The sequence below is a fragment of the Amblyomma mixtum genome, chromosome 6 (assembly GCF_055824585.1).
Source record: "Amblyomma mixtum isolate Tamu chromosome 6, ASM5582458v1, whole genome shotgun sequence".
Lineage (NCBI taxonomy): Eukaryota > Metazoa > Arthropoda > Arachnida > Ixodida > Ixodidae > Amblyomma > Amblyomma mixtum.
In genome coordinates, this window is record NC_143017.1 from 12226674 (window position 1) to 12298762 (window position 72089).

Below are 72089 nucleotides of genomic sequence, written 5' to 3' on the forward strand. Positions count from 1 at the left end.
AACTGCGTGTCAGCGCCGCCTAGCCGAACCAGACGAAAGTTCAAAATCGCCGCGCGCATGTGCAGGCCCTCTACCGGCGCGACCCTCTGTTACTCCGCTTGTCTCGCATTCGGCCGGTTATCTTGCCTTCGCATTACATGCCCTGCCCAAGCCCATTTCTTCCTCTTGATTTCAACTAAGATGTCATTAACCCGCGTTTGTTCCCTCACCCACTCCGCCCTCTTCCGATCTCTTAAAGGGACACTGAGGAGAGCTATATTAATATTTTTTTTATAGCAAAATCCGATAGTTCGGCATTTCATGGCTTTGTTGCCACTTGGCCGGCAGCGAAAGATGCATTTATTTCTAAGAAATTTGGATTCGAAGTTGAAATAGTTTTTCCCGCCGCTCTGATTCAAACTTGGGATTCTGCTATGACGACACAGAACTAAGTGAGGAGTTTTTTTTCGAAATGAGCCAAATCCACAAACCGAAAGTAACGCAACCCCAACTGTAGTGGCAAGCTAAGCCAGTCAACTTTCCTTTAAAAAAGAGATCAGAACAAAATGGGTCAAATCACACCAACTGAGCTAGCCCGTAGATCACGTTTCAAATCGAAAACGAGCCAAATCCTTCCACTGCGTGGATCGAAATGAGCCAAATCCGTTCAACCAATAGGAGACTGACCCGAAGACCACGTGATTCAGCCAACATGGCAGACTCCTTGTAGGCTCGTGCCGGCGGTGCTCGTGCGTGATAGCGCGGACTGCGTGGTCTGTTTCGCGAGCTCCTTTGTTTTTTCAAGACTTTTGCTTTGACGGACTTAGTTCCGCATGGATTGCGACGGGTATGAAGAGGTCGGTGAACGTTCCCTGGAAGGCGTACTGTACGGAATTAATGAGATCAACGTCCAACCTGCCTTTCATGGTTACTGAAACGAAGGTTTTTTACATTCAGAGAAATGTGACAGGCCGAAGCCCTCAAATTAGAGCCGAACCCCACTACAGGGTTTCGGTGTCTAATTTTGCATCGGTCCTAAAGAGGGGAAAGACCCTTGTACAAACACCGGAACAGTGCGAGCTGTATGCACACCACCTCAACGAACTGAAGGTGAGAGGCGTGACCAACCTTCTGGTGACTCAATTTGGTGTGTCATGGAACGAAAACGAAGAACTTGCGTATTTTCAGGCTGCCTTTCGTCGCTGTGAAGAAAAGGAGCCCATGAAGATTGGGAAGAAGGCTGCTTATGCTGCTAGGAAGACGGGCCTGCTATCCATGTATGAGTGTAAAGTGGGTGACGCATACTTGTAATTTTTTTTCTGCTAAAGACACAGCACAAGCATTTTTCCATATTGTTTTGAATGTAACCTGAAACATACTGCAGTAATAATAAAGTTTCGAGAAGAAAGTTGAGTCGAATCCAATGCTTCACTTCGATATGAGCCAAATCCAATGTTTCTATTGTTGTATAGGCCAAACTATGCACGTAAATTTTTGGCGATTAGTGCTGTTCGACTGCTCTATCTGCCCCATAAAACTTGTGAGGTACTAGGTTGAATAGCAGCGCATTCCTTTCAGACAAGAAATTATGGCCTTGTTCTAAGTTTCTGTTTTGGTGGATCTGGCTCATTTCGAAAAAAAACTCTTCAAGTGACGTGAAACATGACATTCACATGACGTAACGCAGACTCCGTGATTTCTGGTAGCCAGCAGTGCGGCCCAGCAGCAGCCGAAAAGAAAGCTACCGCCGGCCGCACGTTGAAGGCATCTATCGGCAATTGCGGCCGTCGCTTCGTTTACATTTGCACCGGCGTTTTGCCAGCGTTACAATGGACCCCGTTCTCGAAGTCGTCAACGAAGTTCTCGCAAATAGACGCCTTTAGCATACCGTGTACCTTGTTACCGTTAGCGGAATACCGGGAGCCCCCATACCGCTGAGAGCAAGCGCTGATTGGTCCCGGCGCTGCAGGAGCGCGCGTAGCTATCGGGTACGTGGCGCCATCTGGCGACGTCAAGGAGATTTGCGCATGCATTTGCTGCGCCTCAGTGATTCGTAGCTTCTCGTGTCCTAGTTTTGCTAGAACTATTGGTTCTAGAACACTGTTTTGTGCTATGATGCCATGAAGCTTGTACTTGCGAGTTTGGCCTGTGGCGACGATACCTGTATTTTGGTTCTTGCTCTTTTCTATGTTACAGGAGCTTTGTTGTCAGTATGAATGACGTTTTTGTAATCAGGAGCTGGTATTCTGTCGATGCAAGTCAACTTCAATTTCTCCTCAGTGTCCCTTTAACATTACACCTATCATTTTCCTTTCCATAGCTCACTGCGTTGTTCTTAACTTAAGCTGAGGCCTCTTTGTTAGCCTCCACGTTTCTGCCCCATAGGTGAGTACCGGCAGAATGAAGTAATATAACTCGCACAGAGGAGTTAGGATTGCTGGCCAATGTCTGTCGTGGCTCATTCTCTGATTAGTGGGCGCAGACGGGTGCTTATATGCCGAATTCCGCACGCACGGCTCGCACCAATGACGCACCACTGCCGCGGCATTCACGTGTGCGAGACAGCGGCTGCTTGTAGTCGCCCGAAGATCTGAAGGTTATGGGGTCACTCCGCGTTCAGCCGACTGGGAATGCGAGCTTCCGTGCCGGCTACACGCAGGCGTTTACTGGTACGTGACTCGTGTCCCCAACCGGTGCAGCCGCCGTCGCAGCCACGGCAGGTTCGGACGAAACAGGCAACAGCAGAGTACGCTAAGAAACAGTTTATTAACCTAACGCCAAGCAAAGCACACTGCGGAACAATGTTCTATCCGATAAAAAATAGAGGTACAGCAGCTCACCAAGTCTTCGTCGACCGGCGTTGGATCGTCCGGGAGGTCGCGGGCAGGCAGGGGATCGGCGGGCCAGTTCGGCCATCGCACCGCTGCAAGAGAGCCTGTTCCCGCCGCGGGCTTGTCCTTTTATTTGAAGAAATACTACTTTCACTTCCGCCTCAGCCCGTGCCGTGCCGCGGCCGTATACCCACGCTTAAACTTTCGCGTCACCTCGCTGCGTGACTTCCTACCGTCTGTGTAAAAACGGGGCCCCATCTCACGCCGTCTCCTTGCGCGGTGCATAGCCACGGCCTGACTCCTGCTCCTCTCACCAAGGGCGCTGCGCGCTATGTGGCGTGATACCATCTGTGTAAAAACGGGGCCCCATCTCACACCGTCGCCTTGCGCGGCGCATAGCCACGGCCGTGCCCTGACTCCCGCTCCTTTCACCAGGGGCGCTGCGCGCTATGTGACGGTAAAGCCCCTGGAAATTTTTAAAGTAGCGACAACCTTTGCAGAGCGCCGCCTCTCCCTCTCCTGCGCCCGTCGCCTCTTCCCATTGGTCGATGGTTTCGCGCGCAAAAGCCCTTTAAAAATTCGCTTTTCGCCGCCGCGGACGCCATATTGTCCGCTCCAACCGCGCACCGTAGGTTCGGCAGGCGCCGTTGCCGACACTGCGCTTTTGCTTGCTGTGAAGAACAGCGGCTTTTGTTTTGCTCGGAACGTGTGTCAGTCACCTAACTTCAAGCCGTCTATCTGTGCGGCATGACGAGCAGCTGCGCCTTCGGGTTTCAAGAACCGTCACGACGGTGGAAAGCGGTTCTTCGCGATCCCATCATCGAAAACCGACGCGGGCCGGAGGAAGGTTCGGTTACACAAAACTGGCCGGGCGAATTTTAACGCAACGCCATCGACCAGACTTTGCGATGTAAGTGAGGTGCTTTCAATAGCTGCTGAGTTTTCCTGTTTTTTCAAGCTACGCTGTGCAGTGGTTTGTTCGCGATCGAGCGTATGGCCGCAGTAAGCTCGACATGAGGGCGCTTGCGTTGAGCGCATCGTGATTGCACGCACGCAACCGTGTAAGCGTCTACCGGGGCGAAGGCTCCCGATCGGCTAAGTCCGAACAGCGACCGCGTCTACCGGGGCGGCAGGGCCGCGCCAAAGACCGCCAAACCGGCAGGGAAAAACAGGGCAATTTCGCGGCGCTTAAGATGCGAGGCATACGTCTAACTGTAGAGTGACGTTCCTTAAATTTGAGCGCATGCCGCAGTTAGACATACATGCGTACTAAGGGAGTAATTACTCATTGGCATCCACCCGAGCGCAGCCATACGGCAACAAAGGAAAGCTATACAGCTTTCTCAGAAACTTCGTAGTTAAAGAAAAATTCGTCCGGTGTAGCGGTGGTCCTGGGTTCGAACCCCGGACCAGGACGAATTTTTCTTTAACTACGAAGTTTCTGAGAAAGCTGTATAGCTTTCCTTTGTAGCCGTATGGCTGCGCTCGGGTGGATGCCAATGAGTAATTACTCCCTTATTACAAATCTACTCCACCTTGGGGGATTCCCCTAAACATTTGACCAACACTGTTCCCACTTCGAGTTATTGATCAATTCAATCTCGCCCTACCATAAGCTTGCCGTCCTGGTTAGCTCAATTGGTAGAGCGACTGCTCCGGTGTAGCGGTGGTCCTGGGTTCGAACCCCGGACCAGGACGAATTTTTCTTTAACTACGAAGTTTCTGAGAAAGCTGTATAGCTTTCCTTTGTAGCCGTATGGCTGCGCTCGGGTGGATGCCAATGAGTAATTACTCCCTTATTACAAATCTACTCCACCTTGGGGGATTCCCCTAAACATTTGACCATACATGCGTACTATAAGCGCAGATCAAACTGCGCTCTGACATGGTGAAGCGCACGCGTTACATTCTGCAGTCACGCGCATGCGTGCGTGTATGTTATATATATATATATATATATATATATATATATATATATATATATATATATATATATATATATATATTACAGAAAAATCAAAAAGAGAATTATCGCGCCGTTACGCATCAAGGCACCGTAGGCACCGCTGGTGGAAACACCAGCTAGCACGCGCTGGCTTGCGTTTACTCTCGAAATATGAACAGTAGCTGTGGGTATGCGTGATAGTGCCCATCGTAAGTGCGTCTACCTCGCGGGCCGGGCCGGGTTCGGGCCTATCGAAAAAATCTGGCCGGGCTGGGGCAGGTAACGAAAAAGGTTGACGGGCTCGGGACGCGTGAATAATAAAGGCGCGTGCAGTGCTCTAATAGCGACTATACGAATATGGAAGATTATCGGACAGATGTGTTAAAAACGAGGTAGATTTTGCTGCTCACTAAATGACTGATGCCGATGAATCATTTACGAAGAACTTCATTATCCCATTGCTGGCAGGCGAAAGATATTTGCGAGGTAGGTTTTCTCTTCACTAAGTCACTATTCCAAAGAAAATTTTAATGCCGGAGTCTATATCCTTACAGTTCATGCACGCGAGAGAACATTAGGGGAGGCACAGATAAGTACAGACGTAGCGTGGCCTTCATACCGTATTTCGAGTACTCCCTCAAGCGTCTAACCTGGTCCGCGATACACTGCAGCAGACCAAAACCGAGAGCCACTAGAAGAGCGGATGAACTACAGGCCTTTTAATGCCTTCACTTGCTGGTGTCTTTTCGAATGTCAAACCTGTGCATCCGTTGTAGCACGTCCAGCATTCCGGCGGGGACGGTCGTTCTGTTTGCATACTCCTTTTCACCAAAACGGATCACCGCCAATTCATTCTACGGCCTCGCGATTCACGGTCACGTTCAATGCACGCCCCACTCTCGATATCAAACTTGGCACGCCGCATAAAGCCCGGCGCACCCGGACACGGTGCGCGTGCGGCTCTACCAAAACACTCCATCTATGCGTGCTCATTTTTGCCTTTAGACGATTCAGTGAAGCATGCAAATCTTTCTCCTAAGTCACCGATGTATTTATGCAGCGGAACGCACTGCTAATGCGGCGGCATAGAGAACAACTCGGCAAGTACGGGAATCCAGAGCAACCAATTCAAAAGGGGCGTTAGTTCCTTCGGAGCGGGCTAGAGGTCGCCACCGCAGTCACATGAAATCACAAAAAAAAACAAAAGTCGTTCGCCCGGCGCGCGGTGGAGGAGGAGCGAAGAGGGAGGGCGACTTGTCGCTACTTTAGTTTTTTCAGGGGCTTTATGTGACGGTAGGGTGCCTCTTTGCCAGCGCCGCCGTTCAGGGTGGTGCCATCCTTTGACCGCTCCAATGTCGCCTCTCTCTCCCTGCGGCGCCATTTTGAATCACAGCGGTCGGTCGGGCTCATGGTCGGGCTGGTCTCAGTTGCTTGGCGCAAGCAGCTGAGCTTCCGTTTTTCGAGACCCAGTGGATGCGGACGATCGCTGGTGGCTTTATTTGTTTGACAGTGCTCTGCCGCATGACTGAGGAGCTTGTCAAGTCCGCCGAGGCAGCATGGCGGGTTGTGTGCCAATGTGCGCCGGGTCGGGGGCAAAAAAAAGTTTCGAACACACAGTGGAGAGTTGACAGGTTTCAACGGAGTGTCGAGAGCTCGACGAAGTGAGTTGGCTCTAACGTGAGCTCAGTGGCACTGCTCCACAGCAAAGGCCCAACCTTCTCATAGAAAAAAGGGCCACAAATTGGGCTTATGCCGCACGAGGCGGACTTATGGTTGCTTGGCGGGGGAACTTATCACTCATCCGTCAAGGCAACTGTTTGGTCTAAGACCCTTTTCCCAAGCATTTCACCCTAGAAGAGCCGAGCACCAGGCCAGGGGAAATCTTGTACCCATTAAAGAAACCGGTGGGTACCCGGCGGCACTGGGGATCGAACCCAGCACCTCCCGAATGCGAGGCGGATGCTCTACAACGCGTAAAGGCCTACGCTGTTTTCGCTTCCCCCGAGACTCCGAGCGAAGGAAAAATATGGGAAGCTCAAGTAAAGCGGGATCAGCCCTAGAGTACATTGCTTTAAATGTTACACCTCACAGTGCTTTTTTACCACTCTCTCTCGTTCTGCTATTTCGTGGTTTGCATCTTTTTTTTCATACTTTGTTTTCATGTTTGCGGCGAAGGTTGCACCGCACTGTGCACTACAACATTTTCCCCCTAAATCTTGTTGACTTATTTCGTGGTTTGAACCTTTTTTCATGCTTTGCTTTTATGTTTTCCTTTAAGGTTACACCCCACGGTACATGCCCCACTTTTCTGTCCCAATGTCTTGCTTGCTTATATTGTAGTTCGTGTTTTTTTCATGACCTGCAATTACAGTAGGCATTAAATGAATAATTTGCATTATCTTTTGTTTTATTCTCTGTACTCTCTGTAAGAGGGTAGGCTAAAAAGCTATGTTTTATATTTGTCTTCCTCAGTAATAAAGATAAACTTTCAGGTAGGAGTTATTTTTCGAACAGCCTAACCCATCAGCACACAATTTTGTAGACAGAATAGGAAATACACGGATAGCCAACGTTAAAAACCGCGTTTTTTTTTAACAAAACCCTCTATGGTGAATTTTTTTCGAAAAGCGTGACTTTTCAATGTCGATTAATTCGATTTAGAATTTAAAATTTTCAGAATTACTGCAGTTTTTTGACGACTAAAATCGAATCTTTTTGGGCAGGTTTACATGCATGGTTTATTAATGAATACCGATTGGCTTGAATAAAATAAATATGAAAAAATATATGTAGAATTGTGTTTCACAAACTGAGGAATCGCAGGAGAGCAACCGGTGCGTATGTCCAGGACGAAAGCGAAGTGTGCATGCGTGCGCACGCAAGAACATTCGGTGGTTGTGCGCCCCTCATAAAAATGAAACGAGTGAGAAACTTCTAATAATACTTTATGCTATCGCCAACGAGGGGCGATTCGTTTTCTTTGGCCTCGAGAAAGAAAACGCAGGAGCAGTGCCAACGTCGGTGTACGGCGGCATCATTTGTATATACCAGCGCCCGCCCCATAAGCACATGTAATTGCGCCCTTGTGAGCAATAAAGGGGCGAACAACTCGCAGGTACCCTTTGAAAGATTAGGAAGCAAGCAGACACCAGTTTTTGCGAGCAGAAGAAGCGGAAACAGCCCGCGCGACGATAGCGAAACGAGCCGCAGCGCTCGAGCGGCTGACGACACGCGGGCGTTAACAGAACGTGGGAATTAAAATCCAAAATATCGTGAAAAAAAAGAGGCAGCAATTTCTACTATCCGCATGGAGCAGCAGCACCTGCCCGGTAACAGATCTTTAAAATATTAGCGCGTTTCTCAAACCAACAGACGGATCAGTAACTGTTCAACCTCGACCACTTGGGGCTGTAAAATTAAGTCATGCAATTACGTCTTCGACCCTCGGATGTTAAAATGGCTGTTATGAGTGAACAGATACGCAGTGCGATGTTGATGAAAAAGACTGTTCCAGTCAAAAGCACTCTCACGCCCGCCGAAATAGTGGCGCCGTTACACCCGCTAGCGCAGCTGATCCCGTGTGATTCAATATGGCGCCGCCCGCGATGTTGTCTCCACCCTGTACGGTGGAGCTGGCATCGAGGCATCCTATGTGACGGCATACCATCTGCTTAAAAACAGGACCTCATCTCACGCCGTCGCCTTGCGCGGCGCATAGCCACGGCCGCGGCCTGACTGCGCTCTTCTCGTCAAGCACCCTGCACCCGCCAGGCACCGCCACCGTCGAGGCTGCGTTCAGCTCCCCCGCGCGGCCAGTTCCTCGTCCCTGTCAGGAAGGCTCGCCCCGCGACTGCGAAGGGATGGCGTCTGCTAGCGGCTGCCGCTGTTCGTAGAGGCGGGATTTCAACCTATTCATTCATGAGGCTGAAAAATTATTTCGAGGAGCGAACGTCAGGAAAGGAACGAAGCTTTTTGAAGCAGGCCATGTACGCAGTGTGAAAGAGGTGGTGTCGTGCGACGGGAGCGAAGTAGCAGCCCGGTGCATTGCGCAGACAAGCGTCACTGCGCTACCGAAAACGATCAGATCAACGCTAAGAAATATTTCTATCTAATGCCTGTCAGCGTTGCACTCACTCATTTTTTTTTATGAAGTTATCTTCCGGTAGACAGCTTGTAGCCGCCGGCTGCAGTTGCAAGGCAAGCAAATGTAAACACGCTGCTGCCGTTACCATGTTTTTGGAGCGGTGTGAAACGCTCTCCAAAACGAGCCACCTGCAAGCCTGGGGTGTCCCTGCATTTATAAAGGCTTACCCTGCACTTTCAAAGACGGCCAGTCGGCATAGCATTGAAGGTAATTAGAAAATTCCAGTTGCTGAGCGAACGACGCAAACCTGACTTCATAACAATCTCGTTTGCCGCACCTTCGGTGTTCGATGTGGAATACCCTGTTCAAACTACGCCTTGCAATGATGTGTCCATTGCGTAATCCGCCACTCAAATTTTCTCATTTTTTCAGAAACTGCCAGGCCATTATCGCTACAACACGTCCGTCAGTATTTTGGAGATACGAAATGTCCAATGAACGAACTTTTGCAAGCAGAAGAGAATGCAAGCTGCGGCAAAGCGCTTGTGCGCACTGAAACTCCTGCGGAAAACATAAACCTATTTGACTGGGATTCTGCAAAAAATGAGTATCCTGGCTATTTCATGCCTGATTCTTGAAGAAAGCTTGTGCTCAAAAACCGGAATTTCATTGCAATGTTTGTTAAATTTTTACGCATTTAGTACAAGTGCCCCGATTCTTCGACATTAGGATATATGATTTTTATACTAAATTATCACCCAGTCATTCAGACGTGCAGGCAAAGATTTATCACGAGCATGTTGCCGTTGCCCCTGAAAACGTGCTTTTACTGTTGAAAAAGACGCTGGACGACAAGGCGCAGTGGAAGCGAGCAAGGATTCCGCGCATAGCTGGAACTAATGTAAACGATTCTTTGCAGCGCAAAATTTGGGCTTCTTCCTCAGGTGTGACTGCGGGTGGATTTCGGCGGAGCTTTTTAAGCCCATATATAGTTGACAGCCATGTCAATGACCGAAAATCGTGGGTGCAAGAAGAGGGAAGGGTTCCCAGAGAGCCATTAGCATTCCTCCGAGTCTGCTGAATTTACCATGAGTCAAAAACCTGTCTAGGAGGTAATGCATGAGTCAGGTAAGCGTCTTCCGTACAGGTTTGACCATTGTTTGACCAGAAACCGCGCGCGCGTGTTGCCCATCGCAAAGGGTGGGCCGTCTCCCAATGTCGCGTTGAAAATCCATAAAACCTTGTCCGAGGCGAATTTATATATTTATTATTGGATCCTACAACACAGCAATGTCTCCCCCTGTTGTTATGTGCCATTTGATGCTCGGGAAGGAGGCGCGCAACTGCTTCGCGACGGCGCGCGCAACACAGCGGGAGCTGTCAGACTGCCCCCGCCTTCCTGACAGGGACGCGCGCGCCGCCGCCAGTGGCGCGCGCGTCGCGCGGGAGTTAGATGCGCAGGGTGCCTATACGCTTCGGCAGGTTGCAAAAAGAAAGCATCAGAGAGCTACGGAGACAGAAGAAGACCGAGAAGAACGGCAGCATAATCACGTATTGCTTCGCAATTACCAAGCTTAACCAAGCTAAGCCACAGCCAATTTTTTAACCTCTCCGACATTCCTCGCTCGGAGCAACCGCTTGCTTCCAAGGTAAGGAATTCACCTGTTTCCTACAGTGCCAGTGCGTTGCCGTGACGTCACGTAAGAGTTGGGGACGAGAGGAGAGGCCGAAGTGCCATCGCTCCACATGCCCGGCGGCGCGCACGCTCGTCTCGTGACTCCGGCGCGGGAGCGATGAAGCATTCTCGTGGATCCCACAAGGTGCACACAAGATGATTACCCGAGTTTTCTCCGCACATGACAGCGTGGTACGCATCGCACTGTCCCGGTGGCGATAAGAGCAGGTTCCAGTACAGGGGCAGTGCGCTTCGCGGGAGACAGACAGGGTGCATGCATTGGTGCTGCGTCAGCGCCTCGTAGGGGCAAATGGAGTTATACATGATAACTGTAGGAAACTAACACTAAACTGCAGCAGTGCGCGGAGTGTTTCGAGCATGTTTGGTTGCTATCGAAACACAGGTGAGTCCAAGAGGCAAACAAAGTTCAGACGATGCGGGTTATATGCGGCGTAAACGCGCCTCCAGCTGTCTCCGATAAGCGGCATAATGGTAGAACCGTACCCGCGGAATCTACCTTATCAAGGACGCGGTCTGTGCATTCCGAAAGACCCGCTCGCTACATAGGCAGCGGCCATCCGATCGCGATCATCATCAGCATGCGGTGCAAGCGGTGCATTGAGAAGGTCGCGCCGGTAGGCGGCCTGCACATGCGCGCGGCGATTTTGAGGTTTCGTCTGGTTTCGGCTATGCGGCGCTGACACGCAGTTCTTTCCTGTGCGGCACGTTACGTTTACTTCTCTCCGCGCCTGTACAGGGGCGAAATTTTGGAACCAGAGCCAGATTTTAAGGTCACCGTCGTTTTGGGCACTGTTATTTATAGCTGGACATCTATTTTGGTGCAAATAGGTCAAGTTCAAATTTCGAGGGCAGGCCAAAATTTTGTGTTGGGTCGGGCCAAATTTGAAGGTGGCCACCGTGTTGGGCGCGGTCAATTATGGCTAGACATCGACTTCGATTCCATAGGTGAAATGGTAAATTTGTTTCTTTGCGCCGTACGTGTCTCACTTCTCGGCAGACACCCGAACCGCGCCGTAAGGAAGGGAAAAAGGAGCGAGTGAAAGAAGAAATAAACAAAAAGGGTGCCGTATTGGGGTTTCGCATTCTGCCGAGGTAAATTTCAGAGGTGAGTGGGAGAAATACTAGGGGCGACCTAGTTCAAATATGGAGGTCACCATTGTGTTTGGCGTGGTGCAATACAGGGTCGGCTGGGCCAACCCTGACGGGGCCGCAAAGGGCTGCACATAAGCGCGGTGACAACAGTGCACTATAAAATATGCTTGTTATTAGCGCTTATTATAGTAGCACGACTATTCTGTTCGCACTACCTGCGTGCGTTTTTTGTCTGCAACGTGTTGCGTGCGTCCTGAAGATGTCCCGAAGGTGCGCGTTGGTTATCGGAAACATTGTATTTGAAGACTTCAAATGAATTTAACATCGGGCGTCTTTCAAAGCACAATGACTGTAATCCATTCCAACTTTAGCAAATAAGTCATTAACTCTGCCTGCGCATGCGTAAAAGTTCCCCTTCTACCCAGAATTGTAATTTGTAAGCTGTAGTGTGTTCTCTGTGGAGACATAAATTGAGGTCATGCAACAACATGTGCGACGCTTCCTTGAGTTGAAATGAACTTGAAATTGTAGACAGTGGGGAGTAAACTCTCTACGACGGGACCAGCAGCCGAATTTCAAAACCACTAAGCCACTGGGCGGGTGCGAATAGACATTCGAACCACACAGGCACATGTTGGCTTAGCAGAAGAGCTGCGTCAACGCTTCGCTTCATCTCCTTCTAAGCACAACGCTCCAGCGCTGTACACAATTGTAGCAAGATCGGTTCTGAGCTCGCTGAGCGCGGCCCGAGAGACCAGGACGCCATGCGAATAAGGCTGTAGTGATGCAGTACCGCTACAGCCGTGTTTACTGTGCGGCTGTGGTTAAATGGCTGCCGTCTAAGATGTCTATTCTATTGGCATGCTACTGACAGCACGACGATCAGGCTAAACGCAAACAGTAAAGTCACGCGATTGTGGTGCCAGCACTTGGCTGCACCTGCAATGCCAATACCAAAAATGAGAAAATGCGATACATGTTCTCAACCGCAAATATCGATCCCACCCCACTGATGGTCGATGTACAGATGCTCGTATAGTTTACTCTTGTCCTGAAGTTTTGAATCAAGCGCATTTGCTGTTGGCAAGGCGAAGATGAAGCTTTACACTTGCGCTGAGCTTCCCTGGTGGCAGCTTGCTTAGGAGCAGAAAAGCAAGAGGTAAGTTTTTCATCTCACAGATAAGTCTGTTACGATGCCACATTTTTTACCCCTGAAACCAACATAATCAAATCGGACAGCATTCTCTTTTCACATACTCTGGAATACTAATGAAAACGTTTATAGCCATACGGGAACCATTGCCGCGCATCATTACCGTGAGAAAAATTAATGCGGGGTACATGGCGAATGGAGGCTGAGCATGCAGGAAACTCGATATTTATTCTGTAGGCTTGGGCATGCCCCTGGGAACACATAGAGCGTCTCCAATATTGGGAATCCATCTCAACACTGTTTCGTACTTGTTAAAAAAGTGCAAAATACATGCAGAACCCAGTCGAAAAAAACACCAGCCCGTATCTCGTGTTTACACCAGACCGGAAATTCAGACACGGGTTCTGGTGTGACCCGGCCTGGTGTGACCCGGTCTGGTGTGTCCCGGTCTGGTGTGTCCCGGTCTGGTGTGTCCCGGTCTGGTGTGTCCCGGTCTGGTGTGTCCCGGTCTGGTGTTACCGGGTCTGGTGTTACCGGGTCTGGTGTGACCCGGGCTGATGTTTTTGGTGTGACCTGGTCTGGTGTTTTCTGATGAGATTTAATTTGGTGCCGTGCTGACCGGGTTAGGAGCCTTCGGGAACAATTTGCCTGTTTCACGATATGTGCCGCCCGCTGTGGAGCATAACGAGCATACCTGGTACCGAGAAAACAGGTTGAAAAGAAGCGCACGTGGGTGAAGCAGGCAAGGTGTGGCTCCACAAGACGCCAACTTCACACGTGAGGAGGCAAGTGTGAGCTCGACAGCTGCCCTCTTCTGTCTTTGGTACTGTTGCTGATATAAACTGCACAAGTACAGTTAAACCACCAGCTTCTGCAATGCTTGCGCAGTTGTTCACTATCACTGGAGAGCTCAAAGAGAAGAGTTGTGTGTACGCAGAGTGGCCGTGAGAAAAACGCAAATTCAATGTGCTTTGATAGCGATGCAGTGCATTAGGATACACATAACAGCATGCATACACCAGCACTCAATTTTTACACTTACCAATAGAAATTTTAGGGAAAGAAAATGAAACAAAATTTGCACGCATACGCCAATACTCAATTCGTATGATTGCCAAAAGAAATTGCAAGGGCATGTAGAAAAGAAAAAAGAAACAAAATTTATTCTCATTCGCTTAGCTCTTTGAAGCAGCGGGCCTCTTTCGGCGAAGTTCGCAAGTTTTCTGTGATAGCCACAGTCTTATGCTTTTTTCAGCTTTCGTGGCTGCTTCGTCCGTCACTCCCCGACTGCGGGCATAATGCCTGAAGAACACTGAAAGAAAATCATGCATAAGAGTTAAAAATAGCGCAAGCTTTGTTATTATTCTGGCTTCGGCAGAATTGTTGTTGTAGAACCAATTTCCAGGACATACAGTAAGTCTTAGCCTGACAATTAGCTCAGCACTACAAAAACTGCCGCATCTACTTGTAACGCCACGGCTTGTTGTAACAAAGAACAGTATGCTACATGATAAGTAAATTCATTCGCCTGATCATATCAAAGGGACACAGAGGACAACCTCATCCAGCTTTAGTTCTTTGTAAAAATTAATTGTATGGCTTTGGGGCCATGTTGATGTTGCAGAGTCATTCATTGCTGCGAAAATTGGGTTAGAAAATGAACCCATAGTTCGATTCACACATGAAAAGGGCCAAATCCTGGTGTGAGACCGTCCATGTTTCAACACCTGTAACCCAATTAGGGCACAAAGCTGTAGCTCTGACGATGCACAATGCCATTCCTTCTGCTCTTAGTAAGTGTAGAAGCATGTGCAATCTCAACAGAACAGTGCAGCACTAATGGTGAGCAAATTTAATCGAAACACCCACACAGCACATCGAAAGAAAGTTGTAAATGAGCCTAGAATTAAGCCTAGAACACTTCTGCCTAATATGAGTAATAGTGCAACACGGTGTTCTGATTCTGGGTAAATCTCAGCAGATATGTAAACAAATCACTTTATCCACTCTAGAAAGGTTGCACAAAACTATGTTGCCAAATCTTGCGCATGTGCAAAGGCCATGAGTGCCAATACTGCAAGCACGACAGCTGCTGTGACACTTTGCACTGCCGACATCATCAAAATGAGCATGTCGCCTTAATATTCACGCCAAGTGTAAAGCAGAAAAATGACTAAGGTCATCAGAAAAAAGCGTTTGTCAATTGTAAGAATGCAGGCACTGCCCAGTGCCCTAGCACATGCATACATGGTATGGTCCTGAACACAAAGCCAAAGAACACCAAGTAAGGGCTCAGTTGCATTACTATGCATGCGAAGTGTACAACAGGTCGAACTGCGTACATTTCCTGAGAATATGTTTGTGCTAAACCATCCCATAATTAGTGCCTTTGTTAAGGCAATAAGATGAAACAATAACAAAAAAGGACAGGAAGATACATAAGAATGATACCATCAGCGTTTGCATTAAAGGTGCACTAAAGAGGAATCTGAACTCATACTTTTACCGATGGAACTCGTTCTACACATTCCGAACGTTCTTAGAAACTGCGAATTATTTCCCTGTGCAGTCAGTTTCTCTAGTTTAAATCGAATTAAACACCCGGTTCCTGCTTTTTTTTTAATTCCCCCGCAGACAGTGGGAGGAGTCGACTAATCTTTCAACCAGTCCTGTGGTGGCTTGCCGCTCTGCCATCGGCGGAGCGATACGGAGTGTTTGGCGAAAGCAGAGTCCACGCGTATTTTTATTTCTGTGGGCTTAATTTGCAGCTACAGTTAAACCTGGATATAACGAAGTTGAAGAAAGCTCCCGATTTTTCGTTACATGCAGGTTTTCGTTACATACAGGTTTCGCGTGAAGGCTCGTACGAATGATGCAGAAACGAAATCAAATAGCCCACAACACTATGCCTACAACACTGTTTATACCTCATTATCACAATTGTTTTTATGACGTGACACGACTGTTCTTACGTCGCCGCGCACGTGAAAGTGCGTGGCGCGAAACGACTGCACCATGTGTCTGCGCACAGGCGACTTGGTGTAGAGAGGGGAACTCGAGTCAGACGCAGCGGGAACGCCCGCATGCTCTGCCGAAGCGCGATTGGTGGCCCCGAGAGGGACCGTTGAAAAAAAAAAAGCTGCCAAAGCAGCTTTGAGCGAACGGGAGGAGGAGAGGCGGCGTTGGGCGAGGAGTTTTTTTTTCACGGATCGGCCGGTGAAGGCAGCCTTCAAATATTTTTTACACTGAAAAATTGCGTAATTGCTGCCTGCTTCTTCGGCACAAGTGCAGGCAGAACACGCCGCTCCAAAGAAGCTAAATCGTGTAGAGCTCCTTCATCGTCGCGCGAGCCGACGAAACGGCGCATAACGTCCATTGCGTTCATCACCTCCTTTGCAGTAGGCACGTCACACGGATCTGCATCGCAAGCACCATCACCACCATCATCTTGCACGCTTTCAGCTAGTGCTGCATCAGTCATTTCCTCTGTAGCCACGGCGGCGTTGTCGGCAAACAAAAAGTCATCCAGTTCAACGTCGTCGGGTACACCACCGTTAGTGCGTAGCTCGTTCCACGCTTCGGCCACATCGGACGGAGTAGAAACGTCTTCCTCGTCATCGGCACCAGCCTGTGCGTTTTTTGCTATTCCGGCCTTTAAAAAGCAATTCCTAATAACCTCTGCCCTGACCTCTTGCCAGGAGGCAGCAAGCATCTCGACTGCTTGATAAATATCAACCTTCATCTCTCGTTCCAGCCGGATGTCGAGAAGAATCTTCTGGATTAGTCGGCGTCGGTAACAGCATTTAAAACTGTTAATGACCCCTTTGTCAAGGGGTTGGATTAGGGACGTGCAGTTGGCCGGGAAGTAGTGCAGTTCGATGTTCGAGAGCTGCAGACCTTCGACGTGGTGCGCCGAGCAATTATCCAGCAGTAGGCAAACTTGACGGCCTTGCCGCTTGACGTCCTGGTTAAATTCCTTTAACCACTCTGAAAATATTGTCCGAGTCATCCACGCCTTGGAGTTCGCCACATACTTGACGGGCATACGCTTCGTTCCCTTAAAGCACCTGGGACGGGCACTTTTGCCGACAACCAGCGGGACTCGCTTGTCTGTGCCGTCGAGGTTGGCGCACAGCAGAATCGTTATGCGGAGCTTGCTCTGCTTTCCGCCGCGGCAGTCATCGCCTTTTAATGCTAGCGTGCGGCCCGGAAGCATTTGATAAAACAGGGCTGTCTCGTCGGCATTGTAGACCTCGGCCGCCTCGAAGCGACTAAGTATTCCAGGCAGCTTGTCAGCCACCCATGAAGCAGCAGCATCGCTGTCTGCGGAGGCAGATTCGCCGCTGATTACTCTCCCGACGACACCGTGTCGGCTCTTGAAACCCTGCAGCCACCCGTTGCTTGCCTTGAAATCGTCATGGCCCAAGATACACGCAAAGTCCTTTGCCTTCTGTTGCAAAATCGCGCCACTAATGGGCACATTTCTGGCTCGCGTGTCCAAAAACCACGTGAACACTGCCTTGTCCACATCAGCATATGTCGACGTCTTCAGCCTTTTTTTCTTCGAGCTTGTTCCCGACTCCACTGCGTTTCTGATGCTGTGTTCCGCACTCAAAATCGTTGATAGGGTGCTCGCTGGAATGCTGAAACGGGCGGCAATGTCCTTCTTCTTCTCGCCCGCGGCGACTGCATTTAAAATTGCAAGTTTGTCTTCGAAAGACAAAACTTTTCGTTTTCTGGCAGCAGAACTCATCACGACCAACCGACGACGCAGTTACAAGCGGAGACGCACGACTACACGCCGACGGTAGGCCTAGCACCTCCAAAACAAGTCAACGAACCAGCACGAGAGCACAGCTGACAAGCGCAGACGCAGGACAAACACAAAATGGCGAATGCAACGCGTCGTCTCGTCGGTCTCGTCCTCCTTGCCCCTCTCGTTCTCCTTTCCCCCTCTCCTTCCTTTGCCCTGGCACGGCCGGTCTCGAGGGGGGCGCGCTCGCTCTTTAAAGAGCGCGCGCCCCCCTCGAGACCGGCCGTGGCCCTGGTAATGAAAGAACCGGCCATCAGCGTTGCTTTTAAAGTGAATTCTTACACATAACTGTGTCTAAGCCATTGAAACAAATGGAAATCACAAAATAAAAGTGCTTGTCCTCAAATCCATACATAAAAAATGCAACAAAAAATCAACCGCCGCTACAAATGCCACCTGGTGCCACGCTACACAAGCAAAGCCTGAACAGGCTGCTACGTTAGCCACGGGGCGGCGCTAGCCGCGCGCTAGCCGTCGCTATCATCATCATTGCTAAGTTCGCTTGGTCGCGGCCAGTCGCGGTGATCCCAGGCGTTCGCGTAGCTGTTGGCTCCGTACAATATTAATATTCACTAATAAAGTGCATTTATTTGGTCGAATTTTCCTTAAAAGTGCGAAAAGTAATGACTGATCAGCTTTGCGAGTTCGTTACATCAAGGTTAACTGCCGCAACGTCTTCGTTACATCGAGGTCGAAAATACATGGGCTTCAATGGGGGCAGCGTTGGGGAATTCAAAAATTTCGTTAAATCCAGGAATTCGTTACATAGAGGTTCGTTACATCCAGGTTTAACTGTATGTAGTCTCTGAATAGATCTATTTATCCACGGAAATGTAAAAAAAAGCAAAATAAAAACGAAAGCAAAGCCGCCATGTGACTGTCAGCAAGGCACTCCATGCGTTGGCTGACTCCTCCCCGACTGCGGAGAATTAAAAAAAAAAGGCGGGAGCCAGACATTAATCACATTTAAATGAGGAAAATCAGCGCCACAGGGCAATAATTCAAAGTTTCTAAGAATGCTTGGAACGTGTAGATCGGGTTCCCGTGGCAAAAAGACGAGTTCTGATTCCTCTTCAGTGCACATTTAAAGGTTTTAAAAATGCGCAGCTCTTAAGAACCTAACTTTTTAGCTCAACATTGTCATGTGACAACAGCTTATTTTAGCATCACAAAACAAGTTATGTTCTTTGGTTGTTGCCACAGATGTGGAGTGCTCATGTCATACACTCATCTAGCAGCTCAGCTCTGTAGGAAGTTCTTAGCTCTACCAAATGCTTCTCATTGTGCCTGTCAAGTAGCTAACTGCACATGAATTCTCATGCACAACCAAAAGCCATGCAATGAATTGATCCATTCTAATATGAGTCAAATAGTGTTTGATAAATATTACCTTCTCAAGAGCTATTGCCAAGGTCGAGATAGCCTCCTTTCATATGTTAATTCAATATGACAATATGCACATGTGCTAACCCCAGTAGAATACAATAATTACCCCTTATCGTCTCCACCTTCAGCGCCGTCAATGCCTTCTGCGGTGCCTTGTCCCCACCCTCTGCCAGGAATCTGTTGGACAGCGTTCCTGTGAAGCTGCGCTGAGCCAGCACTTCTGTTGACCACAATGTGGTTGCCGCTCTTTTGACAAACAGTGAATCTTTTGGCAGCGCCATGGGAGTATCGTACGCCTCTTTCGATATTTCGTGGCCACTGGCCAGGTGTACCTGCAGGAAAAAGAAAAATGGCATGCCGAACTGAAAGGGACGTACATAATGTACTAATTATCATTGTTTACCGAGTGCATTCTGACTTAAAACTCAGTGTTAGCACTTGCCACAGCACCAAGGTCAAAATCATTTAAAACTTGAAAATAACTGGAGAACTTAAGCGTGGACATTAACAGTGCGATGGGCATTTAGTGGCACTTCTTAACAGCAGTGGAGTATCAAAGGTAACTGCATGCAGTGCTTGCAACTGGCTAATGCTAATCTCAATTCATGTTTGGAATGCTTCGGCAAATAATTTCAGAAAAATGGCTCTACCTTGCTGGACATAGCCAATTAGTATGTGCGCACAGTAACAAATGCTAAAAAAAGAACAGCACACAAAAAAGCCGTGCTGTTTGTGCTTCACATGATATGGTGCCCCTTGTAGAGTGGAATGGTCACGAAATTTCTATAGCAACCAGATGCCCTTCTCAAGACATGTCATGATGACTAAGCAATGCGAAAGACCACCCTCAAAGACAAGCTACCCTTCCGACACAGAGCTGGCCTCTCATGCTTCACCCTCATGCCTCCCCTTTTGCTGTCATTGTGGGGCACATGGCTGCAACACAGGCTCTTCTACTGCTCAGCCTGCACTGACCCCTAACATCTCATTGATGTGCTAGCTGCCAGTGCTCTTTTTAAAAGCAGCACTAAGCATGATCATATGGAAAAATTTTAGTGATCATTAATACTACATGGGCTACCTTTGTGGACCAAACTGAACCTGTAAAGTAACTGCACAAGCCGCAAGAAATAAGCATCTGACTGTTCAAGCCTGACCAAAACTAGTCCCATATACCTGTCGTTAAACCACCAAAATAAAATGCATATAGCTTACTGAATTTTAAAAGCACTGGTAATGATGAAGGACAGAAGTGAACGGGACAAGCACTTCTCCTCTGTCCTTACTCGTGCATTCAAAGTTCAGTGTGCTAAACCAACTGGCCTAATAGACAAATTTTGTAAAGCGTCTAGCTTGTTTACTACACATGACAATGCTAAGAAAGAGTGCACAGCTGAAAAGCATACACCAAAATATAAGACACCCACATGCATCATCATCAGCCTGATTGCGCCCACTGCAGGGCAAAGGCCTCTCCCATGTCTCTCCAATTGACCCTGTCCTTTTGCCAGTTGCGGCCACCGTATCCCCGCAAACTTCTTGATCTCATCCACCCACCTAACTTTCTGCCGCACCCTGCTACGCTTGCCTTCTCTTGGTATCCACTCCGTTCACCTCACTTCACTTCACTTTATTACCTTAAAGACCCCCAGTTAGGGGGTATTACATAAGGGGTGGGTACAAATAGAATTAAATTTTGTGTACAAAGATGTTATTCATTAAATATGGCGGTTATACAATTCAAAAATGAGAATGGACAGGTGGTTGCAGCGACGTCGTGTGGAAGGCCGTTCTAGTGTTTGGCTGAGCGAGGAAAGAATGATGCAGCAAACGTTGTGGTATGAGTCTGTGGACGGGAAACTTGCAGGGGATGACCAAGGCGGAGTGAAATACATGCTGGAGGGCTAATGTAGGGTGGAATACGCAATGAGCTGTAAAAAAACTTCTGAAATAAACACATACTGGCGATGCGACGACGACAGGCAAGGTTTGTTAGGCTCAACTCCGCTTTTAAAGATGACATGCTGATATCATATGAATAACATGAATGAATGAATCTAGTGGCTCGGTTCTGTAGCGATTCTAGTGATGTTAACAAATAGATTTGGTTAGGGCTCCAAATGGGGGATGCATATTCTAGTTTTGTTCGAACCAGGGACTTGTAGGCAAGAAGCTTAACGTTTGGCGGTGCATGACGCAAATGACGTTTCAGGAAACCAAGGGTTTTGTTAGCTGATGATAGAATGTTAGTGACATGCGCATTCCAGCTTAGATCTTGGCTTAAGGTTACACCCAAGTATTTATAGGAGTTGGTTAATTGTACTGCGACGCCAGAGATCACCTAAGGGAATAAAAGGGCAGATATAACAATTACATGTAGAGGTGAAATTCGTTTCATGAGCGTCTAGTAAATTTTCGCAGCAGGACAAATGTTGCTCGATTTGGATGGTGACCTTTTTTGTTTCTTTTTTTTTCTTTCATTCTATAATCTGTGTTCCTTGAATAAAAATTTACAGATGCAAGTGAATGCTGGTGCCACGTCTTATTTATGCTGCTATAGCCAGTATAGACAAGTATCAACTTGCTAAACATTCAACACCGGTGAATAAATATATGTGCATGCTACCCCCACTGATGCAACAGCAAGCAGTTCTCAAAGTCACATTTCATAAGACATGAAATTTAGGTGCTTTCACCTTTCCACTGTCTGTCAGAGTACAAACACCCTGGACTGGTCGTGGTTCTGCTGGAGGCGGTCCAGCAGGCACTGCTGGAAGGTGTACTTCTGGAGATGACATCAGAGATGCCTCACCTCCTTCCAAAGCCGGCATGTCTGCACGCAATACGGCACAACACAAGCTTGATATTTACCTAGTAGAGATTAAGCCACAATTCAGACTAGTGCAGTAGGAACAACATTTCATACAATTTACGCTGAAATCAATACCCTCAGCCTCGAAGCATATCAAATAAATAAGTAGATTATTCTTTTGTTATGCAGACATGAAATATGGAATCAATTTTATCCATACTTATGGCAAGACAGCTAGCTACCCCTTAGTACATGCGTTTAATGCATAACAAAGAAAAGCAAAATGCAGTTATTTCTGGTGGTGAACATCATCCTGCCTATGCCCAAACCAGGTTAAAAGCACTACCCACTGACCCCCAATTTAGTATTGGGCCAGCTACAGCCATCCTACAGCCCACAGATTTCCTAATCTCGTCTGCAATGTTTACCTTTTTTTGGAATCTATTTCATAAGTAGTAATGGACCATTCACCACCTATCCTCCATACCATATACTACCGCATTACTCTCTTCCTGTCTCTTAATGTTACACGCACTGCGCTGTCCTGAGGTTAATTTCAAGCCTTCTCAACATGGCTGCTGCCCGTACCGATGAATTTTCCCATTAGCGTCATGAATAGTGATTTAAAAACAACATTCTCGTATGCTTCCTTTGGTTTCAATGACTGTTGGCTACCTTCCTATTTATGCTGTAACGAGCTCCTCATTTCTATACCCTTCCCTGTTCGTTCCGTCATTAGGTTATCCTTGCAGCTTGAAAAACGGGCTATAAACTTGCTGCGAACTGAAAAAAATGTGCCCAGTGGTAGGTTAAGGACTCTGCAACAATCTCACTGGCAATTACAGATAGTGGGCATGGTTTATTGGTTTACTGGGGTTTACTGGGGCCCAAGGCAACTCAGGCTATGAGGGACGCCGTAGTGGAGGGCTCCGGAAATTTCGACCACCTGGAGCTCTTTAACGTGCACTGACATCGCACAGTACACGGGCCTCTGGAATTTCTCCTCCATCGAAATTCGGCCGCCGCGGCCGGGATCGAACCTGCGTCTTTTGGGTCAGCAGCCGAGCGCCGTAATCACTGAGCCACCGCGGCAGGGCACAGATAATATACATGATTCCGGAGTGCTGCTGATGACTTTCCATACCTTCCTCAGCTGATAAGCACGCTTTTGGTACTTCAGATGACAGCAGCGTGGGCCCTTCCAGTGACAGGATGGGGTGGCACTGTTGTGGTAACGGTGTCACCGCCCTTGGAGGGGTGTCTTCAGCGGCATTCTCAACGACTGCAATGCTAGCCACATTGGTCACTTCAGCAGCTGTTGACAAAAACGTTTGCTGTTTTAGGCTTCCCGTTTAGCAAGTTCATTTTTTCTTGTTTCATCATACTTTCTCATCTTTTTGTTTTTGGTCTTTTTAGGTAATTTATCTAAGCTCCACTAAGAACATGAACATATGCAGCTAAAGTTCACATTTCCACTGTGATGCAGACGTTAGGATCATTAAAGCCATGGAATAAGGGGAAACCTGCATTTCTACAACCAATGAGGAATGTAATAAACATGCAAAATTTTTAACACTTGCTTTCCCAAAAAGAAGTCCTTTTTATAATGCACTTGTGTATTTTTAACACACTGGAGCTTACAAGAAAAAAGTAATAACTTACAGGCTGTATCAAGCGGTATCCAGATTAAGAAGTAGGCATACTGCCATACAAGACTAACCTGGAGCTGAGAGGCATTTCAGAAGCTGCTCCTGCAGCTTCATGTTTAACTGCCACAGCTTCGAATTTTCTTTCTTGAGGACTTCCAGCTCCTCTATTAGCGCATTGCTTTCTCTGAGTGCCACAATGTCCTCATTGGCACTTCTTTTCGCAGCCATTCTCAACTTCTTCGCCTTTTTCGTTGACTAGAATTAAAGCATAGGCATAACCAATATAAATGCAGCAAATGTGTATCATGCACAAGTCATCATGCACTTCGTATATAATCAGCATACTGGCATTTGTTTGACCATTGCAAGGAGATTCACCCACTTGCCACAAGTACACTAGGCGTTTCCTCATCCATAACACGGTACTGTTGGCCGCAAAAGTTTGCAGGATCTGTGATGCGTGACGGGGCGAAGCAAAACAACAGTGCTGCGTGGTCTGCCATAACAGAGCATAGTATCCAGGCTCATGTGAACCTCAACACCACGCTCTGTGATGGCAGATGGCACAGCAATGCAGTTTTGCAGATCCTGCAAGCTTTTGCGCTTGACAGTTCATGCTCCTGATACATGTTAGGAATAATAGCAATGCCAGGAGTGCATATGACTGTATATATGACTGCACTAAGCCTAAGAACCTGCAGCAAGTTCCTGTCCAGAGGTCTCCTTGAAAAGATTCAGCAGTGCTTCGATGTGACTTTGAAGCTGGCATTGTCAATGTCAAGTCCTTCACGACTCTGAGCTAAAGCCGCTTCTTACTTGGTCGCTCTTTACAACAGCAACTTAAATGGTACATCAGAGCAAACAGCTATATCATACAATTCTTTGTATATGAATTTCCAAGTTTAGATGCTTGAACTAAACAAATACCAGAAAAATGCACTACATCACTCATATAAGCACATATAAGCTTTTCCTACAACTGCATGCTCTGTTTACCATGGCTGTGATTATACATGCGCCCGCATGGCAACATGCTGCTTGCTCTAAGACTTGCACATGTTTCAATAATTCAACACTAGCCAACACTTCCACAAAATATACAAAAGGAGTAAACATATTCAGAATGACCAGGGAGATAGCAAAGGGCCCAGCAGTGGCATCAATGAAAATTGCTTATACATGGGTTGCACCGAAATCATAGCTGTTGCCATGTTTGAGATTAGATGCATACCAGACACCTGCAAATTTTTCTAATCCATTTTTCATTACCTGCCCCAATCTGCACTGCAGAAGCTCTCCGTTAGACTCTGTATTGTGGCACCCATGACATCGCATGAAACCCATGTATACATACTACCAACATGACAATTCCTGAACGGAACATGCAGTTTCCAACACGCACATTTTCTGGTGGCCCCTGCCGCTTCAGTTTTCCACGCTGTGCCTTATCTGCTAAGAACATGTCCATATCTTCTTTGGACTCTGAAATAAATTTGTTGAAATAAATTTGAATGAACACTTGTTTCTCGTAGTAACGACCAGGCCACACAACACTCATGCTGATACATCTCAGTGCTCGCACTCATATGCTTGTGTTTTCACCAAGTGTCCAGTGTCCACATAATTACACTCGCACGCTGCAGTGTTTTTCTCAAGCATCCACATAATTAATGTGCAGCCTGGTGGTACTGATCAGCTAACATTTTTAAAAGCAAGGAAAAGATGAGAAGACAACATTAGTGCAAGGAATGCAGCATATAAATAGCTGACATTGCTGTGCAGTGTATTTCATAATCCTGCAACACCAGATAGGCAAATACTGCAAAGCTTTACAGTGTATGTAAACACACAGAATTAAAAATAAAACAGGTCTAACCATTGTGCCGTCTCCCCGAAACCACAGCAAATTAATGGGCACGGGATTTCGGTACATCAAACATGCAGTACACTTGGAGCGCACAAGCGATAAAAAGAAACTGGAAGAGGGCGAGAAATGTTCGAGAAACAACGCACACAACGTGTGGTTGGTCTAGTCGGTGCAGATTCGACAACATGAAAGGGAAAACAGCGCTGACACAGGACATGAAAGGGCACCCTTTGTTTTGAATCGTGTGCCCCGAGCAAACCCATGTGAGCAGAGAGGCGGCATATGCCTGCCGACATGTTTTGCAGCAATGGTTCATGGCACAGGGATAAAAAAAAAACTTTCATCAGGGTCTTCAGGACCGTTCTGCTTACCTGACATGTGGAGTACTTTGGCGTCGTAATACCCTCCACTGGTTCTTTCGTCGCCTTCCCAAAATACGCTGTAAATTTCCCCGGCGCTAAAATCGTCCACATCGGCCGGGCGGAACCCTTTCACATGACGAGATTTCGCGATTTTCTTTACATTGTCTCCAAGAATTTCACGTAGACGTAATACCATAGTGCCTAGAATATATTCTAGGCACTATAGTAATACTCCATTGATTTGTCCGGGCAGCCCCACTGGAGATTAACGCTGGCAAAACTTGGCCAAAACAAACGACGGAGATCCACGCGCGAGCCTCCATGATGCGCCCACGTCGCCTAGGCTTGCCGGATAGCTCATTATTTAGGCTGCTAGGGGTGGCGCTGTAATCTCGTCAGATACGCAAAGAATTCCGTAAGACTTCTATCCGCGCACAAAACAGCATATTACGATATGTTCGCTCTAATTCTTTCTGTGATCTTAGGTTAACAGGTACTGTATGACATTATCATCACCATTTCCCTTCATTATCTGGAAATGTCTAGAAAGACAGAACAAGGTCTACCTTGGAGAGAAGCTTCACACGCTCCTGTCGGCCACCAACGCCCCGTGTGTCCGCTTCACGATTTCGGGTGAAATCAAACCGCAAAATAAGCTATTTAATGTATTGGTCACTTATTCGGCGATTGCTTCTTTGCCGGCTGGTGTTTCGTGATGAAAATGGAGACAGGGCGGACTTTCGTCTCGGGCGCCCATTCCAGCTTGAAAAGCACTTTTTCGGTTGAATTTCTTCCTGGAGTGACATTCTCTCCCTGGCACTGGGAGAGTTCGAGATGGGGTGAACTGGAAGTGTAAATTTTTCAGAAAAAATTATGCCAGATGTACATGATTTCCGGTGAATGGCATTTTGCAGCTGGATATACATGCGATTCTAGTTGGAATCGACCGGTTTCCAGGTGGATGGGCATGATTTCCAGATAAATAATCACGCTGATAACGGAATCTCAATCCCAGGCAGCCCAAAGCGCCACGTCCAGCGCGAATATTGAGAATAGTGGTCGCAGAATGAACACGTCGACCATATTTATAGGCCGCTGTGTAGGGCACTGCAAAAAATTCACTGCCAGCTTCACACCATCGAGTAATTATAGCAGTATATAGGCTGCAATGAACCAGAATGTATCACATATAGTTCTTGCTGTCACATTCGAAGCTATAGAAATCTCATAAAAAGGAACTGCGCGCATTATGCAACTCAAAATGTAGTGGAAATAATTCAGTTAGACTGAGAAAAGCTTCTTTGGTAAAAAAAAAAAAGCTTCGCGATCATTTTATGCGAACAGCTAAGAATAATAAACCGTACGTATGACAAACCCAGAAACTCAGGCATGATTTAAGTAGAAATATGGCGCTCTCTAACCCCCCCCCCCCCCCAGCCAATAAAAAAGATTACGTAGGAAGGCCATGCCGAACTCCACTTTTTCGGCGAAAAATATCCAAGAAGTATACGCATGTGAAATGAGCCCTCGCTCGTAAATTACAGGCCCCTCAAATGGTGTATCTTTCTGTGGTCGCTTAATTTTACTGCCCATGATATTTCTTCACTTTTACCAGTTAACAGCAACTGAAACAAAGATCTCAGTAAAGGAAGCCAAAATAAATGGTACAGGTCGCGGAAGCAAAAGGGATGGACATCTCTGATTACAATTAAAGGAAAGCCGCTGTGGTGGTTACAGTAGTATATATGCATATAATTGTGTGCAATGTCTTGATTGTAATGATGCGCAAGACATTGCTGTACATGGATTATTCCGTGGTGTTCTCTTACGAGCGCTAAATAATTATAATCAAATTTCTTTCTCGTGCTATTTCGGTTTCAACAGCCTATAGCGATGGCTGTGACGCCAACGTGTGTTTATAGCTAACAAGGCAAGAGCGGGGCCTAAAGCTGGTCCTTCATAGTGCAGATATCGCGCTTACTGATACTGATAACTGTTGCTATTCTGTGCATGTGCTGTTTGTGTCAGTTGTCTTACACCGTGGTCTGCACTGTGCTTATGGTTCACAGGTCACGGGAGACATGAAAAAACTGCGATACGTTGATTAGTCGTTTTACTTCGCTACAATGGAGTCTGCTTCAAAAATCGGAATGACAATGAATGTAGAAGCAGAGATTACATTGTAGTTTTTTCATGTCTCGCGCTTCTTGACCTATAAGCCACTTTGACGGTACAGTCATCGTTCGGCTGTTAAAAACCGAAACCGAAACAGCATGACAAAACATTTCCCTGCTCACAGATCTACAGTATCTACCGCGAAGAAAGAAGAACTGTGAAAAACGGTCATTTACGCTTGTATTAATGAAAAAAAAAAGGTATTGTTTTGAGAGTTCAGTGGTGCAAAGCGGCGGCGTGATGGTTACGTAACTGTGGAGGCCGAGACCGCGCGCCAATAGCGCAGTCTATTTTTCCATGGTGCGCTCCTTCGTGCCTCGCCTTCGTTGAGTGCGTCTGTTAATCTGTGTCGCCTTTTTGGTACTCGGTTCGAAGGCTTTCTTTTACCAGCAGGCCGTGCACTTTATCGCAGCATGCCTCCTAAAAAACGGTAAATTGCTTATTTTGAGCCCGGTGCGTCGTCAGCGAAAGTTCCGCGGCAAACCGTGTGGAGCCAGCGGCAAAGGGAACCGTCGAATGAAGTTTCACAGGTGAGCCGTTGCGCATGGCACGTTTCCAAATACGCCCGCTACCCCCCCCAATTTCTCCCCGTACTCCTTGGGCTGTACCTTGGGCTTCTACGAAAAAAAATAACAAATCGATGAGCAGATGCAAGTAAGCCTGTTCCTAGCGTGTCGTGGGGCCCGCACCGAATCGAGGCGAGTGCATATTTGAGGGATGGGGGCGGATTTAACAGGCAGTGGTGAATAGGTGAGGCGTGTTTCCGAAGTGAATGCAAACAACCATGGAAGAATCGTCTGCCAGCTTTTTCCGGTTACAAATTTCTCCCATGCACTGCCTTCTGCATAGCAAATGCCCTGTATTCGTGCATCGTTTATTCGCTAATCTGTTTGTGCTGCGACATTGCGTATTGCACCGTAAGATCAGCGCGTGCTGTGTATGAACGCGTCCTGAGCGCAGAAAATGACAATTACGAAAGGTACGAGTGTTTTCTCGAGTGTATGCACGGCAGTCGGCTGTGTGCGCGAAATAGTTTAACGCGTTGGTCGTTATATATTTGTTTTTTTTTTGCTGCATCACGAAGGCAACGAAGGCTGAGCTTGCACAGTTTAGCAAACGATTGATGTATTTGCCTCAAAGCGTGTAAAAGCTGCCAGTGGGCTAGCACATACATGCAACCGTGCGCGCAGCGCGTCTCAACACGTCCCACTGCGTACGCATAGGAAGCATCCGACCGTTTACATTATTGTGGTTGTACTTCATGCGAGTACACGCTACGAAGCAGAACAGAGTCGACGTCTGGTTGGTCTTGCGATGATGCAATACAATCAGCGGTGTTGCAGTGGAAATAAATTAGTGTTAGAAGCGAAATAACACAGCGACTGCCGTGAAGCAAGCAAGCAGGGGGAGAAATCTGGAACTGGAAGTAGCTGTAGCAGACGACTTTTCCATGAGCCTCTGCGCTGACTCTGGAAACGCACCTCACCCATTGAAAGGGGACAATCTATCCCCCTCCACAAGCCTGAAATTTTGCATAGGAAAACTTTGCTTATCCCAATTTTCCGAAGAAAAAAAAAATCTCCAAGCAGTACACAGTTCAAATGGTTTGCCCTCCCCCCCCTTACACACACACACACACACACACACACACACACACACACACACACACACACACACACACACACACACACACACACACACACACACACACACACACACACACACACACACACACACACACACACACACACACACACACACACGCACGCACGCACGCACACGCACACGCACACACACTGATGTACTACCCTACTGCCCTTTGCCCCAGAATGAATCTAAATTTTCGTGTAGATGTTGAGGTGTTCAGAGGCAATTCTTGAATTCAAGCGAAGCCACATAGATATGTGCACGTAGACTTGCTGTGGTGACTATGTGTTTCGGTGCTTGGCAGTTGAGCCCGAAAATGCATGTTTGGTTTCTTGTGTGCCCTTTTGATAGTTTAAGGTTAGCTGCCTGTGAACCAGGCAGATGCGGTATTATGAGAAAATGTATTATTTTATTTGCCTATGTTTCCTGCCCACTCAGTTGTGCTAATGCTTGTTCTATGCATGGGCTCATGCCGCTGTTGAGCAACTCTCTTTTTAAAAATATTAGCATCTCTTGTTGTTGTCTGCCTTGTGTGACTGTTGTGAAATCATACTCAACGAAACTGGCAATGCTGAACTGTAAGGCGGCTTGTCGCACTTTCACTCTTGGTCCTACCTTTTTAACACTTTCCCATATAGAATTTAAAGGAGTGTAGATACCAAATTTTGGTTGCCTATGTTTTCTTGTTTGTAATGGTGCGTTAGACATTACTATACATGGAACACCATGAGGTATCTGGCTACAGCTGCCAAATAATAATCAAATTTCATCTCTCACCTGATTCGGCTTCTGTTACAAAAGCAGTGTGATGGCTACGATGTCAGGTCAGTATAGGTCACATGAGGCATGAAGACAGCTGCAATATAATCGCTGCTGCTTCACTCATTGCGATTCTGCTGGTGTGGTGGCTCAGTTGTTATGGTTCTCGACTGTTGACTTGAAAAGCGGGGGTTAAGTCCCAGCCACTATGATCACATTTCAGTGGAGTTGAAATGCTAGAGTCTCATGTGATGCGCGATGTCAGTACACATTCGAGAACCCCAGGTGTGGGTGAAATTATCCGGAGCCCTCCACTTTGGGATCCCTCATAGCCGGGGTCGCTTTAGGACGCCACAACTCCCATGAACCATGCACCAAACCCATTGCCATTCCAGCTCTTGCGGCAAGCTGTCTTTAGCATCACAGTGAATTAAAATTATGAAGCAGTGATTATGTTGCACTTTTTATTTGTGTCTCACGTGACTTATACTGACCTTTCACGTTGTAGCCATTACTTGACTGTTGAAGCTGAAACAGGTGAGATACGAAATTCGATTATAAATTATTTAGTGATTGTAGGTCAATGTCACATGGTGGTCCATGTATACTATCTCTTATGGATCATTATAAAGAAAAAAACATAAACCTGTGATGAAAATATTAAAATGTGAAGGGAATCGGAATGATGTTCATGCGGAATGATACCAACTCGGGGTATACATGAACAGGTTGCAGTCATTCACTTCGATACTGATGTTTTTTTCTTCTGTTGCTGATGTAGCCTTTCCAATGTTTTTTGTAGCAAGCTGAAGATGAGGTGCATGACAACGCCTCTACAAGTCATCCCAACTTGGATGATGAGCCTTCAACCCTGCATCTTGATGACAGCATTTCTGATGCACAACTGCCAAGGCTTGATGAGGACACCAATGGGCTTGACAACCATGTGCTAGAGGACCCCGATGAAGACTTGTCGGAATTTATCAGAGTGAACTCCGAGTCGAGACTTCCACACAGAACACTACCCACCTGCAGGCGATGCTGCTTGTATTAACATTATTAACATTTGTTGTTGTTGCTGCTGGCCTTCCTTGGACACAAGTGGACAGCTTGTTGAAGCTGTTGAATGCATTTCTTGGCCAGAACGTCTTCCCATCGACAAAATATGGCTTTAGGAAGTTATGGGATTTGCACAAATCAAGGATGGTGGAAGTCCATACATACTGCCCAAAGTGTGAGTGCCTGACATCAAGCTGCGGCCTAGATTTCCAGCACTGCACTAATTGTGCAGCCACAATGACTGTGGCACAGCTGGTGAAAAAAAGGAAGCTTTTTCATAACTGTCGACCTCAAGCATCAGCTACAGTGTCTCTTAAAGAAGTTTGGGGATATAGTTGGCGCAAACCTCCAGAAACTGACAGCTGAAACTCATCAGGGAGCTTATAAGGATATCACAGATGGCCAACTGTACAGAAAGGTCCGCCGTGAAAGGAACATGAATTGGAGTGACCTGACTGTTACCGCTAACAGCGATGGATCGCCAGGATTTAAGTCGAGCAAAGGGTCAGTCTGGCCAATTCAAGTAGCGCTTAATGAGCTCCCTCTTCCCTATCGTTGGAAGAACATCCTCATCGGCGCCATTTGGTTTGCCAAAGGTCACCCACCTACTCGCCTCTACTTGAAGACATTTGTTGAGAAATTCCACACTATGGGCAGCTTCACGTGGTCATTTGCCAGCAAAGTTGTGCAGTCAACAGTGAATGTGTTGTGCTTTTGTGTTGACTCGCCAGCTCGCGCTTCACTGCTGAATGCTAAGCAATACAACGAATACTGTGGCTGTTCTTGGTGCCTTCAAAAAGAAACGCTTGTTGATGGTAAGAATTGTTTCAGTCATCTTACAAGCTTTGCCTCTTCTGCTTTCTGCACACTGTACAGCTCTAAGAACATAATTTTGTTGCTTAAATGCATTCACATGCAACAAGCAACATACTCGTATCCCATGTGGTTGGTGTCAACTGTTACCAGGTATAAAAATACTGGTTCATATCAGTTTGAACAAGGTTGTGTTCTAATACAAAAACAACTTGGTGTTGCAGCAACTTGGTGATGGAGGGCCATGATGATGACGTGACAATCTGTGCTTCCCCATAAAAGCAGTGAAAGAAATTTCACTTGGGAAGGATATGGGGGAGAGAGAGACTCGAAGATGGAATGGCAGAGAAAAGGATGGCAAAGTTGCTTGATTGTGACAGCTGTAACTCTGCTGCTTAGTCTTTTAAAGAAATTTTTCTATTCACATATTCCAGAGATGGAGCCTGACAAGTGCCAGGGTATAGCAGTTTTCGACCATACGGATCACAGGTCTTCTAAAACTCCTCATAAGTATTCTGAAACAAAAGACTGTTGTGGGGTGCTTAGTTTACTCTCTAGCAGGCATAATGACAAAGGAAGGACATTTTGCGCGTTGGTGAGCAGTCACATTTAGCTTTGTGTTTACTGTGAGAAATATGTGCAGATATGCACAGGGCACTTATTTCTAGCTACGAGGAGATTGGGTGCTGTTAATTATGTGAGCAAATGTCTGTGCGGTCTGTTTAAACTCTTGTGATAAGTTTATTGTCTGGTGATCCAAGACGTACGAGGTGTGAAGACTGGAATCACAGTTGTCACCTGTGGTGCACATGTATGGATTCAGAATGGAAAAAATTGTCACTTGGAAGTTCTATCTTACACAAGCACTCTTGTAAACTTTTGTACCTCTTCCTGCAGAAGCTATGCACATTAAAGGTCAGGAAGATTGACTGTGCAGGTCAGATTCCGTAGTGATCCTAATAATCCAGATCTTTTCATTAGCATCTCCCGTAGCCTAGGTCTACCTCTTGGAAGTTGGGTTCTGCAGTGAAAAATAGGGCATGCAAGCTCCACATGTTGACCTATTGCCCATTTACATATTCTGAGTGTAACATGAAAAGCCTAATTTTGTAAAATGGGCTTGTGCATTGATTAAAGGTAGATGTGGTACATTGCATGTAGTTTAAGTTATTGTTGCATTTCATAACCATCACTTACATGTGCATTCATACTCTCCTGTCTGTTCTTTAGCATGTATTTCTTTGTTTATTATGCATAGTACTATGACAAATTTATCTGTCATTTCTTTTTTCAGGCACCCTGAAATATATCATGGAAGGGCGAGATATGGTCGAGCGATGCCATGACACTGTGTACAGTACAATGAAACTTGCAGCCAGGCGAGACCGTCCTGTGGATGGTATGAAGGGCTCGTCAGCCGTCGCAACCCTCAGCACATTGGACCTGTCGTGGGGCTTTCCACCGGACTACATGCACTGCGTACTGGAAGGTGTCACATCGCACCAAATGGAACTTTGGCTGTGTTCACCAGGAAGTGCCTGGCACATTGGGAATCATGTGAGGGAGTTGAATGACCGCCTGTTGAAAATTCGGCCACCAATTTCACCAGATTGCCAAGGCTGGTAACTGAGCGCTCGTTTTGGAAAGCTACAGAGTAGAGATATTGCCTTCTTTATTACAGTGCACCTTGCCTCTTCAATATGCTCCCGCAGAGATATTTGACGCATTTCTGCCTTCTTGCACAGAGTTTATTTTTACTCTTACAAGCAAGTGTTGAAGAGACAGATATTTTTTGTGCCGAAAGGCTTCTTGTGCAGTTTGTTGAGCAGATGCCAATTCTCTATGGTGAACACACCCTGACATTCAATGTGCACCAACTTGTGCACCTTGCAAAATCTGTGCGCATGACTGGGCCACTGTGGGCAACCTCTACCTTCCCATTTGAAGGAGGGAATGGTGACATTCTCAAGCTGGTTTCTGCAGCGAAAGGTGTTCCACATCAAATAGCAGAGCGCTTCATCATGCGAGAGGTGCAGAAGTCCCTGAAGCGTCTGGTGCTACTGCCACCCTACCTGAACAAGCAGCAAAAGCTGATCTCGGGGAAGCAAGGCAATAAGCTCCAGTTAGGAGTATTAGGTTCGCCATTGCAGCCTGGCAGTCTTGAATGCCGTATTCTGGATTTGATCAGCCATGCCATTGGTGCTGTGCCCAGTATGAGTGAATACCTCAGAGCACGTATTAAAGGGTTCACTGTACATAGTGCCAATTACAACAGGACCGAGAAAACGTGCTCTGAATATATTCTAACAGATGATGGCAAGTTCTTGCGAGTGATCAAAATCTTTTTAGTGGAAAACAGTATCTTCTTACTCTGCCAAGAACTAATTACCGAGAAAAGCTTTATGCCTTTCATGTTCACTGCTGAACACCCTCCGACTGATGTTGGGTTGTGCCTAATTTGTGAGCAGAAAGTTATTTTACCTTGTGTGCTTGTGGCACAGAGCGACCAGTCACATATTGTGAAGGTGCCCAATCTCTATGAAAGTGATTAGGAACAGATGCCAGGGACCAATTTAAATTGGCTTATAGCCAATCCCTGCGATGCTGCGTATGACCAGAAGTTTTCTATGTTGTCCGTCTAGAGCCCAATTATGCATGCTGAAGGACACTGTTCCCACACTGTTCTTTTTTGCACAGTCCATTTTATTTGCTTGTAGTCTTATGTTTTAAAGCATTGGGTCGATGCTTCTTTGAAAGGGGAGAAATTCTGTTAACCTTTGTAGTGTTTCTTTATTCTTCAGTGTTGCCGGTGCGCCGCTTTATTGCTTTGGCTGTGATGCAAGACACGACCAGATTTATCTCGATTGATTGCATCCAGGCGGAGCCGCTTCTACGTTATTCCAGAATGTTCTAGTAACTTTGCACGCTTTATCTCGAAAGTTCGCTATCAGCTTTAAATTCAGCATGGCCAAGAGCGGCAGGCATTCTGTCCGACCGCAGAGTTCGCCTGTTGCTACGCCGCCGCGGAGTCATTCAGTTCTTTGCTTGTGCAAGTCAGCACAAAAAGAGTTTCGGTTAGAAGCAATTTTCGCTGTCTTCTTGCTCTCCGTACTGCAGTCACCACTCTGTGACAATATTTGCCTCAGTTGTATGGAAGGTGTGCACCTTTTGCTGCATATGTCATTTGAAGTTTATTTCCTTGTGCTGTTCTCGATTATTGTGAAACATCTCTGCATCTCTGTGTTGCACTGTTATAGGTCATTGTATATAGAAGAAGCATTCTGTCTAATGTCCAGTGTGTAGTCCTGTTTGTAATTACTAAAGTTGAGTGTGGCTTGTAATCGCATTTTTCATATGCCATATTTGGCCTAAGGTTCAAATGTACGTGTTTTGGTTTGTTATGTGAGATTGTTAGTTTGTTATCTGAGGTTTGTTAAAATAGTGCTTCATTTGTAGTGTAAATAAAGAATTATGATGTTTGATATATAATTTTCACACATGTTTATGAAAACATGTTAGGAGGTTACCTTAATTATCATTCTACTCAACATTGTTTCATAGAGGCGATTAGATCTAGAAGGGCGACGTTCTGCTGCATACGTTCAGCTTGAATTGGTATGTTGAGGCATCAGCACATAACATCCAGTGAAGCAAAGTAAGGGAATGCTTAAGCATGGAACACTTCTGCCCTTCGCTTTACCTGAAAAATGGTTGGTATAGTTCTATACTGCACTTTGTGATCAGTGCGACGCGCGTTAGACAAGAAGTCCAGATTAGGATGGATGCACTCTGCCAATATTTGTCTTTGCTGTGTATGCCCCCAAACTGAAGTAAACTAAATTAGGTACTGCAGTGTAGTTGTATACGTTTACAACAGCACACTAACTTCCTGTGTGTGTCAGCCAGAATGTGGTTCATTGGTGTCCAAACCTTAATGCCTATTCAAAGTGTTTTGCATGCCAAAATTAACCAATCCACTCTTAAGTGCAATTGACGACCAAAACAGTGTGCACACCACAACCCATGCAGTCTGGTGTATGCACTACAGCACACTAACACTGCACGCTGTGGGTACCAAAATACACCAATCAAGTGTGGTGTGCATGCTAGAACACACCAACGCTTTCTGGTGTGCACGCTACAACACGCCAACCCGTTGTGGTGTGCCCGCTGCAGCACACCAAACCAGTCTGGTGTGCACACTGCAACACACCAGCCCAGTCTGGCGTGCACGCTGCAACACACCAACCCAGTCTGGTGTGCACACTACAACACACCAGCCCAGTCTGGTGTGCGCACTACGACACACCAAACCGGGCTGGTGTGCACACTAAGACACACCAAACCGGGCTGGTGTGCACACTAAGACACACCAAACCGGGCTGGTGTGCACGTTACAACACACCAAAACGATCTGGTGTGCACACTACAACACACCAGCCCAGTCTGGTGTTAACATCAGAACACACTACAGAAGCTGGTGTTCACACTAGGAAACACCAGAACACACCAAGCCATCCTGGTGTATTTTTCAACTGGGAAGTAAGGTTGTTATTTCTCTACCAACAAGTAAGGTTAGTGAATTTTTGGTTAAGACAGCTTGCCATAGCAAAACGAACCTCTCAAGCGGCAAAAAATGCGTGTAACAGCGCCAATTTCACAATAATCAGTGAGCACGAGGAAGACGAAAAATTGCTCAGTGGTTTGTACTCTGTTATTTTTTCTAAAATTTACGAGCAGCCCCACGGACGGCAACATATTGGCGGACGTTATTAATGTTGTCACAAGATTGCCTTTGTACGTTGTAACTCTTGAGAATTACTTCGTTAAGAGAAAGAAAATCGACGACTGTGAAAAGAATGGCAGGCTCCCAATAACTTATATCGGCAGCTTACTAGCGCTCTGCAATAAGCAAAATGGTAACTACTTTTTATTTCCTTTCTGCGAACCAGCATGCATAACGTTTCCAACTTCAATTACGTACACAGTAGATGCCGCTCTTAGCACAGATTTAACCTCTTGCGTCTCACCGTGGGTCAGGCACGGTATCACCAGCCAGCCTTGGTTCAAGAAGGAGAGCAGGTAGAACACGGGCAACACGAGTGGAAAGAGGCAAACTGCTCGCATTGATTAGCAGCACGGCGCAAAGTAGAGACTAGATGGTGGCAGGTTCTCTCTTCGAGGTTTGTTTCCATTGTCCTGAAGACTGCGTTGTTGGTCAATGGTCACGATATCCTGCATCTAGCGAGGTGCGCACCGCTGAAGTCGTACGCGCCAGGTAGCAGCAGGCGGCAGTCCCAGTTCCACATCGTCCGGGAGTGTTGATTCCTGGAAGGTCACCCTTGAGACTGGCCACCCAGTGGGTCCGCGGCTAACCCTCGCATTGTCGGCCGAAACGGTCTCGAGTGACATGCAGGTTCCCTTGCTCCCACTCCCCGAGGCCGCTTGTCGCTGTTTCACTGTAGCTACGTGAACTCTTAAAGAATTTAACTAATAGCCATTTGTATACCGGCATATGGCGACCAAACAGAAGAAGGGATGACTTTGAAGAGACTGGCGCACAATTTAACTTAGGCCAAATTCGAGTTACGTGCGGTGTCTTCATAACCATAATACAAGGGCTCACACAGCGGGCGGCGCGGCAACGTCCAGGCAGGTTTAGCAAACGCGATCTTTTTGCCTGAAGCCAGGCCTTATACGTAGATATCACCCTGATGGATTGAGATGTAGCTATAGTTTATATCCTCTCGTTATCGATAGTAAAGGGTACTTTTCCTAGGCGCATAACTTGCCGATGATAAATTAATGCGCTGCCATTGTGTTGCAGCAACCCGAAAGGAGATCAGTGTTGTACTTTTTAGCAGATATAGCTATAAATTCCAGAGCAATGCTTCACTCTTTCTCACAACTGCTCTTTCAATATTCGCACAAGTAGCGAATAGAGTGAAAATATTCAAGTCGCATCTGATTCGCTTCTCTCACTATTCCATTCGTATTCGAGTCGGTTATGAGCTAAACTATTCGTATTCCAAGTGATAGCAAATCTAAGCACATCGTAAAAAGCGCTATTCGGACACCCGTTCCTGTTTCATTTCTGTTTGAGGTTTCAAGTTAAAGCAGGCTTCAGCCAAATATCAGTGAAATCTGTGCGTGGGGGCTTCGTGCCAGCGCACAAAAAATAGACGAGACACTTAAACTTCGGCTCAAGGTTATAGCGCGATACATTTAATGATTTAATGCTCCAAAATGCGAAATTAGGTACTCTCTACATTAAATTCACAGAGCGCTGCAAGTCCTGATACCACTCCTGGCACTTTGGTGCAGCCTTGTACCACTGCCTTTCGGTGGCAGGTACGGCCACTAGAGGGGGTTGTGATACTCAGAGCAGCATCCCGTAACCAATTTCTATTGAACTGCCATAGTAGGCATGGTGGGAAGCTGCCATGGTAGGACCGCAAAAACCGACAACGGCGAGACCGGCGGGTAGTGCCCGCGCACTCACAGTTGTTGCAAGCGGCTCATAAACTTTTGCAGCCACAGGCGGGGTTGAGGAAGGGGGGGGGGGGGGGGGGGTTAGATGTCTCTGAAACAACGTGCCGAACACTGGGACCTCGCCGAGGGCTTGTCAGCTGGCAATTTACGACGACCGCCGTCCTCGATTTTGTCCCTTCGTCTCCACTGGATGTCGGCTGTGCGCTGGCCAGGGAGGCCCAGCGTGTAGCCACAAGACCTCCGCTCAGGGAAAAGCGGCTTGTTATTTCCTTTGGGACGACCACAATAACACATGCCTTAGATTAATACTCAGCAGAAGTTGGTTGCCTCTCACACTTAGGCACAGCAGTTCTTTGCTGCTCGAGAACCCGAATTTTCATATACGCTACCCTAATCGGGAGGCCCTGTAAATGTAATTGCACAGGGCTGCTAATCTGTGGCAATTTCCGGCCTAAAGTTGAGTGTAATTATTTTGAAAATGCTTGAAATATGCTCCCATGTTTACTGATCAAAAGCCTATTTAAAGAAATAAGCTTCAGTAACGTAGAAACTTCGGCTTTTTGGTTCGATTTGTATCGCCCAGTGTGTCATTCCTTGTTCTCTGTCCTCGTTTTGCCATGCGCTATAAGTGGGAAATCCAAATGAACTTGTGGATATTTAGAGTGGCGCACTTAAAGTTACACTGAGGACAACCTGAAGTCGGCCTCAATCGAACGACTGCTGCAGAGAAATGACAAAGATGCACTTCGCTGAAAAAAGGGAGCTTATGTAACGCGAATTTTTATGTAACGTGGGCTTTTCTCTGGCAAACTGCATTGTCCTTCCACAGTGTGTATCGCCACAAGTGAAACAGTCAGGTATGTTCAGAGGGGCCAGCATCGTAGTGTGGTGATCGCAGAATCTCTCGTGTCTTCCTTTTGCGACTCAGGTACATTTGTGATATTCACGAATAAGCAGTAAACTTAGAGCAAACTGCCATCTTTTGACGTGTTTGCAGGCGCAAAACTTCCCGAGGAGATGATTGTGGCCACGGGAAATGTCATAGGGCCGTGTTCAGCTGCTTAGTTATGTTCCGGCACCCTAGAACGTCACCAGTAGAGGCTCATTATGTAGGAAAATTTTTATCACGTTCAAATTGCTAACAACGTCATATCACCGCTCGCCTTCAAACATACCGGACCAGTTATTCAAAATCAGTACAACCCCGCGTGCGCGCACATCGTCGCGTCTTTTCTCCTTTTTTCCACATACAGCGAAAGACTGCAATGATCTGCCTGAAGAATCGGTGAACCATTCCAGTACGACTAACTTCAGAACTGCAATCGAACATCTACTGTGAAGCGGCCCATCCCTCACGTAAAACCCCCTACCCGGGGACATTGAGTGATGTATAAATAATAAATAAATAACCAAATTACTAATTCTTGAGGATAGAAGGGAATGCACTGGTTTCAGTGGTTAAAACCAGTATTCTTACTTCATCCCTTGAGCGGTGGATCTCTCAAATCATTCATCGGCTGGCTGAAGCAGCACGAGCGGTTCTGGTGCGCATGGGGAAGGCGAAGCTTTCTTAGGCCAGCTGTGAAGAGTCAGAGGATAACTTTTTGGCAATTTTTCGGAAAACTCTGCGCATAGGAATGAAGTAAATTTGGCAGCATTTCATGTAACTTTAGAGGACTGCTTCGTTGAGGGAAGAATGTAATAGGATCAAGGTTCCAGTTACCTTGCTAAAATAATGGATTTCCGAATGGTGATATTAAGCCACGTTGAGCCATGCAGTATAAAAGAAAATAAAAGAACACACGCTAAATTTAAAAAAAAGGAAACAGCTTACGTTTTGGGGCTGCTATGGGTCCCTTGATGACCGGGAATCCATTAGCGCACAGCCGGGCAAAAAAGAAATTCAAAGAGTGACTACCTTCCCATTCTCCCACAGGAGGTGGAGGTCTTACCTGGAATAGGTATTGTGTTGCATGGAGGAATGAAATCTCAGTAGTGGCCCTCGCTATCCGAGCTTCATGATAAAAGTTTGCCAAAGTCGCAGCCAAGTTTCCTCGCCGGCAAGACTGTCTGCTGCACATGTGCACTGAGACGGCGGCGAGGAATCAAGGAGAAGCTCTGAGGTTCGATTTCAAAAAATGTCACTTGACGGCCTAAGTTCTATTTTTTTCCTTCATGTCATGTGGCAAGGCTTGTTGTGGCAGAAAAAGCATTCATGGTCCCGGTGAACAAGGCACCAATGCGGGCCACAAAGCTTCAGCTCTCTTCTTTGCTTTTTATTTCGCGAGTTCATTTATTTGCTCTTATGATCTACCCTCATAAGGCGGCAATTCGTCAAACACTAAACGACAGTAGACAGTATGCAGCAACGTCGCAATGGCCACCGTTTTGTTGTACATGGAGCATGGCGAAAGGCTTGGAAGGCGACTAATGATCTTCTTCTGCCCACATGCTCCGGCCTGCACTGCTGAAGCTGTTCTGTACAATGAAACGAATGCCCTCTATAAAAATGTAACAATGCAGGCATGAAGCTTTCAACTTCTTCTCGTACTTTGCAATGCGGTCCTGACTTGCTCAGATAATGTTCGGTATTGGTGTAGGGCGAGCGCAGGACAAGGGGAAATTTGTATTTTTAGTTTAATTGTCAGCCAGAGTAGTTGCATATGTAAATGCAATTTATTTTCAGTAGCCAGAAATGGCTTGAAGTGCTCTACACACGACCTTTTTCAGAATAGTCTTGTATGTATAGATAGTGACAGCCATTCATATCGTGGTTCAGCGTCGGGATGAATGTCTATTGCACAAGCTCTTGCACCTTGCGATGAGTGTTGGGTCCTGCCGATCCATTAGAAATGGGCTGTGAGATTGGCTTTATTTGTTCTCACTGCAATTGAACCCTGCCTTCTACATTTGAAAATGAAGTTTAAGTATCTTGCTGCCTCGAGGACTCGGGGGTTACGGTGATCGGACGCTTAACGAAAAGGTGCGGATTCGATCGCAGTCGCAGGGGTCGAATTATGATGGAGCCGAAATTCTACAGGCCCGATAACTGTGCGATGTTAGTGCGCGTTAAAGAACTCCAGGTGGTCGAAATTTCCCGAGGCCTGCAATACTGCGTCCCTCATAGCCTGAGTCTCTTTGGGTGATTAAGCGCCCATAAAGCAGACCACAAACCGAAGTTCAAGTACTCTATGGTGAGTCTTCTGTTTTGTTCATTCATTATAAACGGTACATTTACGTAACAAATTTTGGGGAAAAAGACAAATGTGTAATGGTTACTTATAAAAGACACCTCAGGTATGCCACAGGCATTTGAGTAAAATCAAGCGCAACACGCTCTTGTCTCCTTTCATTATGTCACTTCCTTTTAATATGGCTCATCGGTTATGCCAATGTGCATTTCGTGCACGAACATGACGGTCAAGCGAATTGCGTTACAGCATCCAGTGTTCGTAATAGTTGAACTTCCATTTTTACAGGCAAAAATATTAAGTCCAACAAACAATTTTTGTTTGTCCAAAACGCATTATGTGCACCTTTTTTAAAGCAGACTCTAATGATTTGCTTTTCAAGACCTAAAGCGCGGTGATGTTCCTACCGAGACACCGGCTTCCAAGAATCTGCTTTACAGACGTCTTATAACTAATTGTGTTTGACGCGTTCAAAGTAGCTGGCTGCAGGATGGCCTGGCAATAGGGGAGGGCTCATACGATGCCTACAAAAGCTTCATCTCAGCATTGCTATTGGATGCTGTTGTTCGCAGGAGCGAAAGAGACACCATCATCATAGCCCGCTTTTTTCCCGCACCAAGATGCAGAATTCATGGACAAGCAAGAAAGGCACGCATCGCTATGAGCTGCATTGGATTCAAATTTCATAATGAAGACGACAAACTCATTCACATCAACGACAGCGTAATCCCAGAGAACAAACGTCTTTCTAGGCAAAGCACTAGCTCTGAAAAAAGAAAAAAATACGGTGAATTGGTTGTGTAGATAATGCCTGTATCAAGTCAAGCAATTCCAAGGCAAGCGGGCTCTACCGTATCTACGGAGTTCTCTTTGTATATCTGTCTACCTTTACGTGATCATTCTTTCACCTCCAGGGATCTGCCTTGCCGCTTGCAAAACGCGCGCCACATATAGCTGAATCAGAATGCACTTCTCACTAGATCACCTAAAAACCTCCTCCTTAATTCAGCTGACACCCATAAGTCCTTTATTCATTTTAATTCTCACAGTTTACCTAGGCACTATGATAGCTTATTAAACCTTTTAACGCAGTGATCATGCGTTTTCACTCATTGTCTTTACGACACATAGCTGTCATTCGACGTTGACAGGTTTTTGCATTGCATGGATATCGCGCTGAATACTATCACAGGTCAACTGATCGGCAAGGAGGATCTGCAGTTTTTATTTCTAACTCTATATCATACAAATGACGTCGCGATCGTCACATTTCAAACAAAAAAGTGCTAATCAGTTTGGCTAGAATAGAAAAAAGATGCATTTTTGCTTCAAAGAGAAACACTATCATTGATTTCATCTAGCGCTGACCATCCGCATCTGACGAACGCTTCTGACATAACCTAGAGATCATTGTCCAAACTTGTAATCTTGAAAACAACAACATCGTCCTTATAGACGACAATATTAGACATTACACTCCGATATCTCTTGTTCGTTATACACCAATTGCTTGATCGGCGATAGGTTGGAGTCACTGTTAACGTCACCCATATGTACTCCTTGCCAAGGCTCTAGCACCCTCACTGATCATGTAGTATCGAAAGTTATCGCTCCTATGATCGCAGAAGTCGTCAATTTTGACGTACCAGACCATTACCCCGATTTCTTGTTAATCGAACGTGCCAATTACACAGCCCGGAGGAAAAGCTATAAACATATTTATGCGCATCAATAAGTCCCACCACTCATTGGTACTCAATTCCAAGGAACCCATGGGTCAAAGAAAGCCTTCTAAGCTGTATAAATAAAAATAACCCTGCTAAAAAAGTTAAGACACAGCCGATTTATGGTCACTCAAAACAGCGCTTTCTAAAGTACTCCGAAATTCTCTCAGCAATAGTTAGTCGCACTAAACAAGAATAGTACCACTCAAAATGAAATTCTTAGAAACGGATACAGTGCTAGTATGAACTGGGCAACAATAAACGAATTATTGACGTTAGCTGAAAACAACGCTAGCATAACAAAAATTTTTGATGGTGCGTGTACTTGCTCATCAATGACACATTGCTAATAGATTTAATTCCTTTATCTCGCGTTGCGGTTTCTCGCCTACAACAACTTTCTGCGGCCCTTGTCGATGCCCCGACTTTATTTACTTACGGCCTAACTCCCCAGAAGAGGTCTTTCAAGTAATCTCTAGTTTAAAAAATGGATGCAATTAATTCCTTTAAAATAAAGTTAGTATGTCGCGATGTCTGCAATGTTCTCAGAGGCACTATTAATTCAGTATTTAGGACTGCGCTTTATCCCACTGAACTTAAATACGCCAAGGTGATGCCGATCTTTGCGAAAGCCGGCACAGAAAACCTAGTTAACTACAGTCCAATAAATATATTGCCTTTCTTTAGTAAAGCATGTAGTCGAGACGCCAATCGTTAATCTTATATGAACTACTTCCTTACATTCAAACTGTTAGCAGGTCAGCAATTTAGATTCCGCTCTAATCGCTCAAAAGAGCTAGCATTAATTGAATTCGTTGACAGAATGAAAATTATATAGATAAAAGGCTCTTTTAGAGTGTTTTTTTCTTAGATTTCACGAAACCGTTTCACACAATTAACTGCACATGTTTTGCCCTAAATTAGGCTCTGTCGACATCAGTGGACCTCCTTCAGCTATCTTGTGCAGTTATCACACTAACCATATACAAGTTTTCTGGTTACAGGTAACAGTTTCTCACACCTTAACATATATTTAGAAGTGCCACAAGGCTCCATTCATGGTATGCTTCTGTTTGTCATCTATATAAATTTCTTATCTGCAAGCCTCACTTATATAAGAAGTATACTTGACACGGATGCTACCAAAATATTCACTCAAGATAAAAATTTATTATGCCTAATAGATGAAAAACCACTTAACCCGACAAAAACCACTTTCATGACATTCTGCGCTTATCAAATGTAAGCTATCAAGAGCTCAAACATTTATCTACGAGATCATATTATTCCTGTATTCGAATTCGATGTATTTCTCGGCATCACGCTTCAATGTAATCTAAAATTTTACTTGCACACCTAATCTATCAGTTAAGGAATTTATTCCTGGAAACCAGTGCTAATAAAAACTTGGTGTTTGATTCAAAGTCATGTCGCCTTATTCCTGTACTACGCCCTCATTATCAGTCACCTTAATTATCGAATACCATCATAAGGTGCTATATAGAAGAAGTCGTTATGAGATGGGCGTTGCTCAATGAGCACAACGACAGCCCGGCTCTCGTCTTGGACTGTATACGGAAAGCTGGCCCAGTGCTTCACTCTAAATAGCTCAGCCTTGGTGCACATCAAGCGCTGCTTCTCGCACACCTCGTTGATAACGACGGCGTCAGATCGAATCCCGCCTAGACTATAGCCGTCGAGTCGTTTAAGCCACCGCATTGTGTGAAAGAAGTGCTCAGTTTCTTAGGCTTATGCTCGTACTTCCGCCGCTTTATTAATCGCTTAGCGCACATCGCACACCCCCTGAAAGGCCTCTGTTGAAGAGGTATGGCTTTCCAGCGGACCTCTGAATTCAATTCCGCATTCCGACAACTAAAGTGTTTTTCTCACTTCGCTCTCTGTCGTTCGCCACGTTGATCCAAGTTCTCCGCAGATTCATACCGACGCAAGCGGTGTTGGAATCGAAGCTGCTGTCCAGCGCTGTGAAAAGAGAGAGCACGTTGTTGCCTATGCGAGTCACTCATCAGTAAGCCGGACCGCAGTTGTACGGCCACCGAGCAGGGATGCCTCGCTGTCGTCCGCCACGAAGTGTTTTCTTTTATATCTCTACGGACGCCTGTTCACCATCATCACCAACCATCACGCGCTCTGCTGGCTCGTTAACCTGCGCGGCCCGCGGGTGCTCGGACTTGGTTAGCGACATCGGCATTGTTGAGCCCGAGTCAACAGAAGAAGGAAGTTGCGGGAAGACGAAAAGGTATATACAAAATGTTACACAAATTTCGGGTTACACCAATTCCGGCGGCGGTCGCGATCTTTCCACTCTTACGAAGATGGCCCCCGGAGTCACGTCTCGGCTGTGGCTTGAACAAAATGGAAAAGAGCAGCCTGCAGGCACCGTGTAAGCAAGGTTCTTGTGCGGCCGTCACTCACTGCTCAGTTTCTCTTAACGGTAGAGATGGCGCAGAAGCTATTAAGCCATGAAGGGTAGGCTCGAGTGGATTAGCTGTAGAAGAGCTGGTTAGTGCAGCCTTGTACGAAACACTTTTAACCGAAACTCATGTTGAAACCGCGCTCCGAATAGTGCACCCCGCCGCCAGTCGCTGCATCAGGAGGTCGAACTGTTCGCTGCTTCTCGGCTGACTTGATTCTCTCACGATTTCTGTTGATGTCCTTTCCTCCCGACTGAGCGACACTTCCTCTGAACGATTTGGATTAACTTGGCGCACTCAGCAAGGCCACCATTACCAAACAAATCCAGAGCAGAAAGAACCCCGCGAAAACCAACTGAATCGCTAGATCTTCAAGAAAACAGGTATGTTTTCATTTAATGCGTTATAAAACGAACCATAGTGCTTGTGAAGGCTGGCAAGCCCAAGGAACGACTTCCACAAGAATGTCCGCGCAATAAAAAAACTCTGAATTATGCAATGCGGCTTAAATAACGTATAAAATAAATCAGTATACATATGAGGCATGCGAAGGGCCAGCTCATTCCAGTAGGAGCGCTGCAACATGTCCATTCTGAGTCTAGATGTTCCGTATTTCAAGCTAGCCTGATTGCGACGCCTTCGGTGAATAGTGTATACATCCTTTTGAGCGCAGAAAAACTAGCGGCTCGCACTAGGAACCTTCTCCGACTACGCGTAGTATCCACCATTGTGAAATCGAAAAAGTTAACCAAATACAATGTCTTCGGTTATACAACGACGTAACTAGTAGCTAAACGGCAAAATTCATTTTAGAACACTGGACTGAGGCCATCAGAGTTGGGCAGTAGCTCTCCGTTCTTACAATGCATTTGTAAGTTCTCCGGCTGAAGGGCTATATTCTTTGTTGACATGATTTGCAGCCACGTTAAGAATCATTGGTCCCTCTTTACCGTGACCTTTGACCCGGCGACATAGCATGCAAGCTTTTGCACGGCCAAAATGAGGCATGAACATTCGTTTTCCGATGCGTTGCACGCCTTTTCTCTGACGCTCATCTTGCGGCTTATATAGAGAACGGGTCGCTCTTGCCCATAGAGTCTCTCTGACAAAACACAGCTCCCAAGCCTCGGTTGCTGGAGTCGCATTAAGTTATGAAATGCTTTGAAATGTCTGGAGCCCTGAGAACTGGCCTTTGACTCAACGCTATCTTCAAATAAACTGCGCTAGAGCGGCTAATTGGGAAAGTTAGTATGGATTCGTTGCTACGGAACAGCGCGCAATGACGACAGAAACGAAAGGAGAGGGCACACAACAAAGCACTGGACTATCAACTGAGGTTTATTCGAAAAAGAAACTTAATTTAAGCATCTCCATTCTGCCGGAACTGATATGCTCCCGTAGTCGGTGTGCTTCCGTAGTCGCGTTGCTTCAATACGTGACTACGGGAGCATTTCTGTTTCCTCTCAAGTCAACCTTTCTGTGACCTAGCAGAGCGCTGAAACTCATGCGAAGGGCGTTCACCATTTCGCGGTAGGACACCCGTGTTATTCACGCACCAAGGTAATACAACCCTTGAGCTGGCAGGACCGTTTGAGTTAAGAAAAGCGGGAGTCTCGTGCGTTAGCAGCACAGCCTTGACCTTGCATGAGGAGGAATTCACTTTTATAGACAGTTTTTGTTAAATATTGATTGGCCATTGCCATATGTTGTATAATCAAGTTACTTGCAGATCACTGACCTTTTAAAAAGAATGTTTGACCGTTTCTACCTGTTGTGTACACCCTTGACTTCCAGAACAGCGATGTTTAAAAGAAGTATTTTGGAATAAACCCAGGTTATAGTCCAACGCTTTGTTGTACGCCCTCTCCTTTCTTATCTGTCGTCTTTGCGCTCCTCCGTAGAAATGAATGCTCCCTTCAAGCTCTGGAATGCGGCCTCTTTCTCAGTGTCCCATTGAATGGTTACGGGGCTGTCTTTTTGGGAGAACACTCTGTCAAGGGACTTGCAGTCTCAGAACAGTGCTGGATGCAATGTTAGTAATAGCTTGTAAGGCAGAGAAATGCTTTTATTTCAGTCTTAGTTGTCGGGTGGCGAAAGTTGACCGTGGCAGCAATTTTGACTTCGGAAGGTCGGCAGGCACACCGCTCAACAAATGGCCCGGTTAAGTCACTTCCGTGCAGCCCAAGGGACATTTTTCCGCTCTCACGGTGAGTCCTGCGTCCGTCAACCTTCCCAGCATGATCCCGCATGTGATCTAGATGATCTTGCAGTCATCCACTGCAAGTTGCACGCCCATCGTCGCACACTACTGATTTTTCTGCATCGCTCTTTTCGCGAACAGCTTCAGACTGGAACGGCCTTCCCTATGACATCGTCGTCATCGCTTCGCCATCTGTTTTTCAAGCGCGTGTATCATATCATCTTCAAAGTTAATCATTGTTTTTTTTTCACATTTTCAAGTGTATTCCCACCCCTTATGTAACACCCCTTGAAAAGGGGGCCTTTAAGGAATAAAACTGAGACTGAAACTGAAACTTTCCATGTAATGGAAAATATCGCTACAACATTGAAGTACGGAAGTATAGACTTCTCCATACCAAGCAGAACGCGCTCCATTAGACGGGAAAATTTGTGTGTAGCATTCGTCAGCCCAAAGACAAGAATACGTGGCCGCAAAGCACCTTGAGGTGAAATAAAAGCTGCGCAGTGACTGGCACGCTCAGTAAGCGGAACATACTAGTATCCGTCAAAAAACTTCAAGGCTGAAATGTACGTGGCCTTGAATACTGTCTCCAGCCTTCATTGAGTATTGGGTGTGGGTACATCTGATCGACTTTTACAGAGTTTAAACGCTGCCAATTTAGTCAAGGCTTCTGCTCTTAGCTTGGTACTTCAACTAATCTGTATGGTAATGTGAAGACACTCTCATCTGAGATTATCACACCCAGTTTCCACAGCCGGTGAATTTCAACTTGCATGATTTCCCTTTGTTTCGGATATACACGGTTGGCTTTGAAAGGATCGGTTCATCCTCCGTCAGTTCTCATGTTATGCTTTTCAGGTTTGTTCTGTCTGGTTTGTTTGAGAAGAGGAATAAAAAATCTCAGACTATTTTTTCTAAATCACGCTTTTCCGTTTCATTTAAATTTGGTTGTTTGCAGTGACTTCAGCTGTCATACAAGGAATCTCAGCGATTTCGCCATAAATAGGTTATGTGCTAGGTTTAACACTGCCTTCGCTAAATGTAAGGATTCGTGAGCTTACTGTTGTACAGCTTCCCTACTGAAAAATCTGGTATGAATTTTAAGCCGGAACCGCACACCGGGTTATTGTACAGGATTTGCAATACCGGATTACCGGAGTATCCTTTATAAAACAGGACAGTCCTGTATTATACAGGATACTCCGGTATCGCAAATCCTGTATAATAACCCGGTATGCGGTTCCGGTTTAAAATTTATACCGGATTACAGGACAGTCCTGTTTTGTACAGGCTAGCCCTGTAATATACAGGAGGGCGCTGTGTCACAGGACAAAGGGAGGAATAAAATGCTTCAAATATATCCCACTTGGACTAAATCTGCACACAAACTGGGGCAATTCTCCAACAAGTGCCATAAGTGTACATGCCAAATGCTGCAATATACAGAGCCTCAGAAACTGGTAATCTGCGATTATCAGCGACTAGCATTGCAGTCGATGTGCACTTGTGTTATTTGCTCCCAGCTTTCACCAAGTATTGGCAGCTTGGTGAGTATTATAAAGCAGCAAAAAATTAAAACGTTGTTTATTTTTTCGCATGTCTTGAACCAGCTCACTGAGGTAATAATTTAACTGCGACGATCTACCAGCGCTGGGGTCTGTACAGGGTGCTGGCCAATGAAGTAGTGAAAGGCACCTGCAGAAAAGAAAATATGATTGCTAGTACATAATGCCCCCAGCTGATCATTTAATTGGGCACTGACACACAACATAATGCATTGAGCACTGTGACATGCAACTTACGGCCAATGGCTTGTAGCGTTTCCGGGGTCATTGGCTTTCTTCCCACTGTGGAGGCTTCTGACTTCAGGTACCGATGGCAAGCTTGCCCTGTCACGCTCCTTTCCAGGAGTTGTGGAGTCGTCCAAAGGCTGCGGGCTGCGTCCTTGCAGAAACGCCAATGTTTCGGTGTCACCGTAACTGCTGCCCACTTTGCCGAAGGAATAAAAATTCCATTCCCGAGGTGGTCCTGTATGCAATAATTACAAATGCATACCCCTGTAGCACAAACGGGGCTCTGAATTGCAGGCCCTCGTGGACCCAGACAAGCCACAAACAAGCCAGGCGTCTCATAACGCCTGGCCCTGAGCATTGGCAATGCTCAGTATCGTGAATGCACCTCACGCCTTTCGTATTTGAATCAATAATGTATTGCAAATCTGCGTCGTTACATTGTTGGTGTGTAAACAGGTTGCTCGGACGATTGCAATGCTTGCGTGGTCATCCTCCATTATTTACAGCACATATCACAGCATTGATGCGATGCGTGATGTTCAAGGTCTTGAGCCGCTCCCCCTCAGGAGGCTTATCGCTGATTGCTCTCGCACGTATACACCATATGCCTCTGTAAAGAAAGAATACAAACCATAAAACTAATTTTAGTCGTGTTGTCATGAAGGACAAGCTATTCCGGTATGTAGGTGAAAGAAAATTTCGCGCTATTTCGTCCCTCTACGCTGTGCAATCCACAAATTGCTAGTTAAAAAGACACTGGACAGTTAGAACGTTTCTGTTGACGCCGAGCATATAACCGAGACGGAGACAGAAATTAAAGAACAGAGTGATTTGAAATGCGTACTTACGTCCTGGCAGCAGGACGTCGCCGTCATAAAATCCGCCTTCACCGCCGTAGCCTCCACCGGTCAAATGTCAGTAAATGTCACTGTTCACCACTCACGTCTTTCGGAGCGAAGTCATTGAACACTGAGAGAAGGACGATAGGGTTCCACCATATTTGCACTGGACGTACGCATGGAAGGCGATGTCATCTTCGATCGTGGATTGATCAAGCAACACGAGGAAAGGCACAACAACTGTAGAACACAAATTCAACAAGGACTAGCGAGTGCCAGCGTGTTTTCGCAGCTACCTTCATCCCTTGACACTGAACCCAACCGCAGGAAAGAAAACCTGTTCCAAACAAACGTAGGAAAGGCGGGGGTGCGTGTGGTCGGGGAGTGAGTGCCTCCGCGCCATTTCGGGGAAGGGGGCTGGGAGGGACAGGACAGACACAGAAGAGCCCTCGGGGAAGGAACAAAGGCAGACAGAAAAACCAGGGTTGAGCAGGTTTTTTTTTTTTGAGAGCGGACCCACGAAAAGCAGGGAAGGCGGTGGTGAGAGGAAAGAAAAAAACTTGAAAAAAAAGTGCGCAAAGACAGGTTACTCGTGTGACGTTTCTACAGGAGTTTGTTTTTATTTTGTTCTCTCTAGCACTGTACCTTTTCGCTAGCTAATCTTTTCTTGCTCGTCGATAGAAATGTTATCGGCGATTTGTGATTAGTATCTCTTCCTGATAGGGTGAAGGGTGGGGCCGCTCGCGATGGCGCTTGGACAAGTTGCGTTATCAATGTGTGATCACTTGACGAAGAAGACGCGCAAAGAATGCCTGCACAAAAACCAAGAATTTTGTGTCTTGATCGATGCGTCGCTACAGACTGCTGCTAGCGGACATTAAGAAAGCTGCTGCAATGAACGCGACAGCAACAAACCTTTTGCAGCCTCTGGCGCAGTCGCCGGAGGCTCGCTATGTTCATCAACCAGTCATGAATTCCATGCGACACATGTTGCATGGAGACGACGAAAGCCCTTACAGTGCTGGCGTAATGGAAGTGCATTGAAACAAGCAAGAAGCCTTATCCTGGTAGCTTTCTCCGCGGCGACCGTAGCACACCAGAAAAAAAATGCAATGCAATAAACGCAAAAAAAGCGCCAACATATCTCAGAAGGGGGATCTTTTGTTATTACGACGTTCAGAGCAGCTCTTCGTCAGATTGAAACGTGCAAGGTCTTGCTATTTGGGCGCGCTTAATCCTTTTACCTCTGATGTAGGATATGCAGGCAGACTAAATGCCAGAATGTCAACTCTTCCCGTGTACAACTAATGTACGTGGGACTGTCGATAGGGGTTGCCCGGCAACTCGCTAATGGCGAATGATGTTTCTGCACTGTGAAGCCCAGAGTAACCTGCGCAGGATCTACGAAGGCTGTTGGGGGATATATACTAGCCGTTTGCCAGCACACAGCCGCCCTGGCTTTGTCAGGGTGCTGCACGGGAAGCCAATATGGCGGTTGCCCGCTATTCACCTTCATGAAGCCCCCGTCTTTCATGCACAAACTGCATGTTTTGCCACTGCGCACTCACGCTTAGCCCTTTTCTTAGCCCTTTGAACAAAACCGTGCATGTGTTGATTATCGCACTTGTGCGCACGCTGACCCCTCCCCCTAAGAAATATCTGCTGGCGTACAACAGTCAATCTGCAGACCAAGCACCGAAACCACGCAGCACATATCGCTCTGAATACAAGCTGGTTTGTCCGCTTTGAGCTCCATACCGGACTGGTCTGTCCGGTTTGAGCTCCGTGCCGGACTGGTCTCTCCGGTTTAAGCTTCGAACCGGGAATGGACTGTCCGGTATAAGCTCCGTACCGGAGCGGTCTGTCCGTTTTGGGATCGATACCGGACCGGTATGAACCGGTATAGCCATCAAACCGGACGGGTCTCGCCGGTATGAGAGTGATACCGGACCGGTATGAAACCGATATGTTCCGGTAAAATCCGGTTTGCCACGATACCGGATTTTTCAATAGGGTTAGAATGCTTTCTTCCAGGTTTCACCTCATAATTTCAGTCTGAAAACTTGCACGCCACTTTGGCTAGCCGTTCCAATTAAAAATCCGCTTGCGTCTTTTTCGAAGGACACAGTGGCATGACTTCATCGCCCTCATTGAAAGTAAGTCTCCGAGCTATTCTGTAATAGTGCGTCTTTGCAAGCGTCTGCGCCGTTTTCATATTGCACTCAGTCATTTCATGGAATTCTCCCCGTGCGCTCCAGCAGTTATAGCATGTAGGACACTGTTAGGATCCTCTTTTGGCCCTCAGCGTCCACAATTCTCGCTACCGTCGGGGCGAACCCCTTAAGTTACGTCTGTAGCGGAGCTCGCCGGACTGAAACCTATATTGTCGTGCAAAGCACACCTCAGGGCAAGCATTGCACCGGGAATGCAACCTTGCCAGTAATGGGAAACAAAGATGCATTAAAATGCGCTTCAAGACGGAGTGCATTCGCTCAACCGGGTTCGATTGCGGGTGGTGAATAGAGCTTTGCACCGTCTTAAACCCGCAGCATTCAAGGAATATCGTCATTAGACAGCTTGTGAACTCGCTTTCGTTGTCACATTGGATTTCAAACGGGAATCAGCCACGCGATAATATTACCACAAAGGCGTCAACAACTCGACTCTGATACGACTATAGGCTGCGACTCTAAGATGTCAATAATGAGCGGATGGAATGGCTGAGTAATTATGGGGAGCGATTTTGTGGGCGCCTTCTACTTGTCAGTGAACTTTTCGATCCTTTGCTACGCGTCGCGGGAGCAAACGAACTCCTCGATTTACCTCCAGCAACCGGGATAGTAGTGCTTGTGCACTAACCTCGCTTTCGTTTTTCTGTGCCTGAGTGGCCTGACCAAGCGTTGCTGTGTGCAATGTCACGAAGCTGTTTACAATACTTATACGGAAACAACAATTAGTCGTACCATTGTCCTATAGTGTCACTGTATCGGCGGTACATTACTCGTTCTTTTCCATCGAACGAAATGTTCTTTCTGGAGAAACTTTATGACCCTCTCAAGCAGATTGCTCAGTGAAGCGCAACTTTTATGCTCGGCAAATAGCGTCCCCTTGTGTTGCTGAACGAGCTACCTCCAACTGTCGGATGCAGGGCTCACCACACAGCCTACGTGCGGGCTTTCCTCAGCTAGTACGGCAGATTCTCCTCTGCTCTCAGTTCTCTTTCTCTCGTCTAAGCCTGGGCATCTGAAGCGTGAGGTTGAACGCCTGTCGAAATAGTCGTTGGTTGAGCTGTTAAATCAACTGATGATGCTACCGGTTGTGCGCAGTCGAGCTTTCTTAACAGTTCGCATGCCCTCCAGTTGGTTAACGCCAGCACGCTGTTGCTGAAGAATGCCTGCTCTCTTTCCTTCAGCATCTGCTCGCATTTGTTAGAAAAAAAGAAAAGGAATGCGGTCGGGTAGGCTATCGCAAACTACCCGCCACTGTGTACGATTTTACTAAAGGGCCTTCGATGACTACCTTCGCAAGTGGCAAGCAGACCCTGCTCTTCTGCCACTTGCCCATCCACGCCACATTCCCCTATAAAGTGTCGAGGAGAAACGCAAAGCTGATGAAGCACATCAATGGTGGCCGTATACTCTCTGAGAACTCTGAATTTGTTGGCGTTTACTAACAGCTTCTCCATGTACGGCTGCAAAAGCCACAGCTTCTCGTCATACAATACAATACATCTTTATTTTCCAGAAAACAACTGGATGGTCACTTGGGCTAAAAGCTACACAAAAGCTTGACGAGGCCCAAGAGACCATTACAGGGCAGCAGCGTAAAAAATAGATACATAATAGATGAATAGTACATAAGTAGACAGTAATAGGGAAATAAGAAAACAGTTACTGTGACAAGTAATAATGATCTCAATCACATAAAGCAACCAGTAATGAACTGAAACCAAAATAAAACAACTGAAAAGCACATACGCGGAAACAACAAACAAAAATTAATGGATCACAACTGCACAAAATAGGAATGTAATTGTTTTTTGTTCAAGCCCACTGTGTGTCCATATTTGTTTAGTATTGTAGGGAGGTTATGGGTAAGTGACTGATATTTATAAAATGTACGAAAATGAGGAACTGCCCACGCATCAACATTTCTTGTTTGTACGCTAATATTTCGTCGCTCTAAGGATGCCAAGGACGTTAGAAGGTTAGTAACTTCAGGGGAAGAAAAGTAGATTGACTGTAATAGGCGAAATTTATACAGCTTGTCTACACCTATGGTATTGAATGATTCAAATACACCCTTTGTAGTTTCCATGGGCTCAATATTTGCTATGTAACGGATGATTTTTTTCTGTAAAACCAGGAGTTTATTTAAATTGGTTTTTGTGGTTGTGCACCAAACTAGACTACAGTTTCTTAAATGGGAGTTAAACAAAGCATGATATACTTGAAGTTTTATCTTGGGTGGAAGTACTGTACGACAGCGCGATATAACTCCTGTAATCGAGGAAAGTTTTTTACGAAGGTGATCAATGTGAGCATCCCGGGTTAGATGGCAGGAAAAATGTACACCTAATATTTTATGGTTGTCAACGATTTCAATTTCTTGGTGCTCATAGGTTATAGTGTGATTTATTTCAACTAATTTGTTTTTAGCGCGGAATATAATAACTTTAGTTTTAGTGCAATTGATTTGAAGTCTGTTTAACTTGGACCATGTAGATAGCTTAGCTAAAAATTCATTACATTGCATGATTAAACAATCAGCATTAGGGCCAGAAATAAGAATAGTACTATCATCAGCATATTGTCACGTTGTAGTGACGGGAGTCCAGCGGTCAGGAAGACACCAGAAATACTTGCAAACGAAGATCTTTATTTGGGCTGACTTGCGCCTGAAAAAGAACTGATTCACTCGGTGGCGGCGTAAGCAACAAGCGTGCTCCTCGGTCGTCGAACTACGAATGCCCGCTGCTCGCGGCATCGTTCAATTTAAAGCCGCCAAGGAAACTTCGAGATAACAGGTCAAGATCATCTAGAGTAATCTGGAAACACGTAGATGCAGCTGTTCATGGCTGTGTCAATCGAGATTAGACCGGTCGCTTCTCGCTTCTCGAACAAAAATGATAACACCCCTTTTCGGCGGCCTTGGGCGAACGAACGGACGCTACAATGATACGTGGCATTACCCCCCTCCCAAAGAAGCATCGTCTCGATGCTTTAAAATGAAAATAAACACGGAGAATTAAAACTTCGAGTCCTTTAGCGTTCATAATATGGCTTCAGGCGTACCACATGTACGACTTCCGGGCGTGGGCGGCGTCGCTGATATTCTGTCGAGCCGTCGGGGATGACTTCATAGTCGAGGTCACCGATGCGGCAAAGAACCCTGTACGGGCCAAAGTAGCGTCGCAGCAACTTTTCGCTCAATCCACGGCGGCGAACTGGCGTCCATATCCAAACCCGATCACCTGGCTTGTAATGCGTGTCTCGTCGGCGCAGATTGTAGCGTCGGGCGTCGGGGTGCTGCTGGTCTTGAATGCGAAGCCGCGCAAGTCTTCGGGCTTCCTCGGAGCGATGAAGGTAGGCGGCGACGTCGAGGTTGTCTTCGTCGGAAACGTGCGGGAGCATTGCGTCGAGTGTTGTCGTGGGCTTCCTGCCGTATACCAGCTGGAATGGGGTAAACCTGGTTGTCTCCTGGACGGCAGTATTATAAGCGAAGATCACGTAGGGCAGAATGGAGTCCCACGTCTTGTGTTCGGCGTCGATGTACATGGAGAGCATGTCTGCGATGGTCTTGTTCAGACGCTCTGTGAGTCCGTTGGTTTGTGGATGATAGGCAGTTGTCCTCCGATGGCTTGTCTGGCTGTAGTTTAAAATGGCTTGCGTCAGCTCCGCTGTAAACGCCGTTCCTCTGTCTGTGATGAGCACTTCGGGAGCGCCGTGTCGCAGGAGAATTTGTTCGACAAAAAATTTTGAAACTTCTGTTGCGGTACCACTAGGCAACGCTTTTGCTTCGGCGTAGCGGGTAATGTAGTTGGTGGCCACGATGATCCACTTGTTACCTGATGATGAAGTCGGAAAGGGGCCGAGGAGGTCCATCCCTATTTGCTGAAAGGGCTTAGTTGGCGGTGGTACGGGGTTCAGGAGTCCGGATGGTCTAGTCGGAGGCGTTTTGCGTCGCTGACACTCACGGCACGTTTTCACGTAATGGGAAACGTCGGTAGCTAGCCGCAGCCAATAGTACTTCTCCTGGATGCGGTGCAACGTGCGAGCAATCCCGAGATGCCCTGCGGTCGGCTCATCATGACATGCCTGCATAATTTCTTGCCTGAGAATTTTGGGCACGGCAAGAAGATTCACTGTCCTATTAGGCGCGAAGTTCTTCTTCAGGAGGACATTATTGTGAAGGACGAAGGACGACAGTTGGCGCTTGAACCCCCGGGGAGGCGATGCGGTCTTGCCTTTCAAATAATCAACTAGGCTTTGCAACTCAGGATCCGAGCACTGCTGCTGCGCGAAACTGCTGGCGCTTACCGGTCCTAGGAAAGCGTCGTCATCTTCCTCTTCCGGTGCTGCGTCTACGGGGGCTCGCGATAGGCAGTCTGTATCGGAATGCTTGCGGCCAGATTTGTAGACTACAGTTATGTCGAATTCTTGAAGACGCAGGCTCCAACGAGCAAGGCGGCGGGGGGATCTTTAAAATTGGCCAGCCAGCACAGAGCATGGTGATCACTCACAACCTTGAATGGTCGTCCGTATAGGTAGGGGCGAAATTTGGACGTGGCCCAAATAATGGCGAGGCATTCTTTCTCTGTCGTCGAATAGTTGGCTTCGGCTCTCGACAGTGAACGGCTAGCGTACGCGATAACTTTCTCCTGTCTGCCGTTTTTCTGAACGAGGACTGCTCCTAAGCCCACGCTGCTTGCATCGGTATGAACTTCGGTTTCGGCGTTTTCATCAAAGTGCCCGAGCACAGGAGGGGACTGTAAGCGGCGCTTCAGCTCGTTGAAAGCTTCCTCTTGCGGCCTTTCCCATTTAAAAGTCACGTCAGCCTTGGTAAGTTGGGTCAAAGTTGAGCGATGCGCGGAAAGTTCTTGACGAATCGCCGGTAATAACCGCACAATCCAAGGAATTTGCGTACAGCTTTCTTGTCATTTGGCTGTGGAAACTCTGCAATCGCAGCCGTCTTCTGGGGGTCGGGGCGAACTCCATCCTTGCTTACGACGTGACCAAGGAACAGCAGCTCCTCGTAGGCGAAGTGGCACTTCTCTGGTTTCAGTGTTAGTCCTGAAGACTTGATTGTTTCCAGCAATATCCGAAGCCTTCTGAGATGGTCTTCAAAGCTTGAGGAGAAGACAACAACGACATTTAAGTAGACTAGACAAATTTGCCACTTCAAGCCTGCGAGCACCGTATCCATTACTCGCTGGAACGTCGCTGGGGCAGAGCAGAGGCCGAATGGCATCACCTTGAACTCGATGAGTCCGTCTGGTGTGATGAACGTAGTCTTCTCGCGATCTCTTTCGTCGACTTCAATTTGCCAGTAGCCGCTCTTCAGGTCCGTTGATGAGAAGTACTTAGCGTTGCACAGCCGGTCCAATCTATCGTCGATGCGGGGGAGGGGGTAGACATCCTTCTTCGTAATGCTGTTCAAGCGGCGGTAATCGACGCAAAAGCGAAGGGTGCCGTCTTTCTTTTTCACTAGGACGACTGGTGCTGCCCAGGGGCTCCTCGATGGTTGGATGACGTCGTCACGAAGCATTTCCTCAACTTGCTTGCGGATAGCTAGGCGTTCTAGCGGCGATACGCGGTAGGGGCTCTGCCGCAGTGGCCGGGTGTGTTCGCCTGTGACAATGCGGTGCTTGGCAAGGCTGGTTCGTCGCACAATCGATGCTGATGAGAAGCAATCGGTGTACCTTTGAAGAAGACTGCGTATTTGGGCTTGTCTGCTCCGGGTTAATGCTGGGTTGATATCAAACGTTGGTTGATGGCCTTGGTCAGATAGGTCTACGGGTTGTTCGGGTAGGGCAAATATGTCTCTGATGTCTGCCAGCTCGTCGAGGAAAGCGATCGTCGTACCTTTGTTTAGATGCCGGTATTCTTCGGAGAAGTTGGTTACCAACACATGGGCTTGGCCATGTCGGATTTCAGTGACTCCTCTTGCGACGCCCAATCCTCGATCCAGGAGTAACTGGGTGTTCCCCTCGATGACACCTTCGGCATTTTCGATGTCTCCAGTACCTATGCAGGCGAGGACACTTGATCGGGGCGGCACGCTCAATGCTTCGTCGAGGACGTTTAAGGCAACGTGATGAGTCGCGCTCGTCGCAACAGGTATGACTTTGTCCGTGGAAAGTTTGATCGACTTAGATCGAAGGTCGATGAACGCTCGATGTTCATTCAGGAAGTCCATTCCCAAAATCACATCTCGCGAGCACTGCTTTAGGATCAGAAAGGTTGTCGCATAGGTTCTCCCGTTTACAGTAACTCTCGCGGTGCAGCGTCCTGACGGCGTAATCAGGTTGCCACGTGCGGTGCGGATCAGCGGGCCATCCCAAGTTGTTGTTACCTTCCTGAGCCGGACAGCGAGTGGCCCACTCATGACGGAGTAGTCAGCTCCGGTGTCCACCAAGGCAGTAACCGCGTCATCGTCGATCATAACTTCAAGGTCACTTTTTCGCGTTTTCGCATTGCACGTTGTCTTGGGTGTACGATCTCGGCTTTGTCGAGTAGTGAGGCAGCGGTCGGCGTACTCTGACGTTACTTCACTGGGCAGCGGTAAAAGCTTCAGCTCTGGCCACGTCGTAGTCGTCATCGGTGTCGTCGTCGTCGGTGTTGTCGTCGTCGGTGTTGTCGTCGCAGTTGAGGTATGGTCTTGAGTACTCGTCGATGGAGGATCTTTATCATTGCGCTTAGAAGCAACCTCACCTCCAGAGGCTGCTTTATTTAGTTTAACCTTCGGGGGCTGGGGAGCGTCCACGCACGGCGTAACCTCGGCTAGGAGATACAAAGCGCGGGGACGACGGCGACGGGGATCGTGATAGGCGGCTCGGCGATGAGTATTGTTCCCGACGCAAAAACTCCTCGATTTCGGCTGGTCGCTGGCCGGGTCGGGGTCGCGGAACGTCGTAAGAGAACCCTCGGATGCCCAGTCTTCTGTATGGGCAGTGCCGGAGGAGGTGACCGGCTTCGCCGCAGTGGAAGCATAGTGGGCGGCGCTGGTCGGGAGTTCTCCACTCGTCGAATTTCCTCGGCTGTGTGCGACGCTCGTAGGACGGGCGGGTTGGGGCGAGAGGGCGGCGGTCCAGCGCAGCTGGCTGAGGGCGATAGGGGCTTGGGTCCTGTCGTCGAGGTACAGGACGACGCACTGCTGCGGCGCAAGTCACGGCTGGGGGCTCCACAGGCTGCGTGGTGGTCGGCGCCACACCCAAGGCCTGTTGAACTTCGTCCCGGATTACGTCAGTAAGTGATGCAACCTGCGGCTGCGTTCCATTTGGCAGCAATCGTCGGAGCTCTTCTCGTACAACTTGGCGTATAACCTCCCGCAGGTTATCGTTGTTAGCAGCGTCCAGGCAGTTTGCTGAAAAAACGCGCTGCTGGCGCTCATATTGGCGGGCTCGGGCGTCAAGAGTTTTGTCCATCGTGGAGGCCTCTTCTATGAATTCCGCCACGGTTTTCGGTGGGTTCCGTACGAGGCCGGCAAAGACTTGTTCTTTAACTCCTCGCATAAGCAGGTTGACCTTTTCTTCTTCCTTCATGCTCGAATCGGCACGCCTGAAGAGACGCTTCATCTCCTCAGTGTACACTGCAACGGTCTCGTTTGGGTGTTGTATGCGAGACTGTAGCAGCTGCTGGGCTCTCTCCTTTCTCACAACGTTTGTGAAAGTCTTGAGAAGCTGCTCTTTGAAGGTTTCCCAATTCGCGAGGCTGGCTTCCTCATTCTCAAACCAGACTCTTGCTGGTCCCTCCAGGGCAAAGAAGACGTACCTAAATTTCATAGCATCGTCCCAGTTGTTAAAGACAGCCACACGGTTGAATCTGCTCCAGCCATTCTTCGGGGTCGGCGCCAGGCGAGGCGTCGAAGGTTGGTGGCACCCGGGGCTGCTGCAGAATGATTGGAGTCGTCGTCTGGGGCAAGCTCATGGTGGACGTTGCTGCTGGCTTTCGCTTCCGGGTAGGGTCCGGCAGAGTCCCGAACTCAGGTGCGTCCCCTAGCAGACGTCGGCTTGCGCGGTGGACTGGAGTCAGGTCTTGCGGTGAATGACTCAGAGGGCTGGCGTCACGACTTGTAGGGGGTGTCCGCAACATGAAAGGCTACCCAGCACCTCCACCAGATGTCACGTTGTAGTGACGGCAGTCCAGCGGTCAGGAAGACACCAGAAATACTTTCAAACGAAGCTCTTTATTTGGGCTGACTTGCGCCCGAAAAAGAACTGAATCACTCGGTGGCGGCGTAAGCAACAAGCGTGCTCGTCGGTCGTCGAACTACGAATGCCCGCTGCTCGCAGCATCGTTCAATTTAAAGAAGAGTTGAAATCTGGGTTAGTTGGTACATTATACTTAAGAAAAACCAGCCAAAAAGACGGGGACAAAGGAGAGACGAGGCACACACAACAGTTGATAGTCCAGTCGTTGTGTGTGCCTCGTCTCTCCTTTGTCCCCGTCTTTTTGGCTGGTTTTTCAATTTAAAGCCGCCAAGGAAACTTCGAGATAACAGGTCGAGATCATCTAGAGTAATCTGGAAACACGTAGATGCAGCTGTTCATGGCTGTGAACAATCGAGATTAGACCGGTCGCTTCTCGCGTCTCGAACAAAAATGATAACACCCCTTTTCGGCGGCCTTGCGCGAACGAACGGACGCTACGATGATACGTGGCATTATATCACTAGATTTACTGTATTATCAATATTCACCAAGTCATTAACGTATGTATTGAACAACAGCGGACCTAACACACTTCCTTGGGGTACGCCACTCTTTATCGGAAAAAGGGATGAGCTGCAGTTTTTGACAAACACTCTCTGAAACCTGTTGCTGAGGTAGGACTTCAGCAAAGCTAGACACGTGCCGCGGATCCCGTAAGCTTGTATTTTGGATAGAAGAATGCTATGGTCCAGGCAGTCAAAAGCCTTGCTGAAATCTATGAAAACAGCCAACGAGAACAAATTACTTTCTATGTTTCGTAAAATATTTTCTTTTAACGGTAGTAAAGCAGTTTCCATCGATCTGTCCTTCCTAAAACCGATCTGTGCATTTGTTATTATGTTTTCTTTGTCAAAGACGTTAGTTATACGAGCAAAAAGGATTTTTTCTAGTGCCTTAGAAAATACAGGGAGGACTGAAATTGGGCGATAGTTTGTTGCCAAGTTTGGGTCGCCACCCTTGAAGATTACAGAAACCCTGGCACATTTCATTTTTTCAGGAAAAACGCCTGAATCCAGTATTAAATTAAATATGTAAGCAAGTACGGATGTAAGATCAATACATACTTTATCGGCATGATTTGAATGTTTTCAATATCAAGCGCCTTACTGTTTTGGAGCAACATGAAAGTGTTATAAATCAGCTGCTCATCAGTAGGCTGAAGGTATATTGTTTGCACTGTACTAGTGGAGATTCCAGTTGTATCTGGAGGATAGTCACAAGGATTTGCAATACTCACAGAATGATTGTTAAGGTAATTCGAAAGCGCTTTACCGCTCAATTCACCACCTTCATGTGTTAAAACATCCGGAAGGGAACTTTTACTTTTACGACCCAAAACAGTGTTTATTGCTTCCCATGCAGCATCCGGGGGTTGTCGAGCGCAATCTGCAAATAACTGCTCATAGTATATAGATTTGGCTCTCCGAAGCTCAGCGTTTAGCTTATTCCGCAACATTTTAAACTTCTTTAGAGTTTCTTTTGAACGTGTACGCAAGAAAGAATGAAAGTGACGATTTTTATTTTTGATCATTTGTAAGTGTTCTCGAGTGACCCATGGTTTCTTAATCTTTTTTGTTGGCACGATAGTTTGCAAAGGGAAATGTTTAGCATAGATGCTCCCAAAACGAGTTATGAATTCGTTATACGCGTCATTCGCATCCACATTTTTTAGCACGGCAGACCAATTTTGGTTCATGATTTCATTCTTGAACGAGATTAGCTTTCCTTCGGTAACGCGCTGAACAAAAAATGTTTCCCTTTTCACAGTCCTGTCCAGTGAATCAATGCGATAGGTTAAGAAAGCAGGACAGTGATCACTAACGTCGCAGGCAACTGTGCCTGTATTGTAAATTTCAGCGTCAAGATTCGTAAGAATGAGATCTAGCATGGATGATGTAGAACATGTAGTTCGAGTTGGTGTTTTAATCACATTTATGAAACCAGATGAAACCAGTTTTGTGCTGAAGTCACGAACACAGTTATTTTCCTCTAACATGTTTATGTTAAAATCACCGCCACTGATGAGCCTAAGGTTCTTTTAACAAACAAATTCTAACAAGTCTTCATAAAATTCTAAGAAGCGTGCAACATTCCCAGTTGGTGGACGATACAAGAGAGAAATTATTTCTTGTTTATTTTTCAGCGTTAAGATTTCATAATCCACAGTGGTCTTACTGAATTCCGGCAAAATTTCACATTTCTTGTGCTTTGCAACCAGAATTGCGACGCCACCACCCCTGCTGCTTTTACGATTAAGAAAGATGTTATTGTAACCATCTAGTTTCAACATTTTGCTGCTGTTTGTATACCAAGTTTCCGACAGCATTAGGACAGGAAATTGAGAGCAAAATTGCTGTAATAAAAGGACAATGTCGTCTTCTTTACAGTTGACTCAACGTGCATTGATATGCATAACTGATTCGCATGATAAATAATCAAACTTCACATCAGATAGCAGAGTAAGCTCCTGATAATCCATCTTTCAAGGCTTTGAAAACACGAAGCAGATAGCCAGATGAGCACGATGTTGGCAATCACACGTTATCGGCATCACGAGCTGTGTCGCCCGCTTGAGTAGAAAAAATCTTGTCGACAACGTCCTCACCTGTCACATGCACAGTGGGCGTGTTATCTGCCTGCTTGGCAAAGATTTCCCGTTGTAGGACCACACCGATTTCCAATTGCACTCATATTTTTTTTTCACAGCCATTGCAAGTAGTTTCTTCAATACGGGACAGAGGTGCTCATTAACATATATTGCATCTCATTTGTCTAGGCCGATGTCTTTGCTTGTAAGCCGTGTTTTTTTCGCCTTCGTCAGGACAATGTCTCGCTTCCTGCGGGATTTGAATTGGACGAGGATGTGCGATTTCCCAGCAGTTCGCGTCGGCACGCGATGGTAGAATTCAATGTCAGCTTCTTCTATCGGTTCTGAGATGGTACTGCCAATTTTAGAGAGAATGTCACTCAGGGATTCGCCTTCAGTCTCTGCTATTCCTTGTATTTCAAAGTTACACTTCCTTGAATATTGTTCAGCATGAGTAAGCCTGCTTTCTACATTTTGCAATTTACTTTCGAGAGATGCGCATCTGGCACACAGCGCCTCATTATCAGTTGATAGTTGCACGTTTTTGGAAACCTCACCATCCAGTTGTTTTTTGATGTCTCTATTGTTCTATGCGCGAATTCAAGGCTCTCGGTCAAGCTCTTTTGCTCGGTTTTTAGCTCACGAATTTCGTAGTCCTAAGTACACGCGAAAGCAACTTTCTTTTTGCAATTTTAGCCAAATGGCCTAATTCCTTGCAGTTCCAACAAATCACTGTCTTTCGCACCTGAAATGCGCATGCGTTGTTGCCCCAGACAATTCCACTAATTTGGACGACTCATCTTGGCCCTCCATTAATCTCTCCCTTACCTGCTAAGCTTCCCTTTTGAAGTTTTTTGGAGGAGGAAATGCCGACGACATCACCATCTGGGCTAAGCACGAACGGATTGGTAGGCGGCATTGAAGCCAACCTGCAGCAAGCGGTGGAGACTGTGGATGCTTACGTCTGCCGCTGCCGTTTTGAATGCTCTCCCGCTAAATCTTAATTTGTGCAGATTCGACCCTCGCCGAAGTGCACTATCAAAATAGAATGGTCCCTAGCGAGGGGACCCATCCCAGAACACGCTGAGATGAGAGTACGGAATCTCTTTATCAATAAACACCGCCGTGTCGGCACAAAACTGGCCACATTGCGAAATTTGGGCGACCCAGTGGGCCGCATGATCCGCCGGGTTTTCAATAACCGCGGGGGTCACGGTGCAAAGATGCCTTCCGGCTGGCACACGCATTCGTAACCAGTCAAGTTTTGTACTCATTTACTTACCACAACCTTGGCAGATGTGACGAGAAAGCCATTGAGGTCTTTCTCCGTAAGATTTACAAGCGTGCTCTCGACCTGCCGGTCACTACGTCCAACCAGAGCCTCCTGGATGTGGAGATGGTAAACACCTTCGTGAAGCTCCGAGCAGCACACTTGATAAACCACTACACAAGAGTCTCAAAGACACCGTCGGGTAACCGCCTCCTTGCCCGACTTCACATCCACCATCCAACACTGACGTAAGAGCGCGTGTGTATTCCCGAAATCTGGCGATACGCCCTGCACGTACTCCCTCTTCCAGCCAACATAACACGGGACGGTCATAGTGGCTGGCGAGTCGCGTGGGCGGGAGCCTTGGCATGCTACTATAGAAACAAATACGGAGTATTTTACGTGGACGCCACCTGCCCATACCATGGGGGTTAGTACCCGGCGAGAGTCGTCCACCAAAACACCGCTCTGAACAGCCTTACGTTCAAACCACAAGACTCATGCGGAAGAGGTAGCAATCGCGCTTGCCGCCGCCGATCAGGTCTCGCGGGTCATCATTACCGACCCGTGAGGGGCCTGCAGGAACATCAAAAGAGGCTCTATTTCATATCTGGCATACCGAATACTTCAGCATAGCAATTATCTCGGGTATCGCGCGTCCCGCACAATAGTATGACTTTATTTATGTCCTTTATGCCCGACAGTTTTATTTTGTGTCCACTTGAGTGTGGGTGTTATTATGCTGTGTATGATGTCATCTACTATAGGAATGGTTGCGTTTCTAGAGTGGAGAGCTGTAAGTAGACTTAAGGACTCTGTGTAGATTATACTGTTCGTGGGGTGATCGCTTATAACTTTTTCGATGCCATCCAGACTGCGTAATATTCTGCAGGGAATATGGCTGCGTAATGTGGAAGTCGTACTGTTTTCTCCGAATTGCTTCGCACGACTGCACTTCCTTTTTGTGCCATTTGTATAAAAACCTGTGAAAGTACTGTATTTGTCCTCAATTGCAAGAAATTCTTGTAGTATATGATGTTCTGGGTAGAGATCGTTTTTTACGAAACTGCTTAAGGGTCAAATCACAGATTGCAGGAAAATTCTAAGGCAGGAATGCCGGGTAATGTGTCTACTACGCCGAGGTTTTGGCACATCTCTTCAAAACTTAGGAGTAGTCACCTGATAGCTAGTGGTTTGTTGTTAAACAGTGTTCTGATAGGTACTTTGTCACTATTTCGTGGCAGATGTGTTTAGGTAGTGAACGGATTTTCAAAAGGTATGAAGACGTGGGCGTCGTTATTCTGACTGTACGTTATGGTTCGTTAGTATCTACATAAAGATTATTTATGGGCTAAGTCCAGTATGCGCAGGTCGAAAGAGGGAAACTTAAATTATGTACTGGGCCCAGTAGTTTTAGGCACGACGGTCTCGCTGACCCATAATCCCGAGAAGAGCGCGCTACAGAGCGATAAATTTGTAAAATATCGGAACCCCAGTGTTTCGTGACAGCACTATCAGCATGTTCAGGGATCGAGAGGTTTTCTTTTCGAATGCGTTAATGAGAGGCAGGAAAGTGAGTTTTCTGTGAAATGTTATACCTAGAAATTTATCTTCATTTTTTACGGTAACTATTTCGTTCAGGTGTATTGTAGGAGATCTGCATGTAAACATCGTTTGAGTGAGAAAAAATGGCCACTATTTCCTGTGGAGAAAGCCGAAAACCATTTCTGTCTGCCAAGTTGCCAGTTTATTTATTCTTAACTGTATTTGTCTTTCACATGTTGACATGCTGGAGGATGTGCAAGCTATCTGGAGGCCGTCTACATACAATGAATACATAACGGACATTAGGATTATTTTACTAAGAGTGTTCATTCTCACAACAAAGAAAGTTGCGCTTAAATGCACCCCTGAGGTACCCAATTTTCCGGGACGAAGCTCTTCGAAAGGGTCGAACCTAAACGTACGTAGAATGAGCGGATAGAGAAGACTTTCAGACACTTTAAAATCCTGCCGCGGATGCCAAGCGCAGCTAAGTGCTGAAGAATGCGTAACCTCCAGACAGTGTCCTGGCCATATAGCACCAGACCTAAAGTTTTTAAATATTCTTTTTTTTTCTCGCCCGATAACAGATTGGAGCAACATACCTATACTCCTTCTAACCAGCATTTATTCAATCGAAAACTTGAATTCCTGATCTCAAATGTTTTTCTTGTCTGCTTTTTTGGTTGCCCAAACTGATCGTGTGTTTTCCTTGCTGCATGTTTGACGTGTCATTTTTGGATATTTCATTAATTGGCTTACTTCTGTTTGTTTATGTTTATTACTTTCCCAAATGAAGGGCTCGGTTTGCATTTCCTTTAGTCCTTGTTTTGCTCATTGTCTATTGCCAAAAGAATAAGTGTTCTGAAATTATTATTTGCAATCTTCATTCTGTACACTGATGTTATTTGTATGCCCCTCCTGCTTGGGCCGTAAAGGTCTGCAGTATTGACGAAAGATAGAAAAGAAAATAAAGAAAAAACACAGCAAGGAAATGATGCTTGTGAACCAAAGCTTCTCGAACAGTGTTTTCGAGACGAACCAAGTGATTTGTAGTTGAGCATGCCTTTTTTAAAGCACACTAGTGGCAGTCAAGAATTTCAGACGATTGAATGGCAACTTATTGAATGACATCTTATATTCAGTACACTTTCAATGGACTTGGCGAGACAACTGGTAATGGCTATGGGCCTATGACTGCTAGGAGAGGTTGGAAGCTTCCCGGGTTCAAGGAAAGGTACAATAATAGCTTTTTTTTGCAGGCTTCGGGTATTTTCCCAGATGCCGAAACTTATTTAAAGAACCTAAAAAGTGCCTCTACGGCAGATTGAAAGAAATGGGCCAGCATTTCATAGTGCATTTGATTGGGTCCTGGAGTAGATTTTTGCCGGCAAACCGCCTACATTTATTTCTTGTAGAGTAATTAGACTTTTGTTTGCACCTCCACTTGTTGGAAGTCTGCATTTCGGCAATAATTTTGTTTTCAAATGACTGCGCGTAGTACGATTAACTGTAAACTGCAGCGAAATGTTCCTCCAAAATGTCGTCCAGTTCCATTATGCCTGTTTCTGTGCAAGCTGTTGAGAAGAGAGGAAATCCCAGGCAGCACAACAACATTGGTCGAACGTCGGGCAACTGTTGGCAAAAATTGGCACGAACATCGGTCCTACACTGGCATTTGGGCCGAGCGCTACCACTTTACACATTGGCCCTACTTTCATGCCAGTTTTGGGCCAACGTTAGGCCGATCAAGCGGCCAACGCAGACCCAATGTTCGTTCTGCAGCATGGTCCAGCAAAGGTCTCATACTGTCATCCAACTTTCAAACATCGGTAGCCAACTTTCAAACATTAGTAGCCAGCTTTCGAATAATGGCATCCAGTTTTCGAATAATGGGTTCCAGCTTTCGAATAATGGCAACCAGCTTTCGAACGCTGGCACATGCAATTATCCCACTCGCCAATGACCGGCACTGTGGGTGGATGTACATACCATTCTACTTAGCAAATATTCATAAATGAGGGTGCAAAAGAATTCCAGAAAAAGACCCGTTTATTGCTTTGAGTTACAAGAATCACGCTTCTAGCGCGCACAGGATGGTTTGCGCTACCACCAGCCACCCTGGGGAGTAAAGAAAGGGGGCCCAAGAGCATGGTGGCAGAGGCTGTGGGAAAACAATTTATTTTCAAGTTTGGTGCGTGCCGATCAGGTTGGACAAAGCATCTCGGCAAGCTGCTGCGGCACGGCTAAGGCATCCATAAAGTGCTCAACGGAGCTGTCCTCCAGTGAACTGATCAGTCATATTCGAAGTAATCGTTGCACTCCACTTGCAAGAGGGCTGCTGGACTGCATTCAAACAAATTCCTCGTCCAGCTCTTGCACGATGGCCTCACGAAGCGCCAAGCCTGCAACGAGTTGCATGATGTCGTGGTAAGTTGAATTATGGCCATGGCAGGACAAAAACAAAAATGATTAAATAACACCGAATTTTGTGAAACACAGTCATCGTGAAGACACTAGCAACTTATTTTACAGGATAATTTTTAATTTATTCTTAAGAACCAGCACCACATTAGTTGCACAAAGTGGAATTTAATTTACTTAACTTCCCTTATACCAAATGGTTTAATTTAGTCTAATGCGTCGTGTCGCACTCCCAGTAAATATATTCAATGCGAGATAAGCAAATTAATGTGATATTGAAAACAGATTAATGTATTATTTTGTTTCAATATCATAACTCGTATCTCTAAATTGCAAGCTAATTTTTTATTCAAGTAAATATGCACAGGTTGTAGCGTCTCTTCCACATGGACGTCAAAACAACATTTTTGATTAGTTTTTTTTAATAGGGTTAAAAATGCGGCTTGCGATTTTTTGCGAAATACGTTGAACGCAAGGAACTCAGGGCACCTTTGTTTTACCTTAGTTGCTTCGCATGCATGCTATAATTGGATTCGAAACTGCGACTTGAAAACCACACAAAAATACTAGTCTGATAGTCCAGAGTAATGCCCTTTTTTATTGCGAGAGATGGGCAAAAGCTTTAACCAGAAATTGCGGATTTTCTATTGAGTCTGCAAGTGTGAAGGCAAAAAGAAACAGTACGGAAGTATTACACATATTCTTACCAACTGGTCGGCTGTAAAAAATTTCTTGTTGTGATGTGTCTTGTAAATATTTACTTTAATTATGTCATTGCAAAAGTATGCACCTTCCTCCTACTTTTACCTTGTATAATTATGTGTTGTTTTTTCTAATGAGAGTGTATGAAGCTCTTGCTTCTTTTGCCGCTTGTCGTGAGCATTGTGTCGGGTGCTTGGGCCCCGTCAGGCAGAGTGCATCTGCCTTTTGCCCCTGCATCTGAGACCTTGTTGTCTAAATAAAGATCTATCTATCTATCTATAATTAAGCGGTTCTGATTTCCGTCGTGAATAAGCGGTAAAGGACATATTCCCGAATGCATCCTATCTCAGGTCCTATGAGTTCAAACCCGCTGTTAGCCAAAGTAGTGAATCTTCAGTGAGTTCATCTCACCAAAGACGAAAAATTAAATTCTCACCATTCGTCCACAATTCCACTGCGCACGACGTCAAGCAATCCATTTCGCAATGAGAGTGGGTACACAGAAGTCGTTCTCGTGCTTTTTGGCTCGCTCTCTTTTCCTGCAGAAAAAATAAAGGCGCATGTAGTCAAAGCAACGTTTACTACAAAAACAACTTTAACTTCCACACGTATATCAAGATAAAAGAGTTTTAGTACTTACAAATAAGATCTTGCAGGCGGTACGAACAGCGTCGGAGCTCTCCTAATATATGAGTGTGGCTTTTCGCGTGCACAGACTATGAACGGTGCTAGCTCGAGTGTGCATGCATTTTCGTCGTGTTGGTTGTGCACGTGGTTGGGCTGCGCCGTGGAGTCAAGAATGTCTTATTGTGATGCGTCGCGCGGTTCCAAGACGAGCATTGGAGACGATGGTGGGGGGGGGGGGGTTGGTTGGAGGGGATAGAGTCATTTTCCTTTACACAGGTTTTGTGGTTCTGAGAAAAGTTTTCGAGCTGAAAGGGGGAGACAAGGAGATGGTGGAAGGGTGCACGAACAGCGAAGCGCGTAGCTGCGCGCGAGGGAAAATAGCTTTGAGAAAGTGACAACCAAAAAGAAAAAATAGCGCTTCGCGGGGTGGGGGGTTAGCCCGCTACCTAAAAAAAGGGCGCGGCCGGGAGAACAGGTGGGGAGATATTGAACTTGAAGACTTGAAAGTGAGAGGGAAAGGGGTCAAAACACGTGAGAGTTTGGAATTTTTGGAGAATGAGTCACATGGCCACAGGCAGTACGGAAAGCAATACCTACAAGGAACAAGTGGATGGGAAACACGGAAGAGTCAAAGTATTGCTATAAAGCTCCAGCAAAAACCCGAAAATTTTGAAGTGAAAAAATTGGAGCTTCAAGATAAATTTCGCCAAAACGACTTCAGACACTCGCGTATTTTGTGGGGCCGTATGCTGTGGCTTCTGTTAGTTCAAGATAGCTTAAAATGTTACCACATGATAACAAAAATATAAAGCAAAAAAAAATATCCAAGCTGAATGCGCGCTCTTTCATAGTGTCATGTACCATACATGCGCCAAACAAGCTAGGTTAACATGCGTCTAACGCCAGTTGTCAGTCCATTTATTCGTCGTCGAATAATCCTCAAATTGTTTGTTGGTGTGGAAGTTTCGCGCAAAAAAAGCAAAAACAAACAAAGGCATGTTGAATTGTGGTTCGCAACAACTTTCGATGGTTTTCATAAATAAAGGTGATGTTCAAAAGAAAAAAAACTGGCGAGTAAATATGCAAGAGCTACGTAGCCCCCAATGCAAATTACGCAACAGAAGAATAAAATGGACAAAAACAACAATTTCCAACACTACGATTTGCAGAAAGGAAGGAAGGAAATAGCAAATTAGAAAACACGGGAAAGGTGCTATTACAGGGCACGACGTAGGGAAGCGTAGGAATCGCTTAGCACGTGTCCGCGTGCGTTTATGAAGCACCCGCCTAATATTTCACGAGCGCAACGCATAATCCGATATTACGAGGCGGCTGCTTCGTTTCTGGACGTTGCCAAAACTGCGCACAATTTCGGTTTAGCGAATGCACTTGCACTAATCTATTACGTTTGTATCGCGATCTCCATGAAGAAGACACCAGATGCGCACTGCGGCAGTGAATTCCTAGAGCGAATAAAAAAAGTGTTTTTTTTATTCCAAAATTTAATCAAATGAAACGTACTTGGGCGTCTCGGGTGTAATCAGAACGCTGTTGTCTTTATTGGAAGTTCTTCACATTTGTCTGTAGCTTCTTTTACCTGTTGTGTTCTATTTTGCTGTATTGAATTTTACTGCTAATGTGCTTACACCCCCTACAATAATGCATTTGAGGGCGCTGTAGGTACATTGAATAAATAAATAAATAAAATA

General features: G+C 46.4%; 1 protein-coding gene and 1 long non-coding RNA gene across 3 annotated transcripts; one reads left to right on the forward strand and one right to left on the reverse strand.

The window, feature by feature from the left end:
• Nucleotides 1-13917: 13917 nt before the first annotated feature.
• LOC149338229 (uncharacterized) lies at nt 13918-25981 on the reverse strand. Of its 2 annotated transcripts, XM_089547554.1 has the most exons (7): nt 25679-25981; nt 24843-24922; nt 23512-23695; nt 22936-23106; nt 21676-21812; nt 19086-19311; nt 13918-14092 (listed from the first exon to the last, which is right to left on the reverse strand). In XM_089547554.1, the coding sequence occupies exons 1-7, from the start codon at nt 25863-25865 to the stop codon at nt 13956-13958; spliced, it is 1122 nt and encodes a 373-aa protein (XP_089403680.1). In that variant the 5' UTR covers nt 25866-25981; the 3' UTR covers nt 13918-13955. The 2 variants fall into 2 exon arrangements, with proteins under 2 accessions (XP_089403680.1, XP_089403681.1); XM_089547555.1 differs by lacking the exon at nt 22936-23106.
• A 1883-nt stretch (nt 25982-27864) lies between these two features.
• On the forward strand, nt 27865-36264 carry LOC149338230 (uncharacterized). The gene is made up of 3 exons (XR_016283410.1): nt 27865-28374; nt 31053-32124; nt 33417-36264. It is a non-coding gene; the product is annotated as an uncharacterized LOC149338230 (long non-coding RNA).
• The last annotated feature ends 35825 nt before the right edge of the window (nt 36265-72089 follow it).

Bases quoted from the DNA above. Each gene is read 5' to 3' on its own strand.
- LOC149338229 (XM_089547554.1), bottom strand. From the start codon at position 25,865: ATGGTATTACGTCTACGTGAAATTCTTGGAGACAATGTAAAGAAAATC. The intron at 23,696-24,842 runs GTGCGTGTTGGA...CTTTAATTCTAG, and splicing joins GGCAGGGGCCACCAGAAAAT to TCAACGAAAAAGGCGAAGAA. The intron at 21,813-22,935 runs GTATGGAAAGTC...TATTGCGTGCAG, and splicing joins GTGCTTATCAGCTGAGGAAG to ACATGCCGGCTTTGGAAGGA.